This window comes from Bubalus bubalis, chromosome 3 (genome assembly GCF_019923935.1).
Source record: "Bubalus bubalis isolate 160015118507 breed Murrah chromosome 3, NDDB_SH_1, whole genome shotgun sequence".
NCBI classification, from domain to species: domain Eukaryota; kingdom Metazoa; phylum Chordata; class Mammalia; order Artiodactyla; family Bovidae; genus Bubalus; species Bubalus bubalis.
In genome coordinates, this window is record NC_059159.1 from 85,126,883 (window position 1) to 85,198,971 (window position 72,089).

At 41.3% G+C, this 72,089-nt stretch overlaps 2 protein-coding genes, 2 long non-coding RNA genes and 2 pseudogenes across 4 annotated transcripts; 3 read left to right on the plus strand and 3 right to left on the minus strand.

Moving 5' to 3' along the window:
• The first annotated feature begins 12,066 nt into the window (after positions 1 to 12,066).
• LOC123332773 lies at positions 12,067 to 32,800 on the plus strand. The gene is made up of 3 exons (XR_006549807.2): positions 12,067 to 14,241; positions 31,557 to 31,654; positions 32,741 to 32,800. It is a non-coding gene; the product is annotated as an uncharacterized LOC123332773 (long non-coding RNA).
• On the plus strand, positions 18,074 to 19,758 carry IFNE (interferon epsilon). Its single transcript, XM_006054569.4, has one exon. The coding sequence runs from the start codon at positions 18,677 to 18,679 to the stop codon at positions 19,256 to 19,258; it is 582 nt and encodes a 193-aa protein (XP_006054631.1). The 5' UTR covers positions 18,074 to 18,676; the 3' UTR covers positions 19,259 to 19,758.
• A 482-nt stretch (positions 32,801 to 33,282) lies between the features above and the next one.
• LOC123332774 lies at positions 33,283 to 35,215 on the plus strand. Its single transcript, XR_006549808.2, has 2 exons — positions 33,283 to 33,343; positions 34,905 to 35,215. It is a non-coding gene; the product is annotated as an uncharacterized LOC123332774 (long non-coding RNA).
• Positions 35,216 to 46,183: 10,968 nt separating this feature from the next.
• On the minus strand, positions 46,184 to 47,060 carry LOC112583861 (annotated as a pseudogene).
• A 10,839-nt stretch (positions 47,061 to 57,899) lies between these two features.
• LOC112583862 (interferon tau-1) lies at positions 57,900 to 59,333 on the minus strand. Its single transcript, XM_025281435.3, has one exon. The coding sequence runs from the start codon at positions 59,035 to 59,037 to the stop codon at positions 58,450 to 58,452; it is 588 nt and encodes a 195-aa protein (XP_025137220.2). The 5' UTR covers positions 59,038 to 59,333; the 3' UTR covers positions 57,900 to 58,449.
• Positions 59,334 to 71,883: 12,550 nt separating this feature from the next.
• The window catches only part of LOC123332467, a 646-nt pseudogene continuing 440 nt past the window's right edge, over positions 71,884 to 72,089 (minus strand).

The following is a 72,089-nucleotide window of genomic DNA, read 5'->3' on the forward strand; positions in this document are numbered from 1 at the left end:
AGGCCGTCTGCTCAGTGAGAGCTCATTTCCTTGCCCAGGCATTTGGGGAGTGCTTTATTATATAAGCTACTGCTGTGGTTAAGCTCTGCTGATTTCAAAGGTCAGAGTCTCAGGTTACCTCAGGGAGAAGCGGTCCAGTGTAAGGATTCATGACTGCAACTAGACAGTGTCAAGAGTCAAAGCAGCTATAAGGGAATGCCCATTTCTTCACCTGTTGTTTCCTGTGTGTGTATTGCTCATGGCTTCCTTTTTCTCTCTGAAAGTCTACTCCCATTTTCTTCTTCAGTGCACTTTTCTCAGTTCAGTCAGTTCAGTCGCTCAGTCATGTCTGACTCTTTGTGACCCCATGGACCGTAGCACGCCAGGCCTCCCTGTCCATTGCCAACTCCCGGAGCTTACCCAGACTCATGTCCATTGAGTCAGTGATGTCATCCAACCATCTCATCTTCTGTCCTCCCCTTCTCCTCCTGCCTTCAATCTTTCCCAGCATCAGGGTCTTTTCCATTGAGTCAGTTCTTCTCATTAAGTGGCCAAAGTATTGGAGTTTCAGCTTCAGCATTAGTCCTTCCAATGAATAATCAGGACTGATTTCCTTTAGGATGGACTGGTTGGATCTCCTTGCAGTGCAAGGGACTCTTCAAGAGTCTTCTCCAACACTTCTCTAATTACTCATTTCTCTCTTTCTCATAGCTTTGGTTTAGAAGGGGCTGCTATGTGAGTGCCGCCACCTGCTCTTACAGACTGTCTGCACCACAACCTTTTCGCTTCACCTCCCACTGTTAATTGTAACAGGGTCTCCAGGTATCCCAGTTCTAATTCCCAAGAGCGAGAAGCTGATGGGTTCAGCTCTCCTTTTGTACCTGACCACATCACAGGGTTCTAGTGGAGGCACTTCTTGTGTCATGTACCACCTCTGCGTGGCTACCTAGTACATAGACATTGTGGGCAGAGGGTGTCTTCATAAAGGGTGTGAGGAATGTCTGCTTACACTCAACAAATGCCAGGACTGAATATTAATATATCTACATATGCTTAAAAATGTAGAATTATTTTCCTACTCTAATATATCCTAATCACACACTAACAGAAACACTAAAATAATTTTATTGGTTAAAAAATATATCCCCAATTCTTGGCTTTCCCTTCCTTTATTTCTCCTCTATGTCATAATGAACTTTGTTCATCAAACCATCCATTTCTGGGACTTCTTCACACACTTGCAAGATTTGAGTATGCAGATATTCCAAAAAGTCTTAACCCTTAAAGATTCCTTGTCTTTCCTTTTCCTCATCTTTTCATGATATAACCCACATCAATTCCCATTTTCTGGTGTTTGTCCTCTCTTTTTTCATCCTTCATCATTGCTGTCAAGAATTTTGAATAAACTCTGAAGTACATGTGAGACTGGAACTCTTCATGTTCTACTTTAGATCAGATTTTTTTTTAATTTAATTTTGTTTTTAAACTTTACATAATTGTATTAGTTTTGCCAAATATCAAAATGAATCCGCCACAGGTATACATGTGTTCCCCATCCTGAACCCTCCTCCCTCCTCCCTCCCCATACCATCCCTCTGGGTCGTCCCAGTGCACCAGCCCCAAGCATCCAGTATCGTGCATCGAACCTGGACTGGTGACTCATTTCATACATGATATTTTACATGTTTCAATGCCATTCTCCCAAATCTTCCCACCCTCTCCCTCTCCCACAGAGTCCATAAGACTGTTCTATACATCAGTGTCTCTTTTGCTGTCTCGTACACAGGGTTATTGTTACCATCTTTCTAAATTCTATATATATGCATTAGAAGATCAGATCTTTTAATGCTAAACTCAAAAATAATGTTGAGTGATTGAGTTAAGGAGATCATAGGAAGAAAAGGCTATTCTAGATTAAAGAAGTCAAGTCTAATATCTTGTGAATTTCCAAAACCTTTCAACCTTGATTTAATTCTGAAGTTATGTAATACAGAGTATTGCATACATATCAGCAAATGATATGCCCCATAGAAAAATAGCCTGTTTCTAATTTAATCTCATCTTCCACTTTTCTTCATGTGCTGAAAACATCCTTTTATGGCTATAGCCAGAAAGAGTTTAGCATTCCTTTAATTTTTTTAAGCATTAATGGACTGAGTTTTTAAAATAGTAATCAAGTAGTGTGCTGATATGCAAAGTCTTCTATGGCATTTCTCTTGCCTTTAGCTAATATTTGTAATTCCTTGTTAATGCATGTTGGTTTAAGGGTTTATTCTTCAGTTCCTCTTAAAAGATGGCAAAATTACAAGAGAATCTGAAAGCTAACAACTTAATTTTTCTCAGGAATGCCAAGAGGAGTGATGATTCAGAAAAACACTGATGTAAAAATCAAAACCAGTCTCTAAGCAATCAAATGAAGAGTAGATATCACTGCTGTTATTGACAGGCAGTCAGTAAGTATTTGTTAAAATGACAATTTTCATTAAGTAGGTCATATCAAACCCTCACTGTCTAGATTTTGAAAAAGTAACAAGTACTTAAAAAACAAGTTCCGTTTAGGAGGAACATCAAGAGTAATTAATGACAGCACTGCCTTCCAGAAAAGTCTTAAAATTAACTGTGTAGTACTTGGTGAAACTTCATCCTTTGAAAAGATGGCCAAGGGTATCAACATTGCCTAATGGGCCGGCTCTTCTTTCCCACAGACAACAGCCAGAGTCCTCATTTTGTTTGAAGCACAGAAAGATGCCTGGGTACCTTTCTCTTTATTTATTTAAGCTCAGTGGTCTTAGTCTATTGTTTTCTAATGCCTTTAAGGGAGAAAACATGTAGGAGTCATGATGTTATTATAAGAACTTCATGAATTATTGCTATGACAACCTTTATATGTTATGGACAAATCAGAAACCACTTTGAGATATCAAGATAAATTGCTGCCCACACTACTGGTTTAAGACCAATTTATGATTAAGATGCTTACAATTTAGAAAACTGTTCATTAACTTATTGTATATGCATTGAGAAATGCTTGCCATTATTTCATTTTAGCAGTAGATCATCTAGCTTTAACTTGCAAAATCTTTGTTCCATTGAGTCCAAGAACCAGTGGTCTTCTTTATCTTGAAAATAAAAGTGAAAGTCACTCACTTGTGTTCAACTCTTTGCAACCCCATGGACTGTAGCCTTCCAGGTTCCTCTCCATGAAATTTCTCCAGGTCAGAATGTTGGAGTGGGTAGCTGTTCCCTTCTCCAGGGGATCTTCCCAACCCAGGGATCGAACCCAGGTCTCCCATGTTGCAGGCAGATTCTTTACTATCTGAGCCATCAGGGAAGTCCTTAATTATTAATAATTTTAAAATTAATAAGTCTAATATAAAATGTTTAGGCTTTCATAAAATTGAGTGCTTTTCTTGTTTAGAAGAGTGGTTGTGCCTATACTTAGTGAATTACAAAATGCTTTGTACCTATTGCCCTTCTTCATGCCCTTGGTCTCCTACCTTATTTCTCCCCCACCATACATATCTGCACTTTTTATTTTTACATCAGTGTGTGATTTTCTAATTATGGCTGAGTAGACATGAATTAGAGATGGAAAAGTTCAATTTTACTAAAATCTAAAATTAAGCACTATAGTTTTTAGTCTCATACCCTTCTTTGGGGATTAAAAAAAAAGCAATATTTTTCTTAAACTGTGTGGGATGGTAATGTGAAAATACAAAAAATGTGGCCATGAGCTATGATTCAAAATTATATGTTTTTTAAAAGTCCATGTAACAAATATAAAATAATGTGTTTCCTTGGTTTCTGAAATTCCTCCAAATAACCTCAAAGTTGTAGTAGTACAATACATTATATTTAACTCTCTATCCCAGTAACAGCTGACTGGCAGTATTTCATAGTGTCCATTTTCCCCCTTCTTATGATCGGAGAAGGCAATGGCACCCCACTCCAGTACTCTTGCTTGGAAAATCCCATGGACGGAGGAGCCTGTTAGGCTGCAATCCATGGGGTCGCTAAGAGTCGGATACGACTGAGCGACTTCACTTTCACTTTCCACTTTCATGCATTGGAGAAGGAAATGGCAACCCACTCCAGTGTTCTTGCCTGGAGAATCCCAGGGATGGGGGAGCCTGGTGGGCTGCCGTCTGTGGGGTCGCACAGAGTCTGACACGACTGAAGTGACTTAGCATAGCGTATGATATAAGATGCTTTCTTTTAAAATGCTGTTTTCTGCCTTGTACATAGTATTATGAGTCCTGAGAAGAAAATCTAAAAAAGAGGAGATATATATATAAACATTTTAGCTGATTCACTTTGCTGTACAACAGAAACTAACACAACATTGCAAAGCAACCATAGTCCAATAAAATTTAATTTTTAAAAAAAATTTTTTTTTAATTTTATTTTATTTTTAAACTTTACATAATTGTATTAGTTTTGCCAAATATCAAATTGAAAAAATATATTGTGCATACTCATGCATACTAAAAAAAAAAAATCCTAAGGACGTCAGAAACTGGTGTAACTAAACCATTTTGAAAGTATCAGTACACCGCCAGCAGGGGAGTCAGTTCATTTCAGGGTGATCTTAGTCTTGTTCTGACTTTCAGGATGGGTGAGATGAGCAGGAAAAGTCTCCATTTATATTCCCAAGGCTAATGAATGGTTTCATTTTATGACCTGGCTGTATTTGCTACCCAGTCACAGTGACAAAGAGGACATTTGTTTCTGAGTCTGAAGACTTTTTATAAAACCTTTATTTCTACCCCAAAGGGGAGAACTGTCGCCACACAAGATACTTATCAAAGACCCTGTCATTGTTCAAGTTTGCTCCACCCACGCCTCAGTTGCTACCTGTTGTTGGCTGTGTGTTACCATTTCTAAGGCATCTCATCTTGAATTCCCAGAGGGGCCACTCTGGGGAAGCAGTCTCCCCATTTTACATCTTTAGAATGACCTTCTTCATCTTGCATTCACACGTGACCCAAGGCTGCACAGATTAGCTTTCCTGACTTACTAGGTTGCTTCCCTGGTGGCTCAGCTGGTAAACAATCCACCTGCAATGCAATGAAGTTTGACAGTGATAGATGGATCAAACCGAGGTGCCCTCAGGAAGTTGATTATGAAGATAAATTGACCCAATGTTAATAAGAATTTAAGCCTAGAAAATTGACATTGAATTTAAGTAAATCTGTTTAGTGTTTCTGCCTCCATGTTCTTCTAGGCATAGATTTTCAGCCTTCATAAAGAACTTTGCAAATCTACTACTACACCTTTAGTGAGATTTTTAAGTTACAATATCTTGTCTTAGTTTTTAGTTTATTTATTTAGAGGAGCACATTATTTACTTGAGACAACACTTCTTATCTTAGCCTACAAAGAGTATTTTTACTAAAATTCAGGTGAACTTGTGTTCCTGGCATGGTAATTTATAGACCACTTAGATACCCTACCAACTCATTGGTCTTTTGATAATACTCTCACCAATCTAAGAATTTCCTGGAACCACTTTAGGTCATAACCTCTGCAGTCATCATCCTTCCAGTCCTATACCAAAAGAAATGTATGACTAGGTGGTTAGACTACATTATTCAACAAACTCATTGATCTCTGGGCCAGGTAGGCACCAGTCTTCATTATCTGCTTTTGGGTGGCTATATAAGGTAGCAGTATTGATTTTAGACAACTCTGTCTCTTGATAGTTGCTTAGAGCCTTGAAGAAATGTAGGCTAGGTTAAGAAGTCAAAGGGCAAATGTTCCAACTCTAGTATTTTATAGTCTCCTGGTTTATTTTTCTCTTTGCTCTACAAAGGAGTGAAGCCGACCAAGGTCTTCTCGAGACTCTGAGATTAATGAACCCCAAATGTGATAAAGCTCTGTGAGGTTACAGTGGCTTCTCTGGTGTTTGTCTCTTTTAATCCTTCAAATGTTGCTTCAGGAAAGGAAGAATTGATAAGCCTAAACTGAGATATTTGACATCAGAGGCCAGTGATATGGAATTTTAGTTCAGTTTCGATCTGAGGAAGAGTTCATAATATTAGGTAAATATGAACTGAAGGGGGAAGAGGACTTCAGAAGGGCAAGAAATAAGTAAATATTAAATTGCTAATACTAGGCAATTCATGTATGTTACCTTATTTTAACTCTTATAACTTCCACGTTATTATTAGCATGCCAGTTTAACAAAAATGGAGACTTACTAAGGTAACTAACTCTCCACGTACTGCACCTCTAGTGTGCTGGATTTCAGAAGCAGTACTATTTCAGGGTGGGGCCTGACTCCATTATTTCTCTGTCTGACTCATTAACTCATTATTCTTCTAGGTATGGGTCATGTTTTCCTATTTCCTTATATGTGCAGTATTTTTAATTGAATGCCAGACATTGTGATTTTATATTTTAGTATGCTGGATTTTTATGTATTTCTTGTAAGCGTCTTGGATTTTGCTCTGTCAGGCAGTCATATTGATTGCAGATGAGTTTGGTTTTTTCTAGTCTTATTCTTAAGCTCTCTTGAGAGGTCTAGAGTAGTCTTTACTTTAGGACTAATTTAGTTCCACATATAAAAAGTGGCTCTTTAATGGGTCTCTAATAGAATGCCTGATGTATTCTCCTATGTGGCTGGTGGAAACTTCAATGATTTCCAATCCTGAATATGCTCTTTAGCTTAAAAGTTCATGGTAATTATTTTCTTCTGAAGATTTTACTGTTTGTGCTTTATAAGGTTTTACCTAACATATATACACATTATAACACCCAAAGGCTCAAGAATATACCTCTCAAATTTTAGACAGTTTGAGTGGCTACTGTGCCCTGTATTTTCTCTGGTGGTTACTGTGCCCTGCAAATTCTAGCTATGTTGAGTGCTACAAACTCTGATCTCTCTTTCTTCAATTCAGATTGTCCAGGGAGGTTTCTCCTCCCTGCAGTCTAGTCTAGAAATTGCCTCCAAGCAAAAAGCGTCATTTGTTTTTCATCTCAAGGATCACAGTCTTCCACTACCTGTTATCCAATAACCAAAAATTGTTGTTGCCTGTGTTTTGTCTAGTTTTCTAGTTGTTTATGATGGGAGGGTAATTCTTGACCCTATTATTCCCTCATAACAGGGCGTACAAGTCCATGGGGTTGGAAATGTTATTTAATTCTTTAAATCAAAAGTATTTTTTCTTTTTCATTTTTAAGTGGAGATAATAAGACCTCCCTCTCGAGCATATTATAACAATTAGAATTTTTCTTTTTTAATTATATAGACTTTTTAAATTTTTTTCCCATTATATATTATTATAAGATACTGAGTTCCCTGTGCTATACAGCATGTCCTTGTTATTTACCAGTTTAAGTAGTGTGTATATGTTAATCCCAAAATTCTAAGCAAAATTTAGAAAATAATACTAATGCATTTTCTTAGTGATGTACAGCATTTGTATTTAATATATCTTTGAACATGCTTGTTTGTACAATGGGGATAATAATAATACTTCATAGAATAGTGTGGATTAAATGAATTAATATTGGTAGTTTGCCTAGAACAATGTCTCCCTCAAAGTAAGAGGTATAATTGTCAGTTAAGTAAATGATTTTGAACAATTGTGGGTATGTTGCCTAGTACTGGAAAGAAAATTGTCTTACCGTTAATCAGCAGTGAACCCACTTGGCAGTCAGAGAAAATACAAGCCATTTCTTTACTTTTCCCTTTGAGATACTTTTCAGTCCATAGAGACCATCTTGGACAGCTGTCCAGGGTCCCATCCCATTCATTGCCCCCCTTCATTTTCCCTCGGGTTAAACCTCTCTTCCCTTCCCTGCCTAATTTCCTGGTTCACTTCTGGCCACAAGATGAAATGTCCTCAAGATTATGCCTCATACTTGCCTTTTTAAAGCTTTTCTCTTTGAAGAGCTTTGGGTACCTTTTACTGTCTATTTTATAAAAGCTTGGGTCATTTAATTTGTCAGAACAAACATAGGACAAATTTCTCTCTTGTTATCTGGACCACTTCTCATAACTTTGATGTGTTATAATACTAAGAGATTCTCTTCATATTATTTTACTAAAAAATCCTGCTGAGGTTTGAAAGGGAGAGAAAGGAAGAAGATTAAAGACTGACTACATAAAGCTTTTTCAGAAGTGTTTCCTAGACAGTGTATATTCAGTAAGCAATGGCTATTATTTGGATATTGCCTTATGTATGGACACACAAGTAACAATGTTATCTAACCAAGTATTCAAACTAGAGAAAATCAGAAGTCAGTTGTGAAATAGGATCAGAGGGTTTTAGGAGAACTGTCCCACTCCTGAACTTGATCACTTAGGTATATAGTCCATACTCACTTATTATCAGTTCCAGGGTCCAACACTTCCACTACTCTCTTACTAATATCTTAAAATTATTTCATTGTCATTCAGTGGAATATCACCTGGAAAAACCCCAATCCTGGGTGGACTGTGGACTTTCTCTGCTGCTCAAAGCAAAGTAAAATTGATGCCATTATTAACTTAGGTTCAGCAGTCTACCTAGTGTAATAGTCAGCTAATGGGATGTGTGTATGTACACAGTGACATGCACATTTGGAGGCTAGCAGATCCAAAATCTGTACAGTGGGCTGTACAAGGCAAGTTGCTGATTTAATTCAAGTCACTGTGGAATTCTTTCTTGCTTGGAGGAGATTTATTTTTTTTTTTATTTAGACCTCTGGCTGATTATATGAGGCCCATCCACAATATGAAGGACAGTCAGTCTCACTCAGAGTCCATTGATTTAAGTCTCATCCAGAAACTCTCTCACAGAAACATCAAGGGTAATGTTTGCCAAGTATCTAAATTCTGTTGCCCAGCGAAGTTAACACATAAATGACCATCACACCAGGTCAATATTACTCTCGTACCTGATCAGCCGTCTCTTCCTCACATTCTTTGCTATCACAACCCTAAATCTTGTTCCTTCTCTTAAACCTAGAATACCTCTCCTTCTTTTATTGAATTAAAAACACTTACTCATCCAATTTTTAATTGAATCCCTACTATATTCTGAGCTAGAAATATAATGTGCCAGACTTTTTCAATGTAAGCAAAACAAAGACTTGGCTAGTGCCTTCTTAAGAGAGAAAGAAATTAATAAAATAATCACAAATCTTACAGGCCATGATGAGAACAATGAATGGGGCTATAAGAGCATGTATATGGTGTGTGCATGCTCAGTCGTATCTGACTCTTTTCAACCACGTGGACTGTAGCCCGCCAGTCTCCCCTGTCATTGGGTTCTCCAGGCAAGTATACTAGAATGGATTGCCATTTCCTTCAGGGGATCTTCCGGACCCAGGGATCAAATCCATGTCTCCTGTGTCTCCTGCGGAGAAGGCAATGGCACCCCACTCCAGTACTGTTGCTTGGAAAATCCCATGGATGGAGGAGCCTGGTAGACTGCAGTCCATGGGGTCGCTAAGAGTCGGACATGACTGAGCGACTTCACTTTCACTTTCCACTTTAATGCATTGGAGAAGGAAATGGCAACCCACTCCAGTGTTCTTGGCCTGGAGAAGCCCATGGACGGAGAAGCCTGGTAGGCTGCAGTCCATGGGGTCGCTAAGAGTCGGACACGACTGAAGCGACTTAGTAGTGGCAGCAGCAGCAGTGTCTCCTGCGTTGACAGCCAGATTCTTTATCACTAGCGCCCTCTGGGAGGCATATAAGCTCAGAGAAGAGGGGTTGGAAAATAAGAGGAACTTTTGAAGGCAGAAGAAATAGCATGTGCCAAGGCAAATATTGATCCCAAAGATGGCTCTTCAAGTGATCTAACCTTCCACTTCACAGAGAAACCAAATAGAAACCATCAGAATAAAACTCTGAACTTCCTTTTCCACACCTGCACACCTGTGTCAATGCCTATTCTTTCCTCTTTCCTTCCTGCTAAAGACCAAGCATGCCTTGAGTTCCATTTCCTCTCTCTCTCTACTGACTTCTTCCAGCCAACCACTAGTCTTTCTCACTTTAAAAACAAGTCAAAAGTTAGAAATTAACAAAACTGTTCAAGATTTAACATCCTACTCCTGCTTGCACTCTTATTTTTCTCCTCCCTGGAGTGATCAAATGTTTGTTGGCATTGCTTACATTGTTTTTCCATTTCTTAAAACTATTGAAATCTGGCTCCCACCCAGAATACCCTATTGAAAAACTCTGTTTATCAAAGTCACTGGTGACTTCCAAGGCATTAACTCCAACATATGCTTTCAAGTACTTTATTTTGCTTATCCAGTCAGCAGCATTGGACACTGTTAGACTGTCCTTTCCTGAACAATGGCTTTTCCTTCTACCAGTGTGGTAGTCACTCTAGTTCCCTCATGGTGTCCTCTTTTACTCACTTCTTAAATACTGGTTCTCTGGAGGGGCTGCTTCCTCTGCTCGTTCTATGTACGGAAGTTCTATAACCAAGAGGTCAGTAGATGGGAACAAAAGATGCTCCCAACTGATCTTATTCTGATCTAAACTCTTATTTTATATTATACTATATAATTTGATTATTGTTTCTCTCTCCTCAGCCATCCTAATCCAATTAAACCACATTCTGATGATGTTTATCCCTGCCTCACTGAATAATAGGTCTAAAGCAGTAATAGGAAGATAAGCAATCAATAAAAATGTGTTAAATAAATTAGTATTGTGAGGAACAGTACATGTTATGTAATCTACATTTACTGAAAAACCATCCATGGAAGATAGACAGCATCTTATTTGCAGCTGTGATTAATAGGGGTTTGCTTGGAGAGCTATGTTGAAAGCAGTTACCTAGGGATCAGTGGAAAAGAGTGCTATAATCTATTAATCATGTCTAATACAAATACCATATTAATATTATTAATTGAGCACAGACCATGTGCCATACATTGAGACAAGCACATTAATTGGATTATATCAATTAGATCTTACAAAAGCTCCATCAGATCAGATCAGATCAGATCAGTCACTCAGTTGTGTCCAACTCTTTGCAAACCCATGAATCGCAGCACACCAGGCCTCCCCCCTGTCCATCACCAACTCCCGGAGTTCACCCAGACTCACATCCAGCAAGTCCGTGATGCCATCCACCCATCTCATCCTCTGTCGTCCCCTTCTCCTCTTGCCCCCAATCCCTCCCAGCATCAGAGTCTTTTCCAATGAGTCCACTCTTCTCATGAGGTGGCCAAAGTACTGGAGTTTCAGCTTTAGCATCATTCCTTCCAAAGAACACCCAGGGCTGATCTCCTTCAGAATGGACTGGTTGGATCTCCTTGCAGTCCAAGGGACTCTCAAGAGTCTTCTCCAACACCACAGTTCAAAAGCATCAATTCTTCAGCACTCAGCCTTCTTCACAGTCCAACTCTCACATCCATATGTGACCACAGGAAAAACCATAGCCTTGACTAGACGAACCTTTGTTGGCAAAGTAATGTCTCTGCTTTTGAATATACTATCTAGGTTGGTCATAACTTTCTTTCCAAGTAGTAAGTGTCTTTTAATTTCATGGCTGCAGTCACCATCTGCAGTGATTTTGGAGCCCCCAAAAATAAAGTCTGACGCTGTTTCCACTGTTTCCCCATCTATTTGGGATGCCATTATGACAGTTGTCTTTACATTAATGTAACTGAGACACAGAAATGCTAATAGCTTGCCCAAGACCAACCAGCAGACAAATTAGATAAAGTTGGGATTAAATCTAATATGCCACATTTTAGAGTTCATGGGCTAAAACATCATGCTATATTGATATATTCATAGTGGGGAGTGTAGCCTTTTTTTACCCTGCATTTTTGCCATTCTTGGCCTAAATTAAACTACGAAAAGCTGAAGAACAGTAAAGGTGATGATAGTATGTAAAAAGAAGGATACTTTCCCCTATAACGCCTCAGTTACCACATTTCAAAAATGGGATATTTAAGCTGGGGCTTCCCTGATAGCCCAGTTGGTAAAGAATCTGCCTGCAATGGAGGAGACCCCAGTTCGATTCCTGGGTTGGGAAGATATGCTGGAGAAGGGATAGGCTACCCACTCCAGTATTTTTGGGCTTTCCTTGTGGCTTAGCTGATAAAGAATCCACCTGCAATGCAGGAGACCTGGTTTGGAAAGGTCCTCTGGAGAAGGGAAAGGCTACCCATTCCAGTATTCTGGCTTGGAGAATTCCATGGCCTGTATAGCCCATGGGATCACAAAGAGTCAGACACAACTGAGCAACTGAACGGAAGCTGCCAATCTGATGCTCTAATACTTTCAAATACTTTAATGTGTATATCCTACATCAAGAATGTTTCTCCCATATAGCCACAATACCATCATCAAAACTGAGAAATCAGCATTGTTACATTAGTACCATGTAATACTCAGCCTTCATATTTAGATTTGTCCAGTTGTACAATAATATTGTTAATTGCAAATAAAGACTGTTCAGAATCACGCTGTGTATTCAGTTGGGATATCCTTTCATCTCACTGAGCATTCAGCAACTCATCAATAACAGTTCAGGTTTTCCTACCCTGTGCTGGTTCCCACAGTGGTTTCTTCCTGTGAGTCTCTGCTCTGGGGAACTCTTACTCCCTGTATTCTCCTGTCTTTCTCCATAATTTGAGGGATAGCAATTTTCCCTGTGTCTTCCCTTGTATGGCTTCTAAAAGAGTTATTGATTTATTGGTCTGTTCAGCTTTTTACTTACTGTTGAGACAGAGTCACTACTTCCTTGCTCCTTACATGCAGAATTGAAAACTGGAAAGGATACTTTCCCCTATGATGCCTCAGTTACCACATTTCAAATGTGGGTTATTTCAGCTGGGGCTTCCCTGATAGCTCAGTTGGTAAAGAATCTGCCTGCAATGCAGGAGACCCCAGTTTGATCCAGTTTCCTTTCGTTACTTTCATTCTGTAGCAGTTCTTTGATCTTTTTGACTTGTTTTGTTTTGTGCAGTGTTCCTCAGTTTGAGTTTAAGTAATGGTGCTTCATGATTAAAGTTATTTACACTTGGCAGTAAGAGCGCAAAGGGGATGTTGTGTTGTTTGAGTTGCATCTTTTCTGGTCATCTGTGATTTCACTTTGTCCCATTTGGGGTTCACTTTGATCCTGTGAATGAGGTTGCGGCTACTGTGCTTTTCCACTGTAAAGTTACTCTTTCACTTTTTAAAACTAGTAAGTTTTTATGTAATTATGTGAGGTAATGGACACATCCATTAGCTTGAGTGTCATAATCATTTCATAATGTACATGTGTATTAAAACTTCACATTGTATACCTTAAATCTATACAACTTTTACAAATAAAGAATAAAATTTTGTAGTACAGTACTTTGAAACTTTTTCCATTGGAAACTGCTTTTCTCACCCAACTCAGCCTGTGACTTTTCAAAGCAGCTGCCCTCCCCACTCCCTGCAGATACTCAGTCTTCTCAGGCTCCAACATCTCATACCAGGTAATCTCTCTGTTTGGAGTCATGCCCCGCCCTCTTTGAACTCTGCCATCCCACCATGGGATCTGGACCACCAGGGGTCCCTGCCCCCTTCCAGGGCAATGCTTCCTTTTTTCTACCCATTTTTTGGCTTCAGAACGAGTTTTTTTTAGGAAGAGAAAGGGAAGCAGAGATTACATGCTATTTAAGGTCATTTCCAACTCCCGCATTCTACAATAGATAAAGTAATATGGTTAATTTAATTTGCAAGTTTATGCTCAGAAAATAGGGGTAGAGCAGGGGTCCCCAGCCTGCAGGCTAAGGACCGGTACCTGCTTTCAGAGGAGCAGTGGCATTAGATTAGAAATAAAGAGCACAATTTTCCATTCTTGTGGTGAGAATGGCCTTACTAAAACCACTTAAGAATCCATTAACTGTTACATTCAAATAGTACAAAGTCTCTGAAAAAGCTATTTGATCCTCACAGTATTAAGCATAATAATGACTGAGTGGCTTGTGAATCCCATAACTACATGTGAAAATGAGAGTGGGGGGAGCATTTCTTTTTGCTTTATCACAGGATTCTCTTCATATGTGTTCATATTCTGATATTACATATGTTAATAATTTCCTTCCTTATTGCTTCACAATAAACTATTTCCAAAAATTAAAAAAAAAAGCGCATAATAAATGTAATGCACTTGAATCATCCTTAAACTATCCCCTCTATACCTGGTCTGTGGAAAAATTGTCTTCCAGGAAATCAGTCCCTGGTTCCAAAAAGTTTGGGGACTGCTGAGGAATCACTGGGACAAATGACCTTTCCTGAAATCATCACTGAAACCAGAGCAAAGTGAGCCAGTAAGTAGTTTGGATTAGGGCTGCATGTATCATGTTGAGTCTGGTCACAAGAACCAAGAGTAGGCAGAGAAGTCAGAATGTGTTTACCCATAGTCCCCAGAAAAGAGAGGGGTGATGGCAGTGAATATGCAGAAAGCAATAAATGTCCATTAGAGTAATCAAAGCAAAACAGAGGGAAATATTTAACACTAACCAGTTAGTATCTCAATATAAGTTAGAGTGATTAGTAAGCTTATGCATTATGGGAACAATTCAATTGGTCAAAGCAATAATGTGTTGTTGACCACAGTTATTAGACTACTAGATGCTGCAAACTTTATTTCTCTTGAACAATAGTACAAAGGGTGTAAGGGAGGAGATAGAGTGAGATCAGACCCTTTCAGAAGCCCAGAGCAACTCAGCTCAAAAGAGCCACAAGAAGATAAAAATGTTTCATTTTTAATTCTTCTGTTCTGTCTATAAAAATATTTTACCATAGCTATGGATCCCTAGGAAGAATGTAGCTGATTTAGTATTTGTTAAGTGGAAGTCAACAAATATGTATTAGTTATTTATCACAATTTAGGCACCATGTTGTTGCTACTGTTTGATCGCTAAGCTGTGTCTGACTCTTTTGCGACCCTGTGAACTGTAGCCTGCCAGTCTCCTCTGTCCATGGAATTTCCCAGGCAAGAATACTGGAGTGGGTTGCCATTTCCTTCTCCAGGGGCTTTTCCCAACCCAGGGATCAAACCCACGAATCCTGCATTGGCAGGTGGATTCTTTACCACTAAGCCACCAGGGGAACCCTTAGGCACCATACTATATTTTTATTTATAATATTTTATCTGCTAATCCTTAAAACTGTTTTATAAATTAGAGATTAAAAAGCTGAGACAGATAGAGATTAAGTAATTTTCACAAAGTCACACAACCAGCAGGTGGTAGAGAGAATATTCCATTCCAGGTCTTTGTGACTTCAAAATCCAAATTCCATAATTCAGCTGATAATATGTGACAGATTTCTTCTTTTTCTCTACCATTTCCTTAAGCACTTGGCTTCTGTAGCAGCCAGTGGGAAGGAACAGAGCCCTTTGGCCACTGAATCACTTTATAAAGTTACTAGTTGCCCTGGATGTGAAAACATGAATGAAGTATTGAGACATTTGTCATCCTGATGACACCAGCAAGCAGAGAAACACAAGATACAGATGTCAAATAACTAATAACTGTAATGGAATTACTAGGTAATTTTTGATCCTGTAAAGAGTTAAAAAACTTTTCAAAGAGGACATGATTTACAGAACAATATTCAGTGCAAACTATACATGGCTTGGATGTTAAGTTTATAGTCATGGGCACAAAGTTTAACATGACATAACTACCTTTGAATGGTTTCTACTCTGTCCAGTTCAGTGTGAAGTTTTCTTTTCTTCCCAACTCCCACTCCTTGACATCAGCTTAAAGCCTGTTTACCTTGTTAGCTCAGATAAGAGATTTCTGTAATTTGACTCTCATGGACCTGGATCTGAAAGTTCAAATTCCACAGCACCCAAAATGTTTGAAACCTTTTGATTGATGTAGTTGAACTTTTGAACAGGAAAAGATTCCTCCATGGACCATGTTGACTTAATTTATTAAGATCAGACTGACTAAATGACACCAACATATAATTGAGCAGGTGGATAATGAGGCCACGCATGTTTATATTCTTTTTCCAGCGCTTGTGATCTCACTCAATGACCTGCAAAAAAAAAAAAAAAGGTCAAATATGAGATGTAACATCTTGTATTACTTTGTGGTAGAGCACATTGTCAGTCCAAGACAACATGGGTTTATTAAGCTCCAACTATAGTTGTATAGCAGAGAAGGCAATGGCACCCCACTCCAGTACTCTTGCCTGAAAAATCCCATGGATGGAGGAGCCTGGTGGGCTGCAGTCCATGGGGTCGCTAAGAGTTGGACAGACTAAGTGACTTCACTTTCACTTTTCATTTTCATGCATTGGAGAAGCAAGTGGCAACCCACTCCAGTGTTCTTGCCTGGAGAATCCTAGGGACAGGGGAGCCTGGTGGGCTTCCATCTATGGGGCACACAGAGTCGGACACGACTGAAGTGACCTAGAAGCAGTAGCAGTATAGTTGTATAGACAGTAAAAATAGGAGTGTTTATTACACATTCATAAGAGGTCTTAATGTTAGAAAGTTGTAAGACAATTAAATAAATAACCATTTATAAGACAGACCAAGAAAAGTGTCTTAAAAGGTGCAAAGTTCTGTGAGGATGCAGAGAAGAGATTATAGCTCCCTGGGAGCAGTCTAGGCCCTAAAGGAGAAGTAGTCCTTAGTCCTTGGACAGACAGATACTGGGAATGAAGGAGGCAACAAGTGATGTTTTAGAGAAAGAAAATATTACTAAACACACACACACAAGTCTGGACAATCCCACGGACAGAGGAGCCTGGCAGGCTACAACCCATAGAGTCACAAAGAGTCAGACACGGCTGAAGCAACTGAGCGTGCACACATACACCACATTTGGAGCAACAGTGAGAGAGAAGATTGGAACGGTTGATTGGGGGTTTATTTTGAAGAATTTAGAATATGGAACTGGAGACTTCCTGGTGGTACAGTGAATAAGAATCCGCTTGTCTGCCAATGCAGGGGACACAGGTTCAATTCCTGATCTGGGGAAATTCCACATGCCATGGGGCAACTAAACCCGTGCACTACAGCTACTGAGCTCACGTGCTGTGACTACTGGACCCAGGTGCTGCAGCTTGTAAAGCCTGTGCACCTAGAGCCCGTGCTCTGTAACAAGAGAAGCCACCACGATGAGAACCCCATGCACCACAACCAAGAGTAGCCCCAACTTACCTCACCTAGAGAAAGCTGCATGCAGCAACAAAGGCCAGCACAATCAAAAAATTAATTAATTTAAAAGGTAGTTGTTAACAAAAGAATATGGAACTTGTAATTCAAGAAGCATTACTGATGTAAACTAGCCACATTGATTTTCCTTAGTTATTGGTACCCTAGGGAATATAGACTAACCAACTGCTTCCGAACTCTCCCCACATATGATGTTATTATTTATAATGTTTACATAGCATTTCATTATGTGAATTTCCCAACATTTATTTAACCATTCCACTATTGTTGGACCTATGTGGTGTCTCTAATGTTCTGCAATTGCAATAATTTTATAACAATCTTCTTTTGCTAATATTTTCCTTTTTATATTACTTCCATAGGCTAGAATCTTAGATATTGAACTGCTTGGCTAAGACACAAAGCAATTTAAGATTGCTGATACATATCTTAAGGTTAATCTGCTCAAGCATTTATGCAAAGATACAGTTCTACTTGAGGTTTTAAATTTAGTAGTGTAAAAAGGAGACAACAGACCCAAAATGGAATTACTTATGCTAAACTCCATGCCAGTAAACCAAGACTTAATATTTAACTTAATTGCAATTTCAACACCCCAGGAATGTAACCTTTAACCAGTCAACCTAGAATTACCTGGTTAGCAGTAGTGAAGTAATCTGCATATAGGCACCTCCATCCCCTTTAGGAAGGCAACTTTGCCTGAAACAGTACTTTTTTTGTTAATGATTTTCATTTTTATGCCCCCTTTCTACTTTAAAAACCTTTCCTTTGATATAGCTTTCCTTTGCTATTTGCTATTGCCATAGAACCAATTTGACCTTTAAATTTACTCAGTTAAATTTTTCTTGTTTAATTTTTGCCTGTGTTATGGCTTCCCAGGTGGTGGTGGTGGTAAAGAACCCACCAGCCAATGCAGCAGATGTAAGAGATCTGGGTTCAATCCCTGGGTCAGAGGTCTCCTGGAGGAGGGCATGGCAACCCAGTCCAGTATTCTTGCCTAGAGATTTCCATGGACAAGAGGAACATGGTGGGCCCCAGTCTAGGGTCGCAAAAAGTCGGACATGACTGAAGTGACTTAGCATACCTGCACATACACCATATAGGTGCTGCTAAGCCTCTGATAAACATAACTCCATGAAAGACCATTCCTTTAAAAAGAAAAACTTACTCTCAGTAAAAGAACTTTAATAAGCTTGACTAAATATTTAGAAAGCATATTGTGTTGAGTGAAACTTTGTGTATAATAAATAATGAGAGTAATAGAAGATCATTTTGCATGACTGGTCTGTTATTGTCTCAAGGAACACATGCAGAGAAAACAAATTCTTTTGATTACTTCCTCAAATAAGCCAACACAATGGAAAGTGGAAGAAATGTCCCGTAAACCTTGTGAAAAGGGAACCAGAAAGTTTAACATGTAAACTTGGAGAAATGACAACATTAGAAAACAAAACTACAAAAGAGAACACTTTGCAGAATAGTCTAAGATGTACAAAACAAATAATCACTAGAGTCGGGGCTTTATCCAGTCTGCACAGAGATAAGTGGAATATTTGACCTTCACCATGATTAACAAGGCTTTCTTTGAAATTGTGTTGGTTCTGTTGGCTTCTTCCACTGTTTGCTCCCAAGAGCTGAAACTGGTTCTTTGCCAGCAAAGGAGAGTGAACCAAGAGAGTTTAAAACTTTTGAATAAACTGCAGACCTCGTCAATTCAGCAGTGTCTACCACACAGGAAACACTTCCTGCTTCCCCAGAAGTCTGTGAATCCTCACCAGTATCAGAAAGGACAAGTACTGGCCATTCTTCATGAGATGCTTCAACAGATCTTCAATCTCTTCAGGGCAATTGTATCTCTGGATGGTTGGGAGGAAAGTCACACAGAAAAGTTCCTTGTTGAACTTCATCAACAGCTGGAATACCTAGAAGCACTCATGAGACTACAAGCAAAGCAGAAAAGTGACACCTTGGGCAGTGAGAACCTTAGATTACAGGTTAAAATGTATTTCCAAAGGATCCATGATTACCTGGAAAACCAGGACTATAGCAGCTGTGCCTGGACCATTGTCCAAGTAGAAATCAACCGGTGTCTGTCCTTGGTATTCCAACTCACAAGAAAGCTGAGTGAACAGGGCGTGGAAACTTGAACCATGTGAAGGAAGAGCCGACTGCAGGCTTTAAAAGCATAGCACAGAGGGGTAGTAGGATTTCTCCAGGCACTATTATTTCTTTTTGTTTTAAAGTAGTACTGTTCTTTGGTTGTGTGTGTGTGTGTATGTGTGTGTGTGTGTGTGTGTGTGTGTACATATATCTTTGCTTTAAAGATGATGCACATTGACTACAGTTGTTTTTATTTTGTAATGTCACTTTGTATTTTCTGTCCATCTGAAATTTTTATGAATTGAAGTGATTCATTAATATTTCATAATTGTTCTTCAAATTAGTATATTTTCATAAATACTGGCCAAGTAGATATAATGAACTTTATCTTCACTGTAATACTTTGCTTATCATTGAATATTCATCCCAGTGATTTCTTTTTTTTAATTAATTTGTATTGGAGTATAATTGCTTTAAAATGTGTTAGCTTCTGCTGTACAGCAAAGTGAATGAACCATATGTATACATATATTCCCTCTTTTTTAGATTTCCTTCCCATTTAGGTCACCACAGAGCATTGAGTAGAGTTCCCTGTGCTATATAGTAGATTCTTATTAGTTATCTGTTTTATACATGAAAGTGAAAGTGTTAGTCGCTCAGTCGTGTCCGACTCTTTGCAACCCCATGGACTGTAGCCCACCAGGCTCCTTTGTCCATGGAATTCTCCAGGCAAGAATATTGGAGTGGGTAGCCATTCCCTTCTCCAGGGGATCTTCTTGACCCAGGGATCGAACCCAGGTCTCCTGCATTGTAGGCACATTCTTTACCATCTGATCCACCTCCATTTCCCTATTGATATCCATATATTTATTCTCTATGACTGTGTCTCTATTTCTGTTGTGCAAATAAGTTCATCTGTATCATTTTCTAGATTCCATATATAGGTGACAATTATATAATATTTGTCTTGTCTTTCTGACTTACTGCACTCTGTATGACAGTCTCTAGGTCCATCTATGTCTCCACAAGTGGCACAATTTCATTCCTTTTTCTGGCTGAGTAGTAATATTATGTAATTATATATATATATATATATATATATATATATATATAAAAAATGGAATATTATCCTCTTTATCCATTCCTCTGCTGATGGACAGTTAAGTTGCTTCTATGTCCTGCTATTGTAAATAGTGCTACAGTGAACATTGGGGTGCATGTATTTTTTTGAATTACAGTTTTCTCCAGTTATATGCCTGGGAGTGGGATTGCTGAGCCATATGGTAATTCTATTTTTAATTTTTGAAGGCACTTCCATACTGTTCCCCATAGTCTCTGTGTCAGCTTACACCCCACCAACAGTGTAAAAGGTTTCTCTTTTCTCCATACTCTGTCTAGGATTCATTATTTGTAGGTTTTTTGATGATGGCTAGTCTGACTGGTATGAGGTGATACCACACTATAGTTTTGATTCCTCTACTTAGTGAATGTTGAACATCTTTTCATGTGTTTGTTAGCCATCTGTATGTCTTTGTTATCCATCTGTATGTCTCCACTCATGTTTTGATTTTTTTTTTTTCTACTGAGCTGCATGAGCTGTTCGTATATTTTTGATATTAATACCTTGTCATTTGCTTCATTTGTAAATATTTTCTCCCATTCTGAGTGCTGTCCAGTGATTTCTTTATTTGCCAGAAATTGATAGCAACAATGAGAAATATTAGGAGTAATTTATCTTGCAAGTTCTGAAAAAAACTGATTATTTGTTACAGGCAACACAATAGAAGTAAGGCCAAAGGACATGAATAAGCAGTTTGCAGAGGAAAAAATAAATGCATGAAGAGAGGTTCAACCTCAAACATAACAATAAAAAATAGAAATTAAAAGTGAATAATATGCCATTTACAACCGATCAGATAGATGAGACTGAATTCAATTTTTAAAACACTATCATGGAGACTTCGGAGGAGGGATGCTCTTATAATTTTCCAGAGCACCAGAAATTGGCACAATCACTGTGGAGGCAAATTGGTGAACTCTGTTAAAATCACAGATGCATGTATACCTTTATTCATCAAGTGCAGGTCTGCAATGTGTCCTGTAAAAACACTTGCATCCATGTGAAGTGACTTACATACAGCGTTATTCATTGCAACATTATATATAATATCAAAAGACAGGAAAACACCCAAATCCTTCCAGTTAGAGACAGTTAAGGCATATTCACACAAAGGAAAACTATTCAGCTGGAGGAAAGAATGAGGTGCTGTTACCATACTAGGGGGGAAAAAAACCAAACATAAAAATAGGCAAGATTCAGACTGTATATAAAATGCTGCATTTGAGATTAAAATGTAATATAAATTTTTTATATTTGACCTTATGTATGAATAAATCACAAATATACAAGCAATAAATTACAGTGATGATAACCTATATTTTGTGGGGTAGGTTGGGGAGAGAGACTAAGGGAGGAGGACAGGGTAGAAGAGGCTTTACCACATATTTTTATATTTTGATTTTTAGTCATTTGAAAGGTACAAATTAAAATAATAAAATATATCTAACAAGTCACAGTTATCAGAAATATACATGGAGGAGTCCTGTTGGCCAAAGGAAGTGTTAGGTGAAGGCTAGAATAAACAGGAATGAGCCAGCCTGCCCTTGGGTTGGCCCGGAGCAAGGGCTGGGTGGGAGGAGAGCTGGAAAGAAGGGTACCAATGCTAAAGGAGAGGAGATGCTGAGGAGGAAGGGGTTCCAGCTCTTCCACCCAGGAGCTCCCCAAAATCATCATGAAACAAATGTGAAGCTGGAAAAACTGAAGGTCACTAAGGCTTGGTGACTTTTCCACAGTCATCAGTGTGAGACGCATAGCTGTGGCCCAGAAATTTGGTGCTCATTCTATCACTTTATGGCATGCTCTGCTTCAGGTTCATTGTATAATTCTAGTTAAAAGTCATCGCTGGCTGTAAAAGCTTGCTGAGGAGCATATTCCTTTTCAGTTTAATTAACGTGTGTTAACTGTTGGCCAGTGCTTCCAGATTTGGCTTGAAAGGAAAGCGGAAGAACCAAATAGGATCCTGAGACCTAGGCAGGGTCAGCTGCAGCAGTGGCAGAGGGCGAGGAAGCAGAGGCTGGGCAGTCAGGACGAAGTCTGTCAGCTTCACATTTCAGCCCAGGTACCTTCAAGTTCATGCAGAGATAGGGAAGTGGAGAAAGGAGAAGTATTTATCAATTCAACTGTCCTTACAGGTTATTTGCTTCTCATGTCTATAGAATTTTTGTTGTTTTCTTTAAACCAGGAACTTTTTCAAAACCAAACCCATTATTTAACATGTTATTCAATTCTCCAGTTAATCTTGCAAGGTAGTTTCTGATATGATCGTCTTTCCTCAGGTGAGAACAAGACTTTAAAAGTCAAGTATGTAACTGACTCAAAGTAATGTAGCAAGCCACGGAGTGAGCAAATGCCAGAGTAAAGATTGCCTCTCAAGTCTGCCTGACTCAAAAGCGTGCATTGTATTCTAGACACTACAGACCTGAACAGCATTGTATAATATTACTGGCAAATATAAAGATGACAATAATGATAATAATTTGCTTTTGGATTTCCTTATTCAAGTTCCCATACTCTCAAAATCTTGAATTACTTGATTACAGTGTATCTTTACCCCTAGACATTTCTTTCCTCAGAACTAAGGTGAACAGAACGCTTCTCCATGTGGAAGCTGCCAAGTGGAAACTTACAGCAGATAATATTTAGAAGCCAAAACCAATACTTTACATACTAATGTTTCCCCAGACATTTAGCTTAAGTTGACATCCTGCTTGTATGACTGCCTTAGCTGCCTAATGCAAACTAATCAGGAGAAACGCTGGGCTGGAAGAAGCACAAGCTGGAATCAAAATTGCCGGGAGAAATATCAATAACCTCAGATATGCGGATGGCACCACCCTTATGGCAGAAAGTGAAGAGGAACTAAAAAGCCTCTTGATCAAAGTGAAAGAGAAGAGTGAAAAAGTTGGCTTAAAGCTCAACATTCAAAAAACTAAGATCATGGCATCTAGTCCCATCACTTCATGGGAAATAGATGGGGAAACAGTGGAAACAGTGTCAGAATTTATTTTTGGGGGGCTCCAAAATCATTGCAGATGGTGATTGCAGCCATGAAATTAAAAGACGCTTACTCCTTGGAAGGAAAGTTGTGACCAACCTAGATAGCATATTCAAAAGCAGACATTACTTTGCCAACAAAGGTCCGTCTAGTCAAGGCTATGGTTTTTCCAGTGGTCATGTATGGATGTGAGAGTTGGACTGTGAAGAAAGCTGAGTGCCGGAGAATTGGTGCTTTTGAACTGTGGTATTGGAGAAGACTCTTGAGAGTCCCTCGGACTGCAAGGAGATCCAACCAGTCCATTCTGAAGGAGATCAGTCCTGGGTGTTGTTTGGAAGGAATGATGCTAAAGCTGAAACTCCAGTACTTTGGCCACCTCATGCGAAGAGTTGACTTATTGGAAAAGACTCTGATGCTGGGAGGGATCGGGGGCAGAAGGAAAAGGGGATGACAGAGGATGAGATGGCTGGATGGCATCACCGACTCGATGGACGTGAGTTTGAGTGAACTCTGGGAGCTGGTGATGGACAGGGAGGCCTGGTGTGCTTCAGTTCATGGGGTCACAAAGAGTTGGACATGACTGAGTGACTGAACTGAACTGAAATATGTGTACCATTTTAAAACTTTAAATCCAAAGTTCTAAGTTTAGAGATACTAAGAAAGAGAAATACTTTAAAAAACTAGATACCCTTCTAGCAATACATGAGTGAGCTCAGAGTAAAGGTAAGTTCATTCATTCAGTGAGTCATCTGAATTATCATTGTTACATCTACATGTCCTGAGCTAAATAGATTACTAAGTCAAATAAAAATAGGTTACAAAGTAATAAGTACAGTATCATCATATTTTTTTACGAATATGTGTGAAAAATGTCTGAAAAGAAATTACACTAAAATGTTCATAGCAGTGCCATCTGGGTGATATAATTTATGTTCTCTTCAGTTCAGTTCAGTCTCTCAGTCGCATCTGACTTTTTGTGACCCCATGAATTACAACACGCCAACACTTTTCTAATTAAATAGTTCTCTCATAAATATGGATTCATTTTAGATCCAGGACAAATAAAGTTATTTTATTTTTGAGATTTAAACAAAGAACAATAGGAAATTCCCAGGTTGTCCAGTGGTTAGGACTCTGCACTTCCACTGCAGGTATGAGTTCAGTCCCTTATTGGAGAACTAAGGATACTAAGATCCAAAATGCCATGTGGTGTGGACAGAAGATAAGTTAATTAGTTAATTAAAATAATTAAATTAAAAAAAAAGAAGTTGGCCCCTTGTAGAGATTTGGCTTAGAATACTCATCACATGCAGTAAATTAAACAACACCTCCAGCACATCAGAATCATGTGAAGGACTTGTTAAAACACAGATCACCTGGCTCCATCCCCACTGTTTCTGATTCAATAGGTCTGGTGGGGACTGAGTATTGGCATTTCTAACAATTCCTAGATGAAGCTGATGCTGTTGATCCTGTGACTGCACATTATTAACCACATTCCTATTTCTTGATGGCCATTGTAGACTTTTAACAGATAAAGGCATGTTCTCCTTGAAATTCCTGACCTCATGTTTTCCTGCAGTACCTGGAGAGAAGTGAGCATCCTATAGATGGTAAGGTAGTTGGTAGATGGTAGTTGGTAAGGATGGTTTTTTTGTCATTACCTTTTCACAGCAGCAGATTAGATAGTCTTTTTCTCTCTAAAAGAAGCTGTATATAGAGACTTCAGTACCCCAGTTATACCCTATAGCAATAACTGCCTTTTAAGGAAAATGGTCCAAACCAAATTTCTTTCTGTAAGAGTTTCTGATTCTCATGCCTGTGGTTGAGTGAAATAAAAACGACAACTATAGCACTCACTACAGTTGGACAAAGAATATGCTGCAGGCACAAATGAAACCAAACTTCTAAAAGATAGAGGATTCCAAGGTGAAAGATGGCAAGTGGTTCAATAATCTCTGTTGAGGTGTGTAGATGTTTGGTAAATAGATTTGGGGTTCATTCCTGGAATTGCTTTTGGCATTTAGCCCAAGTTTTCTCTCCCTTCCTGAGGTCTGCCTGTATTCAGTGACTGGTTGATGTGGAGGTATAAAGGCTCAGACCCCTCAGTCCACCTCTGAAGGGTCATCTAACCTTCAGAGCTCCTCACTGTAATTGGCCAAGGCCACTTTGTGACTGCATGGCAACTCAGCATTCCCTGTCTCCATCCTCCTGGTTTTTCTTCCCTGAAGTGTTGATCCCAGAGTACTCCCTAGTAAACTCCTTGCATGGTAAATTGTGTCTGAAAGTTTCTCAGCACCTGACCTCCAATGGCATAGCATATAGAACTTCCCTTTAGGGCCATAGGAAACCCAAACTCACATTCTGTTTCCTTGATTTGGGGTGCATATTCTTTTCCTAATATGTGTTAATGTCTCATTCTTGCTATTCATGACTCACTTAAAACTTTTTCCTTCACTGAAAGCCCTTATAGTCTGATTTCTCTGAATCTATCTGTTCCTCTCCAGATCACAACTTTTACCATGTCCCAAACTACATGGTAGTGTAATCAGTTACTTCTCTTTCTTCCAACTGGAGTGTGAACAATTAACGCTTCACAGTAGGCAAATGAAATCTTATCTCTTTACCTGAGCACATAACAGGGTCAATCTAAATATTGAATGGATAAAGAAATTTAAAATATAGTATTAAAAGAGAGAAGGAATATATCAATACCATATTGTCATGGGCAGTTCTATATGTAAGGGGATTCTGTCTAGAGATAAGACTCAGCGGTAAAGAATCTGCCTGCAATGCAGGAGACCCAGGTTCGATCCCCAGTCAGGAAGTCCCCTGGAGGAGGACATAGCAACTCACTCCAGTACTCTTGCCTGGAGAATCCCATGGACAGAGGAGCCTGGCAAGCTATAGTCTATAAGGTTGCACAGAGTTGGACACAACTGAAGTGACTCAGCAGCAGCTAAGGGGTTAAGTTTTTCATTTTTGTTTTTCAATTTCTCTACTTTTCCTAGATGGGATATTGGATAAACTGCTTATTGGAGTAAGAAGTGAAGTATCTATCTTTCTCTGTTGAAAGGGTGCTTTCTGTCTTGTATATTTAGGGCACAGTAAAGTAATGGCACGATATGTAAGGCAGAAATCCAGGTAGGAGCCTCTCTTCTGATTGCTCTGGTCTTCTTAGACAATCCTTTTCTGAATTCACCCTTTGTGGGCCTTTGGCCCTGTCGGTCTGGTGATGGTTAGTCATGCTTTCAATTGCCAAGTAATATAGAAACCACTGGTACCAGCTTGAAGTTATTGTTCAGTTTATAGAAGGCTTAATATGTTGGAAAAATTATGAAAACAATACATGCAAATGGTGTAAATGGCTCAGTTTTACAGTTGTTGTATAACACTTTTTCCCATTGTTCTTTTGAAAAGCTAGCTTGTTATTGTCCAAAATGGGGGGCTGCTGGATCAGTTTTTCTGCCAACTATTAGTGAAGACTTGATGGCAATTTTCCTCATCTCTTTGGATTGTATACTTAAACATTATGGGTAGACAGGAAATAGCCAGCATGTAATGAGTATTTAGAGACAAATAGCCATAGTCACATTACAAGTATGCAGGGAAAGGATCATAATGCAAAAACAGTCCCATGGATTTTCATTAAATGGAAGAGGAATCCAGTTTCTTAGAAGTATGGAAACCTGTTCAGCTAAGTTCTTATCACTGAAGGAGGAGATTATGTACTTTTGGTAAGGGTGGAGCAAGGTTTGAGTAAAGCAAAAGGCAGGTTCCCTTGACTCATAAATCATGTAACTTTTTCTGTGTAAGAGAGCTAAGTGCACGTTGTTTTAGTAAAATTTATTCCAAGTTAAGTTTCAGTATAAGTTTCAGTATCTAGAATACTCTAGATACTATGCCTAAACAAGGCATAGATCCTTGGGGAAATTTATTTATTTGTTCTCAATAACAGATTCATTTGGTTTCGTGTCAGATGAACAAGGTGATCATAAATCTGATCAAAACAGTTAATTTGAGAGCATTAAGAACCGAAGTCTTACTAGTGTATTATTCCATATAGCCAACATTTTAAAGTAACATCTTCTAATCTATTCTCATTGCTTGGGAGGGAGGAACTGGTGGAGGAGAAAAAGAATGGATGGAACTTGGAAAGAAATAAGCATAGTTCCAGAGCAAATTGTGTAGTTACAGGAAAAATACCTTAAAGGACCCATTTGTGTCTAGTAGAAAGACTAGAGATCTCTTCAAGAAAATTAGAGATACCAAGGGAACATTTCATGCAAAGATGGGCTCAATAAGGACAAAAATGTTATGGACCTAACAGAAGCAGAAAATATTAAGAAGAGGTGGCAAGAATACACAGAAGAACTATACAAAAACGATCTTCATGACCCAGATAATCACGATGGTGTGATCACTCACCTAGAACCAGACATCCTGGAATGTGAAGTCAAGTGGGCCTTAGGAAGCATCACTATGAACAAAGCGGAGGTGATGGAATTCCAGGTGAGCTATTTCAAATCCTAAAAGATGATGCTGTGAAAGTGCTGCACTCAATATGTCAGCAATTTTGGAAAACTCAGCAGTGGCCACAGGACTGGAAAAGGTCAGTGTTCATTCCAATCCCAAAGAAAGGGAATACCAAAGCCTTTGACTGTGTGGATCATAATAAACTGTGGAAAATTCTGAAGGAGATGGGATACCAGACCACGTGACCTGCCTTTTGAGAAACCTGTATGCAGGTCAGGAAGCAACATTTAGAACCGGACATGGAACAACAGACTGGTTCCAAATAGGAAAAGGAGTACGTCAAGGCTGTATATTGTCACCCTGCTTATTTAACTTATACGCAGAGTACATCATGAGAAATGCTGGGCTGGAAGAAGCACAAGCTGGAATCAAGATTGCCAGGAGAAATATCAATAACCTCAGATATGCAGATGACAACACCCTTATGGCAGAAAGTGAAGAAGAACTAAAGAGCCTCTTGATGAAAGTGAAAGAGGAGACTGAAAAATTTGGCTTAAACCTCAACACTCAGAAAACTAAGATCATGGCATCCAGTCCCATCACTTCCTGGCAAATAGATGGGGAAACAGTGGAAACAGCAACTGAACTTATTTTTCTGGGCTCCAAAATCACTGCAGATGGTGATTGCAGCCAAGTAATTAAAAGATGCTTACTCCTTGGAAGGAAAGTTATGATAAACCTAGACAGCATATTAAAAGCAGAGACATTACTTTGCCAACAGAGGTCTGTCTAGTCAAGGCTATCATTTTTCCAGTAGTCATGTATGGATGTGAGAGTTGGACTGTGAAGAAAGCTGAGCACCAAAGAATTGATGCTTTTAAACTGTGGTGTTGGAGAATACTCTAGAGAGTCCCTCAGACTGCAAGGAGATCCAAGCAGTCCATCCTAAAGGAGATCAGTCCTGGGTGTTCATTGGAAGGACTGATGTTGAAGCTGAGACTCCAATACTTTGGCCACCTGATGCAAAGAGTTGACTCATTTGAAAATACCCTAATGCTGGTAAAGATTGAGTGCAGCAGGAGAAGGGGATGACAGAGGATAAGATGGTTGGATGGCATCACAGACTCAATGGACATGAGTTTGGGTAAACTCTGGGAGTTGGTGATTGACAGGGAGGCCTGGCATGCTGCAGTTCTTGGGGTCACAAAGAGTCGGACACGACTGAGCAACTGAACTGAAGAAGAGGAAGGGAGAGAGAACACACTCTTATGGGTGGGATAGCGTTCAGGAGCTAAAATAAAGAAGAAAAATGTCCCCAAAATGCCTCTAGCTAGGTAGATTTCTACCATAGATTGAAATTAGAAGGACAAAGAGATGAGTTTGGACATATCAAGGATTCAGTTGTAGCATTCTATAGGGAAAAATCTGATAAAGAACAAAATAGCTTGCTGATGGTTGGGATAAGAGCTGACACCTATACATAGTAGAAACATAAAATTTTTCAAATATCAGTAATTAATTTGGTAAAAATTACCAACATTTTTGAATCACTGGACTCACCAAATGCAGTTCTAGGTACTTATATTCCCTACTCACATGGGAATACAAATTTATTTTTTGCAGCCCTACTTATATAAAGGGTAATTGTAGTCAAATGTGCTATTATAGAGGATTTGGTTAAGTAAATACTGACCCCTTCATACTGTGGAATACTACACAGCAATTAAATTCTTCTAGGAAAAGAGTATTCAAGCTCGTTCATAACATGTTGAATGATATTAAATGGATTACACTGGGGAAAACTGATGTCTCATTATTTCTAGGGAGTAGGATTTGAGGGAATGGAGGGTAAGAAATGAGACCTTTAAACTCCCTTTTAATTTTTGAAACCTATGTACCATTCCATTTTTTCTTCTTAGCTATGTGCTTAAAATTGACTCTTTTAAATTGTGTCCAGTATTTCCATTTTTCTGAAGAAAAGGAAGCTTGTCTTAGCTCAGTCTCCCAGAATTGGTACTGGAAGATGATGACTCCTGCCTTTGTATCACCAGGGACAGTATGGAGGAACCAAACCACTTCACTAGACTCTGCTAAAAGACAAAGATGGGACAGACAGAATTTTGGATAAAAATCATATTTTTCTGATAATATATAAATAGAAAATTTTAATATATGTTTCTCATTTAATGAATGAAAACATTGATATAACTTTAAGAGTAAGTAACGGATTCCTGAATTCTAATGTCTTCTTTGCTATATGGCTTTTCATAGTAGTTTATGGATGAATAAAGTACATCCTGATTGTTTTCTCCAGCACTATTCTAGATCTTATATCTATGTATCTGCGCCTCTTGGTATAAACTTATTTTCTCTTTAGTGCAAATATTTTCACTAAAAAGGACTCCTAAAACTCAGTATCTTGCTTTAAACTTACCTTTAACATTCCCAGCAATTGTTGAATAAGTTACAGCAGGAATTTCTGTATATGTATATATTTCAATCAGAAAGATTTCTCTTAGATAAAGTTAACATGAAATAAGAACTTCTAGGATGCAATTTAGGGAAGAAAGACAATTGAGAGAAGGAGTTCTGGTACAGAATTAGCCAACAGAGTATGAACCTACAATGAAACTCTACTAAGGACACATTTTAGATGGATCAGAACAATCCCATGCCAATGCCAAAGACAATCATGATGTTGTCAGACCAGCCAGGTTAAAAAAGCCTCCAAAGATTATGAACTTACTTGCATTTCTAGCTTATTTATGTCTGTATCTTTCTTACATATTTTTAAAATATGTATTTCAGTATCAAGAAGAAAATGAGAATCTTCATATTTTGTGAAACCACACTTCACAAAAGAGAATCTCCAAATGATCAATAAACTTGAAGAAAAGTGATCAATATCATGACTGCTCATGGGATGCAAATTAAAGCCAAAATGTCATACCACAGCACACACACCAGAACTAAAAATATTAAATTAAATTAAATTAAAAAAAGTAAGAAGACATACAATTGTTGATGATGGAAGTATAAACTACTAAAACTTTTGGAAAGTGCTTGGTACTATCTATAAAGATAAACATGTAAACACACACCCTGTGACAAAGCCACTCCACCCACCCCTGGTCGTATATCCACATATGTCATATATCCACAGAAATTTCTGTGTCATATATCCACAGAAATTATTGCTTAGATCCACCAAAAGAAAAGTCCAAGTATGCTAACAGAAGTTTTCAGCATAGTAGTCCCAACACATGCCAAAGAAACAAAGCTAAACTACATTAATAATAGAATTGACACATATATTTTGATCTATTCCAACAACATAGTACATAATAATAACAATGAATTATTGATACACAAAACAATATGGATGATTTAACAGACATAATATTGAGCAAAAGCACTAGACATAGATAAAGTATTTTAACATTATTTTCATTTATAAGAAGTTCAGAAATGGGCAAAGCCAATCCATGGTGATAGAGGAGTGAAGAGTGGCTAGATTTATGGTGGAATGTTCATTAACAGAGCTCAAAGTTAATCTTACTTTTGCCTTGGAAACTGTATTTTCTACTTGTTGTAATAATTTTGCATCCTTGTATTTGCTTCATATAATTTTAACTTGTTATTATTCCACCACAGTGTTAAATACTAGAAGGGAAGGTAGGCATCGTTTTTTTTTTTTTTTTTACCTAATTTTTAGCAAGAATACAGGCGTATCTTCTTTTATTGTGCTTTGTAGATAATTGCATTTTTTATGAATGAAACGTCTGTGACAACCCTGCATTGAACAAGCATATCAGCACCATTTTTCAAACTTTGTGTCTATGTCACATTTTGGTAAGTCTCATGATATTTCAGATTTTTTAATTATTATGATATTAGTTATGGTGATCTACAATCAGTGATCTTTGATGTTACGATTACCAAAAGATTATGACTCACTGAAGGCTCAGATGATGGTTAGCATTTTTTAGCAATAAGGTATTTTTTAAATCAGGTATGGCATTATTTTTTTATTATAATGTTGCACACTTAATAGACTACAGTATAATGTAAATAGAACTTAGATGCACTGGAAAATAAAAAAGTTTGTGTGACTCACTGTATTGCAATATTAGCTTTATTGCAGTAGTCTGAAACTGAACTTGCAAATCTCTGAGGTATACCTGTATTCCACTTTATCATTTCTCCTGTTTATAAAGAAACCTGATTGATATTATTCTCATGTTTCTGTTATTTCTCACTAGTTTGGGGTTTTAAAAGATGATGAATATATTACTAATTTCTTTTTTAATAATATCACATCAAAATATTTTAGGTGAAAGTTTATTTTTTTCATATTAAATACTGATGAATAGATTGTTTTGAATTGTTCCTAGTAGTTGGATCAAAAATCCATATTACTGATTGCCTTATTGATTGTGGTAACTAACTTAGAAAAAAACTGTACAAAAATCTTCCATGTACCATCCTATTGAAATAAATCAAGTATGTTTACAGAAATCTAGAATAAGTAAATAATGCAAAATGAAGAAGAAAAGGTAAGGTTTAAAATGGGGGTGCAGCCTAACACCAGTCCTGTGTGGTTATTTACTATCTAATCTGACAGTATCAGACATCCAATATCATTATTTTCTGAAAGAAGTGGAACTTTTTCCATTCTGATTTTAATAACTTAGCTTTGTGCTCTGGTGTCTCTTTGCTAAGAAGCACATTTGAATGGATAACCACTGGTAAAAAATGTGTTAATTGTATTCCCTAAGGCTGAGTATAACATTGTGTTACGTTAGCTAACCAAATACACTAAGACATGAATACCTGCAGTTAATTGATTTGTTTACATTGACTCAATGAGCAAGTGCCTTCTGTGACTAATGTTATTCTGCCCTCTACTGTTTCAAATTGAAATCATGGTTTTTCCAGTGGTCATGTATGGATGTGAGAGTTGGACTGTGAAGAAAGCTGAGCGCTGAAGAATTGATGCTTTTGAACTGTGGTGTTGGAGAAGACTCGTGAGAGTCCCTCTGACTGCAAGGAGATCCAACCAGTCCATTCTAAAGGAGATCAGCCCTGGGTGTTTTTTGGAAGGGATGATGCTAAAGCTGAAACTCCAGTACTTTGGCCACCTCATGCAAAGAGTTGACTCATTGGAAAAGACCCTGATGCTGGGAGGGATTGGGGGCAGGAGGAGAAGAGGACGACAAACGATGAGATGGCTGGACGGCATCACCAACTCGATGGACATGAGTTTGAGCGAACTCAGGGAGTTGGTAATGGACAGGGAAGCCTGGCATGCTGCGATTCATGGGGTCGCAAAGAGTCAGACATGACTGAGCGACTGAACTGAACTGAACTGAACTGATACATTTCAAGTGGAGAAGAAAATGGCAACCCACTCCAGTATTCTTGCCTGGAGAATCCCATGGACAGAGAAGCCTGGCAGGGTACAGTCCATGGGGTTGCAAGAGTCGGACACGACTTAGCACCTAAACCACCAACAATACATTCCAGAAAAACAGCTTCAAGGTAGAATTTTTATGAAATTTTCCTCTTAAAAAGAAAACAAGCAAAAAATAAAACAATATAGAAAACTTGATGTGTATCCATCATCAGGTAATCAGCAGAAATATTTTGACTCATATAAGATTTCAGATTTACATTGTTTAGCACATTATGTCATTTAAAAGGTTTCAAAGCTGTAACATTTCAACTCAGTTTTAAGCTTTCACAACCAATAGTTTCAACAGTAGAGTTCAGTGATAGCTTCCCCGTGCCATTTTCTGAGCAGAGTAACTTATCTTCACACCTTAATAAACATTTCTCAAAGCCATAAAAAATAATAGAACATATAACATATTCAGACATTAAAAATAGCTGACAAAGTCTTAATATTCTAGGTGCTATTTATACACTGTTTCCTTGTAGACACTAGGATTTTTGCTACTGTAACCCAGTAGCTGTCAACATGCAAACAAAAACAAAGGCACACCCATGAATCCCCCAACACACACACATGTATAACCATTCACCCATATTTGAATGATACTGACTGGCTGCTAGACCAGCTAAACCAAATTCTCCCAATACTCACACCTGTTTCCACCCAGGTTATTTGTTGACTATCTGAATCGTCAGGTGGAACTGACTGCATTTCCCCCACTGTCCAGTCATTTTCTCTGCAGGATGTTTTCCTGTTCTAACATTTCTACTTGGGATGGATGTGGCTATAAACACATATGCTTTTTAATGGTGCTTTCTAAACTGCAGCTGCCTGCACATATTTCCAGCTTTCTTTTATAGATATAAACAAAGGGATTAGTTTAGATACAAGACAATATCAGAACAGGATCAATATACAGTGAAGGAGCACTCCCAGGATCTGTGACTCAAGCACTGCTGTTTTATTATTGCAGTCTCCTTTCTTAGTTCTTGTCTATAAAAGCACATCCAGCTCTTTATTGGTCCATATCCTCAAATTTGTTACCTAAAAGTGTGGACTTAATCATTCTTTGACTTATGTCATGTGTCCAGAGATTCTCTCTCATCCCAAGAAAAGATACCTCACTGAGATTCAGCCCAAAATCAACCAGGGAAATACAGGTATTCTTTGTTTCCAGCATAGATCTCACACAGAAAAACATCAACTATTGCAGTTTTTGTGTGCATTAAAAACTGAACACATGAGAACATTACATTTGAGAAATTACATGTATGTTTACAAAATAAAATTTTATACATGGTAATGAAAACACTTTGTTCTGTAAGATATAAATACCATATACAAAATAAATTCATGGTAACTGATTTAAACCTGTCAGGCTTAAATCACTGAGTATAATTCATATTTCTCTGCTTTTAAGGTCACCATTGCTGATTCTAGACTTCAGTTTTCAGCTGGTAAAGCAACGTCTAAAATATATGAAAACCTAAACTTTGTAAGAATCATTTTGCCACTGTTTTGTGAAAGCTTAGTTCTCTTTTTTTCCCCCTTGATTTTACAAATTTGTTAATGAAGAGAAAGTATCTGTTGATTTTCCACTGCGTTAATTTCTTAAACATGGAGCTCTGTATCCTTCCCCCTTTACAGAAAGGTTCATTCCTTGAAAACAGATCTTCACAGCCAGTTTTGAATCCTCACTTCTAGCAAGTTCTCTTCTAAATTGCTCTCTTGTCTCAAACACATCTCCAGCTGTTCCAGATACTGATGATGTCCAATGTGGAATTTCTCCAAGAGGGTCTTATCCCAAACATCCTGGGCCTCTGTATTGAAGATGCTGCAGAGATATCTCAGGGAAGACAGCAGGGTGTGGGCTTTCCTGAAACTGCCCAGCATCCACTGGATCCCAGATATCAGTCAGGCCTGTTTTCCAGAAATTAAAGATTCAAAGCACTTGTTTTTTTTGTTGTTGTTGTTGTTGGAGAAACATTAAGATATGCCACTTGTCCCAACTATGATGTGCGACACCTCACTACTCAGGCAAAATTTGGGGCTGTTTTTGTGTAGACTTGTGAGCTATGTTGGTGTTGCACCTGCCTGTATTTACTGCATTTCTGTGTGTTGGTGGATTTCAGGAGTGTCTTGATCTCTGCAGAAGCAGACATGGCAGATGGGGAGGATTGAGTTGTGGCCACGTTCCTGATCACACACCTGCCTCTCCCTGACAGTGCCCTGTGATCCCCCACAGAAGCTCATGGTCACCCTAGCTGCAACCCTGTCTTCCTTCATCCTTTCCACATTTGACCACATGTGTCTTGAGCTGCTGAAGTCCTGAGCTTGGGCAGGACCTGTGCACAGCTGGCTGGCAGCTCAGCACAGGCAGCTGCTCAGTCACCCCTAGTTCTGCTTTAACCCAGCTTCTTGGTTCTCCAATAATTTAGAACCTACAAGTTAATAACATCTGACCATTAAACAGGATATGACTACAAAGGTTTTAGGGCAAGGTGACAGTACTAAATTAACTGGGAGAAGTTTTTCCGTTAAATAGAATTTAAAATTAAAATTTAAAAAAGAAAAGTATACATATATATGCATACCAGCCAGCCAAATGGGTGGGTCATTTGTGAGGTATGTATGACTCAAGTCTCAGACTATGAATTTCTGCCATTTCTTAAATTTGAATTTATGTGACCACTAAACTCTCTTGCTCTGTTCTTTTTTCCTGGCTAATGTTATAATTTCCCCATATATTATTTAATAAAAGTTCTTAGCCTTAGGTTTTGGGAGAAAGAATCTTTGATTCCATTTCTTTTTTTCATTTTTATTGGATGTCTCTTCTTTGTTAATTCAGTTCAGTCACTCAGTCAGGTCCTGACTCTTTGTGACCCCATGGACTGCAGCACACCAGGTTTCCTGTCCATCACCAGCTTCCAGAGCTTACTCAAACTCATGTCCATTGAGTCGGTGATGCCATCCAACCATCTCATCCTCTGTCATCCCCTTCTCCTCCCACCTTCAATCTTTCCCAGCATCAGGGTCTTTTCCATTGAGTCACTTCTTCGTATCAGGTGGCCAAAGTACTGGAGTTTCAGCTTCAGCATCATTCCTTCCAAAGCAATCCCAGGGCTGATCTCCTTCAGAATGGACTGCTTGGATCTCCTTGCAGTCCGAGGGACTCTCAAGAGTCTTCTCCAACACCATAGTTCAAAAGCATTGATTCTTTGGCGCTCAGCCTTCTTCACAGTCCAACTCTCACATCCATACATGACCACTGGAAAAACCATAGCCTTGACTAGACGGACCTTTGTTGGCAAAGTGATGTCTCTGCTTTTGAATATGCTATCTAGGTTGGTCATAACTTTCCTTCCAAGGAGTAAGCGTCTTTTAATTTCATGGCTGCAGTCACCATCTGCAGTGATTTTGGAGCCCCCCAAAATAAAGTCTGACACTGTTTCCACTGTTTCCCCATCTATTTCCCATGAAGTGATGGGACCAGATGCCATGATCTTCGTTTTCTGAATGTTGAGCTTTAAGCCAACGTTTTCACTCTCCTCTTTCACCTTCATCAAGAGGCTTTTGAGTTCCTCTTCACTTTCTGCCATAAGGGTGGTGTCATCTGCATACCTGAGGTTATTGATATTTCTCCCGCCAATCTTGATTCCAGCTTGTGCTTCTTCCAGCCCAGCATTTCTCATGATGTACTCTGCATATAAGTTAAATAAGCAGGGTGACAATATACAGCCTTGACGAACTCCTTTTCCTATTTGGAACCAGTCTGTTGTTCCATGTCCAGTTCTAAATGTTGCTTCCCGACCACATACAAATTTCTCAAGAGGCAGGTCGGGTGGTCTGGTATTCCCATCTCTTTCAGAATTTTCCACAGTTTATTGTGATCCACACAGTTAAAGGTTTTGGCATAGTCAATAACCAGTTGATTTTAATTGGTTTACATTATACCCTTGTGCTATGTCATTCTTTCAAAGGTTGTGCTCTGCCCCCTTCCCTCCTGTTTCATGCTCTTTTCCTGAGCCCCATCCAGACCCACAAGGTTGCCTCTACAATCTTCTGAAGAGACAACCAGAAAATAGCTGGGCTTAGGAGGGAAATACTCTATAATATCCAACCCCCTAATCCTACTCAATACTGGTCACACTGGAGAACTTGGGGATGCCCAACTCCAGTCTGGGGGTCCCAGGAGGTCATCACGCCTTTACCTGCCTAGGGATCTGGTCCTTGAAAGGTTGTCACACCTCAACCTGTTCAGGGATCTGCCAGTCCCAGGGGTCCCAGGAGGTCGTCACGCCTCGACCTGCCCAGGGACCCAATTCTCAAGAGGTCATCATGCCTCTACCTGCCCAGGGACCCAATTCTCGGGAGGCCTCACGCCTCGACCTGCCTGGGGATTCGATCTCTAGGAGGCTGTCATGCCTCAGCCTGCCTGGGTATTTGCACTCTGACCGGGGCTGCCTGGCACTCAGGTTGCAACAGTTCTGGGTAGGATAAGCTTCAGAAAGACTCACCCCTAAGGAGGTCTACCTATGGAAACAGAAAGAAGCCTATTACTTGTGGGACTGTGCCCAGTCTCAGCAATAACTCAGGAGCCCAATTAGAACCTCATTGCTTTCTGGAAAAGCTAAAAGAGGCACTCCAAAAGTTTACCAATCTGGGCTTAGACTCTTACGAGGGACAGGTGATTTTAAAGGACAAATTCCTGTCCCAATGTTCATCAGATATCAGAATTAAGTTACAACAGCTACAGCAGGACCCTGCTGCCTCTTTAGATGAGATGGTCCAGACAGCCACCAATACCTTTTATAACAGAGAACAGGAGAAGGAGAGAAAGAAAGAGACAAGGCATGCCCAGATGCTGGCCACCCTCCCAAGAAGCTCTATGGCAAACCCCGAGTCCTTGAAGGACAAGGCACGAGACAAATGCCTGATCTGTAGACAGGCGGGGCATTGGACCAAAGAGTGTCCAAACCGTGACAAGTCTCCTAGAATGGCTTGCCACAAATGCCATCAACTGGGACACTGGGCGGCACTCTGCCCTCGGGACCCAAGAGCCTCAAGGTCAAGCACCAAGCCTACCCTCACGATGGTTCAAGAGGACTGAAGCAGCCCACTCCAGCCAGCCCACCTGTCACAGATAACCATCATGGGGCTGGAGCCAAGGGCGCAACTGGATGTGGCAGGTAGGTCCAAAATTTCTTGGTTGACACAGTGGCTACCTACTCTGTCTTGATCTCCTACTCTGGGGCCTTCTCCTCCCAAACCTGTACCATTTTGGGTGCTACAGGAAAAGCAACTACTAAAAGATTCACCAAAGCACTTCTCTGTTGCTTGGATGGACAAATATTTTCCCACCAGTTTCTGGTGGTCCCTGAGTGTCCTACTCCCTTATTGGGAAGAGATATACTCACTAAACTGGGGACCACCCTTGTGATGGGAAGTTTTTCAGCCCCTAGAGCTCTACAGCTCCTGGTTACTACTGAATAACCCATTACACCTTCAATAGACAGGGACCAAGAACTATGGGAAGACAAAATTAACCCCCAGGTGTGGGACCAGGGGATTCCTGGACAAGCCCACCAAGCTGAACCGGTCATCATTGTCCTCCAAGATCCCACTCGGTTTCCTAACTGGAAACAATATCCTCTCAAAAGAGAGGCTCGGGAGGGACTACAGCCTATAACAAATAAATTCCTTGCTTGTGGGCTATTGGTCCCCACCAGTTCACCATGTAACACTCCAGTCCTCTCCGTAAAGAAAAAAGACAGAACCTGGTGAGTGGTTCAAGATCTCCGGATCATAAATGAAGCTGTAGTCCCCCTCCATCCCACAGTACCCAATCCATATGTAATCTTGGGAGAAATCCCACCCAGTGCCAAGTGGTTTACAGTCTTGGATCTCAAAGATGCATTTTTTTGCATACCACTGGCTAAAGAATCCCAATATCTTTTTGCCTTTGAGTGGGAGGCCCCAGGAGAAAAACACCAACAGATGACTTGGACAGTATTACCTCAGGGGTTCAGAGATAGCCCCCACTTGTTTGGACAGGCCCTTAGCCGGGATCTCCTAGATCTGGACCTGGGACCTAATGGGAAAATATTACAATACGTAGATGACCTACTAATCTGTTCTCCAGATGAGAAAAGTGTCAACAACATGCAATTATCTAAACTTCTTGGCAGAAAGGGGATATAAAGTCTCCAGTGCTAAGGCACAGATGGTCGAGACAAAGGTCACTTGCCTGGGAGTTCAGATTACACACGGGTCCAGGAGGCTGTCCTCTCATCGGGTACAAGGAATCCTCCAGTTGCCCTGCCCCACGTCTCAAAAACAATTGCGAGCTTTCCTGGGGCTAACTGGATATTGTAGAATCTGGATACCCAACTATGGTTTAATTGCCAAGCCCTTATAGGAAAGCTTAAAGGGACGAGATGATTCAATCCCACTGATGTGGGGAACTCCTCAAAAGAAGGCAGAGGCTACACTAAAACAGGCCTTAACTCAGGCACCTGCCTTGAGGTTGCCAGATCCAGAAAAAGCATTCCAACTTTATGTCCATGAAAGAGGGAATAAATAGCCTTGGGAGTGTTAGCTCAAAGGTTGGGATCTGAGCCCCAGCCTGTAGCTTACTTATCCAAGAGGCTTGATCCAACTACCCAAGGCTGGCCCCCCTGCCTTCGAAATCTTGCAGCTATTGCAATCATGATAGAAGATGCTTTAAAACTCTCCTTTGGGGGCAAACTAACTATTTTTACCAGCCGCCAAGTAAAACAACTCCTAAATGGGAGAGACCATTTATGGATGTCTAATCAAAGAATCCTCAGATATCAAGTAATATTGATGGAAAATCCAGGCCTCACTATATCCCCTTGTGAGGTTCTTAACCCAGCCACCCTCCTCCCTACCCCCGAGGGCTCTCTCCCCTTTCACTCTTGTCTAGAAACCTTGGACTGGACAAAACCCCGAGAGGGATTGTCAGAAGATCCTCTGACCAATCCTGAGGAAATCTGGTACACTGATGGAAGCAGCTTTGTCTTGGATGGAAAAAGAAGAGCCGGGTATGCAGTAGTCTCCAATTTTGAGACCATAGAGGCTAAGCCTCTGCCAACAGGTACTTCAGCCCAACTAGCTGAGCTCATATCCCTGACTCGAGCTTTAGAGCTGGGAAAAGGAAAAAGAATAGCCATTTACACTGACTCCAAGTCTGCCTTTCTGGTGCTACGTGCACATGCAGCTATTTGGAAAGAAAGGGGCCACTTGACCACCCGAGGGTCCCCAATCAAATATGGTGATCAGATTCTTCGACTCTTGGAGGCAGTCCATCTGCCCACTGAGGTTTCAGTCTCCCACTGTAAAGGACACCAAAAAGGGAACACAGAAGTGGCACGAGGGAACCAAGCAGCTGATCAGGCAGCTAGGAGAGCAGCATTACAGAGCCATGACCTAATAGGGATTGCCAACTTAGTTCCACAGACTAATTTGCCAGAAACTCCTTCATATACTGAAGGTGAGACTCTTAAAGCTAAGAGCGAGGGCTTTCAAGAAGATCATATGGGGTGGTTCCAAAAGGAGGGACTCCTTTTTCTGCCTGGGAACCTCCAATGGAAGTTGGTTAACTCCTTACATGCCACTACTCATTTAGGAGTAAAGGCCCTCCAAAGATTACTAGAAAGGTCCTTTAGAGGAACAGGCTTCCAAACAACTATAACACAGGTTGTTCCTCTTGTCCCATTTGCCAATTAAACAACCCCCAAGGAGCTCGAAGACCCCAGCTGGCCCAGCCCATCCAACGACATGGGGCCTACCCAGGAGAGGACTGGCAGATGGACTTCACCCAGATGCCAGTTTCTCAAGGGTTATAAATACCTATTAGTTATGATAGATACATTCACAGGATGGATTGAAGGCTTTCCCACCTGGACTGAGAAGGCTGAGGACGTGATAAAAAAAACTGCTCCATGAAATCATTCCAAGATTTGGTCTGCACAGGTCATTACAAAGTGACAATGGGACATCATTTACTTCTAAGGTCACCCAAGGGGTCTCAAAAGCATTGGGCATTACTTATTACCTCCATTGTGCCTGGAGGCCTCAATCTTCAGGAAAAGTAGAAAGAGCCAATCAATTCTTAAAATCAGCGATAAAAAAGATAACCCAGGAGACCTCCCTGCGATGGAAGGAGGCTTTACTGATAGCTCTCCTCTGCACCCGCATTGCCCCTAAGGAACAGGTTGGTCTTAGTCCTTGTGAGATGCTATATGGGAGACCTTTTGTTTATGTCAATGACCTCTTCCTAGATCCAGAGGTTCAGACCCTCCGTTCTTAGACCATGGCCATTGGGCAATTCCAACAGGATATACGCTTGTAGGGTATGAACCAGGACCCAAAAGATTCTTAAGAGTCACCACTATGTGCTCCAGGAACTCAAGTCCTAATTAAAGTCTGGAAAGATGGGTCCCCAAAGGCTCAACTCCAGCCCACATGAAAGGGCCCCTACCCTGTAGTACTTTCTACTCCCACAGCAGTCAAGGTACCAGGACATGACTCCTGGATTCACTACTCATGAGTCAAGCCATGGAAGATAACAGAAGAGGACACTCAATACACCTGTGAGCCCCTGGGAGATCTCAGATACCTATTCAGGACTACCAATGAGTGTCATTCTAATGAACACCCCCAAAATCTGGTTTCTGGGGATAAAATTTCTCAGGATAACTCTAAAGAGCTAAGACAGCTTGACAGAGACTGTACTCCAAAACAGACAGGAGATAGATCTTCTGATCCCTGAACAAGGAGGGACTTGAGCCATCCTGGCTATGTGAATTTAGAACTGACTAATGTCCCTACTAGTCCTTGTTATGCTATATTGATGATACTTATGATTATTCTATGTACTGTCAATTGTCTAACCTGTTTTGTCTCTGCCGAGGTCAACCAGCTACAACATGCAGTGCCAGTTCAACAAAGATATAAAACTACAGCCGACCAAGGGAAATATCGCACACCCTTGGACAGCGCTATAAGGACTCTGAGGATTGAGACTGGCAAGAGGGGGAGGCCCAATACCCCTCGCCATCCCAGTTCAGCAGGAAGTAGCCAAAAAGACCTCAATGCTGCTTTTCCCAAAGAATTGGGCCTCCCATCTCTTGAGGGGGGAATGTTAGGTAGGCAGAATAGGGAAAAGGAGTCCAAAATGGCGGAGGCTAAAAGACAAGGAAGGTCAAAGGAAGGTCCGAAGACCAGAGTGAAGACTTCAGGCAGAACAAACAGCACTCCTGGCTAAGCCCAATTTGCATAGGGCAGGCCCAGGAGGAGGAAAAAACATATAAAAGGAGGAGCCAAAGCACGCACTCTCTCTCCCACGTGCGTGCACTCTCTCTCTCTCTCTCTCTCTCCCTCCCCGTGCACTTCTCCACTCTCTTCTCTTCGAGTCTTTGGGTTGGCATCCCCTCACACTTCGAGGATGGATTCTCCTGCTATCTTCTAAATAAAATAGAGCTGTAACACTGATTTGCCTAAGAGGTATATATAACATGGTTTGTCCAAACCCGAGAGCTGTGATGTGCTGAGGGCTTTAATGTCCATCGCTCCAATTCTTTGTTGTGACGAGACAAAGAACTGAGGAACATACACTCGTGTGACACAACCTTGGCCAGATGAGCAGCCTGGAAGTGAGAAACACATCCTGACCTTTCTCTGCACGCAGCTTCCTTAGGCCAAGACATGTCCTGCCTGAAGCTGGGAGTATTTTCCTCTCTAAAATACGAAAGCTAAGGAAGCAGGCTTTTTCAAGTTATTGGTTCAGTTCTTTCCAGGAAATATCCTCCCCTAGCTCTGAAGAAAATGCTAATAAGAAGGCAGACTTCTGCCTAGAAGAGCAGGAAGCCTGTTCTACAGACTTGATCAGTGTCCTAGTCCATCTGGGCCGGTAGGTGGCACGCTTCCACCGTAATTATTTTTAGTAGCCTCAAGAGGAAAAGGGATCCTGCTTTCTAGTTCATTTTGGCCAAGGCTGTTGTTACAGTATTGTAACAAGGACATTCTGTCATTCCCAAAAGTATTCATCTCAAGAAAAACAATAACCTCTTACATAAGAGTTTCTGAAAAGCCTAGAACTTTGACTCAAACTTAAGTGGTGGCTTTGCACTGTCAGGGCTTCCCTTGTGGCTCAGACAGTAAAGAATCTGCCTCCAATGTGGGAGACCCAGGTTTGATCCCTGGGTGGGGAAGGTTCCCTGGAGAAGGAAATGGCAATCCACTCCAGTATTCTGCCTGGAGAATACCATGGACAGAGGACCCTGGTGTGGCAAAGAGTCGGCACAACTAAGTGACTACGCTTTGCAATCTTAAGGAGAAATCGGTAGCCAGAACCACAAAGAAACAGGAAAGAGCTGTATGAATGGCTGGTGCAGGGGAAGGACCAGTGAATCTGGAGAGCATACAGGGAATTGCTACATTGTGAGGAAGTACCGGCATACTTTGTTTTATCCCATTTTCCAGATAATTGCATTCTTTACACATTGAAGGCTTGTGACAACCCCGTGTCAGGCAAGTCTATCAATGCCATTTTAAATAGCCCTTGCATACTCCGTGTCTCTGTGTCCCACTGCAGTAATTCTCAGGATAGTTCAAACCTTCACCGGCAAAAAAATCTGAAGGCCCAGATGCTCATTGGTGATTTTTCACTATTAAGTATGTATGGTCAGGCCATTCAGGATGACTGTTCTCTTACTCTCTGTACATCCCCTTCCCCACCAGTAAACCCTATGCACATGACTGGCTTTTCTCTGTACTTGTCCCAGGGCCCAGATTTGATCTCTTTTGTCAAAGGGGTGGTGAGGGGCGTGTCCCTCTACTGCTTTCCATGATAATTAATGAGCCCACATGATCTCACTCCCCCAATGACCAGCAATATCTCCCCCATCCCCCTCTCCTCCTTCCCCATACCCTACTTCCCCACCCTCTACTCCCCACCCCTCCATTGCTCTCAGAATGAAGCCTGTCACCATGTGTTAATACTTCCCACCCCCAGTGCACCACACATGGTGGGGTGTTGCTCCAGGACCTTGCTTCAGACATGTAAGTGCCTACCATCCATTAAACCATCCCTGCCTCTGTTCTTGACGGCAGATTCTTTCTTTGGTCTTGAAGCTGGGCAAAATCCTGCAGGGTAAAACCAACAATCGGTGGCAGGCAAGAAACAGCAGAAACTCCTGTGAGTGCCAAGATACAGGATCGGGAAAGGAAAGTTATTGGGGGCATCCACTAGCATGTGGGGCCCAAAAGTTGCTGGGTGATCCTGAGGTGGCTTTCCACTAACCGAGGGGGCCCAAAAGTTGCTGGCTGTAATCCCAAAACTGTAGGGTATTTCTGAGGTGGCCATCTGCTACCATACGGTGCCCAAGAATTGCAGGGGGAATCCCAGAAGCAACAGGGAAATCCCTGGGTGGCTGTCCACTAGGACATGGGGCTTTGAGTGGCTGTCCTTGTTGAATGGGGGCTGCCCAGAGGTCTGGAGAACAATGGCCTCTGCTAGCTCTGCTACTGTATCAAAGTGAGCCTTTTGTAATTGGTTAAGCCAGCTTTCTGGAAGGAATTGGTATTTCTCTTGTGCCTTTGCCATGTAAGTGATCTACCTGGCTCTCTGAAACTTTAGTGGTCTCTGATCTCTAAGAGTAAGAAGAAAAAAGAGCTTTTAGGTAAACTCTATAGGAATAATTATATTTAGGTAACGTCTGTCTAAAATAGTCTCCCCAGATTTTGGTAACTTGAAACTAAGTAAAGAGAAATCATTGACTTTCTGTACTGTGTGGTTCATTGTGGCAGCCTCTTTGGGAACCATGGGCTATAGCCTTCCAGGCTCTTCTGTCCATGGGGATTCTCCAGACAAGAATACTGGAGTGGGTAGCCCGGCCCCCCTCCACGGGATCATCCCAACCCAGGTATCCTGCATTGCAGGCAGATTCTTTAGCAACTGAACCACCAGGGAAGCCCAAGAATACTGGAGTGGGTAGGTAGCCTATCCCGTCTTCAGGGGATCTTCCTGACCAAGGAATTGAACTGGGGTATCCTGCTCGGCAGGTGGATTCTTTACCAGCTGAGCACCAGGGAAGCCCTGCAGGCAGCTTAGAAAGATATATAATATTATTTGTCTTTCCAGCATCATATGTACCTAATGCTTCCCGTGTGAGAACATTCTTTCCTTTACTTCTCTTTGCAGTCTTTAGTATAATTGAAATAAAATAATACTGTTTTTTATGTCCTCTTCTCTGTAAGACTGAGAGTTTCCATGCAGTAGGAACTACATTTGCTTTATTCACTTGTATTCCTTGGTGAGAATTGCATAGTCTGTCACTTAGGTGCTCAACATATATGTATAATATGAATGGAATGAATAAATAAATGTAATCACCCATTCCTTAATAAAATATTAAATGGAGGATTGGATTTAATTTTTGAGTAAAGAAATTCATTTGCTTTAATAATTTAATAAATAGAACAAAGTAAAAGTTTAATAACATGAAATGGTAAACATGTTTTAGAAATTTTAATATGATGTATTAACATGATGTATAGATGAATTGGAAAAGACTCTGATGCTGGGAGGGATTGGGGGCAGGAGGAGAAGTGGACGACAGAGGATGAGATGGCTGGATGGCATCACTGACTCAATGGAAGTGAGTCTCAGTGAACTCCGTGAGTTGTTGATGGACAGGGAGGCCTGGCATGCTGCGATTCATGGGGTTGCAAAGAGTCGGACATGACTGAGCGACTGATCTGATCTGATCTGATCTGATAGATGAATTATAATTTTACAAATATTTTAAGTATGTTAGGTGCAGGAAGATCAGCAACGGATAACATCAGGACAGGCATGACTTTAGGACTAATGCCCCTACAGCTGAATACTTTTATATTTACTTGCTTATTAGTACTGACAAAGTATCGGCTAAAATAATTCAATGAATTTGGTGGCTAAAGCAGAAATCAGTCGACTGAAATGACCACAGGTGAGTGTATGAGGGTGATGTGGCATCTTAGTCGGTGAGAGTCATCTCAAGGTGAGTTCAGATCTCCACCCATCTTTCTTAACCTTTTCTACAAGCTGCTTGATGAAGAGAGGGCTCCATCATCTCCACTCTGAGGATTTCCCAGGCGCAGTCACTGTATTCTTTCTCTTTCAGGTAGACATGGATTCCGTGGACGTACCTCTTCAAGACCAGAGTGGGGCCCATCCTTCCCAGGGCAGAGTCTTCCTCTCTCGTCACCTGCCCCTGGCAGGCATCCAGGTTGTCCAGCTGCTGTTGCAGTCCAGGGCAGAGCTGCTCCAGGAGGGCAGTGTCCCAGGCAGCAAAGAAGCACTCTGTGTGGAAGAGGTTGAAGCTCTGCTGGAACATCTCATGGAGCACAGAGATGGCCTGGGCCTCCTGGAGCTGGTCACCCTCCACAATCTGCTGGGAAAAACCAAGGCTTTTCTGTTCTACAGACAGGAGTGAGGGGAGAGTCTGCTCATTTGGCCCAGGAGCCTGAGGTTCTGCTTGAAACCAGCACGTGGTTCTGAGAGAGATCACAACCCAGAGATCCTCCCGGGCCGTAGCTGACCAGCACCAGGGTCATCAGTAGAGAGAACACGAAATCCATGGGGAAGATGAGGCTGCTGCTGGGCTGGCTGAGATGGCATCTGGTGGAAATCTGGAGGTAGGGTGTCTAATGATAATCTTTCTAAGCAAGGCTTTTAATTAGGGAACACGGTACTCATTGTCTGAAAATTTCTGTCTCACTTCCCCTATGTGTTTTCATTTATATATTTTCTATCTAACGTAGAAAATGTACTCAATCTAAACTCATAATTTTTATGGTAGAAAGTTAACTTTCCCAATAAAGTTTGGATTTATCAATGCAAATGTATGTCAGTTAAATGAGAGACTAAAGAAAGGCTGAAATTATGTTAGCATATAAAGACTTATAGAGGTGTACATACTTATTATGTACACATTTAAGTATAATATATATAGACATTCCTTTTTTGTGTGTGCTGTGTCTAAACAAAATTTTTCCTTGATTCTTAAGTGCATTTCCCCCCCCTTATCTTACTCATAGGAATTCAGAGTCACTCAGGCCATATTGGTTTCTGTAGTTTGTTTTCTGTTTCACAGAGCAGAGGCCTGTAATTAAGAGTGAATGAACTACTGAGTTGTTTCTGTTCTTTTGAGAACATTCATTCAGGTTCCTGAGATTACGTTTCATTGGGGCCACAAGATCTTGAGGAGTGGAGTATCTCCTGCCATATCAGTAAACTAGGATGACACAGTCCTCAAGAGTTTCCAGCCCTCCAGGGCTCTCAGGAAGGGGGAATACACCTGTGGGCTGACAGCTCCCAAATTGCAGCTACTCCCTAAGGTGAGCCCAAGGCAACTCAGGCAGTGAAAAAATGCAAGATGCAAGAAAATGCAAGATGCAAGAAAATGCAAGGGAAAATGTCCCAGGAGAGCTGAGATTCAGGAAAGGAATGTTTTCAGTGAGCCCAGACACTTGCCTCTTCCCATACAAAGGAAAAGTGCTAAATTCCTTAACTTGAGATAGCTGGTTTTCTTTAATTCACAAAACTACTTTGATGTTCAGACTACCTCCCCTTTCTTGCAAACTCCTATATAACCTGTCTCTTCCCCTCAGCTCCTTGGAGCAATTCCCTCAGGGTGACTTGAGATACTGTCTTCTGAATTCCCACTAAATAAAACATAACTGTCAACTTTTAGGTTGTCACTATTTCTTTCTTTTTTTAATTAACTTATTTAATTGGAAGCTAATTACTTTACAATATTGTAGTGGTTTTTGTCATACATTGACATGAATCACCCATGGATGTACATGTGTCCCCCATCCTGAACCCCCCCCTCCCACCTCCCTCCCTGTCCCATCCCTCAGTGTGGTCCCAGCGCACCAGCCCTGAGCGCCATGTCCCATTCATTGCACCTGGACTGGTGATCTACTTCACATATGGTAAATTACATATTTCAATGCTATTCTCTCAAATTATTGCACCCTCACCTTCTCACACGGAGTCCAAAATTCTGTTCTTTACATCTGTGTCTCTTTTTCTGTCTCATATATAGGGTCATCGTTACCATGTTTCTAAATTCCATATATGTGCGTTAATATTACTGTATTGGTGTTTTTCTTTCTGACTTAGTTCACTGTGTATAATAGGCTCCAGATCAACAGACAGGAACAATATACAAGACATGACGGTTTCTTTCAACCTGCTTTTTATGGTAGATCTATTGGAGAAGGAAATGGCAACCCACTCTAATATTCTTCCCTGGAAAATCCCGTGTATGGAAGAGCCTAGTAGGCTACAGTCCATGGGGTTGCAAAGAGTAGGACACGACTGAGAGACTTCACTTTCACCTTCATAGTCTTCCACAGGCTATGCCAATATCCCCACCAGGAACCCTGCTTATTTTCTGGTGCATGTAGGTCTAAAGATTCTAATTCCAAGATAATTGTGTTTCCAGCACCACCTCACTCACAAGGTGGTTATCACCTCCAGTACCACTTTTCCTCTGGAATGACAGTGTCCTCAACCCAACCTCTCTGAGCCTCACCCATGAGGGCTGGCTAACCACATCCTGAGAACTTCAGAATTCTACTGTGGAGGGACTTGTCTCTTTGTTTGCAAAATCATTCATCTTCCAGGATCCCCACCCTCTCCCAGTGCATGTTTGTGTGAAGGAGGGGAGTTCTCAGTGATGACCTCCTCTTCTCCTGATCCATGTCCCCAGGTATCAAGTGTCAGCAGCCCTCAGATGCTGAGACCTAAAGTGTGGAGAGCTAAGTAGGTGGAGGCATTATCCAGTGGCAATTGTTACGCCTTTGGCAGACAATTTTTATTTTGACAATATAGCTTTTGTCGCTCAATTCTTTTACTTAAAGTGTTCAAGATTTGTTTTGCTCAGCATTTCTGAGTTGGCTATATGGAATTCGTTGATGGTGTTATGTATTATTGAAAGCTTCTGTCACAGAAATCAGTGCCCTTCAGTTGTTCTTCAGTCTACCTCCTTCTGTTGGGCTGACTTGTTGATCCATCTCTGTCTTGTGCTCAGAATGCAGAGCAGTGAGGCCAGGCTGTGTCAGGGAGAAATAGCCTTGTTTCTTTACTTGCTCATGATGTTTTGTTTTAAATTTAAAGAACAGCAAAAAAACATTTAAGAGCTTATTTTTTGCATATTGATTTACTGGCCAGTTTGTCTTTCCTACTGCGTTCCTAAACATTTCATCCTAGGGTTGATACAAAAGGAAGGAAAAGAATGGCAGAGGGGCCTCACCATATTTTCTGTAATTTTCAACACTAGAGATTGTTTTGTTTTTCATGTCAGCTTTCCTGGAAGGCAAAACTTGATAGTTGTTTGTGGACAAAAATAAAACAAATATAATTTTGAATGTCATGAAAGAGAATATAGACACATGTCTTTTTTGCTGACAGTATGGCAAGTGTAAGTTGAAGAAAGGTCAACGAAGAAATGGAAGGAATCATAATATTTGAAAGTTGTCAAACAGTCTCAAAGACAGCCATGTGCACGTGCTAAGTTGCTTCAGTCATGTCTGACTCTTTGTGACCCTGTGGACAGGCTCCCCTGTCCATGGGATTCTCCAGGCAAGAATACCTGAGTGCGTTGCTATTTCCTCCTCCACTTATCTTCCCGACCCAGGGGTTAAACCTTGGACTCTTATGTCTCCTGGATTGGCAGGCGAGTTCTTTACCACTGGTGTCACCTGGGAAGCCTCCACAAAGATGGCCAGGTGAGACCAAAAATTGTATGTGTATTCTTGCCCCCAAAAGGGGCCCCAAAGTGTTGAAGGAAGAAAGAAATGGAACAAAACTTATTCAAGAAACAAATTAGAGCGCCCTCTCATTTGTCATTTGGAAAGAAGCAAGCTAAAGACAAGCCTGTAAATTGAGGCAGAGATTTGATAGATCTAGGCTAAATTGAAGTCCTCCCCAGCTCACTGAGCAAACACACGTGCACACACAGAGGCATACCCATGCACGCATGCACGCACACACTCATGGACACATCCTTGTTAATTCCTGAATTAAAATTGGATTACCTTAATAGTTCTCAATTCTACCCAAATAGGAACACCCCAGGCTATTCGTTGGCAACAGTTGTCTTCTCTGAAATAAATCCCTTTATTTGTGGCTGTGTTCTGTTTTACAATGAGTCAAGGTGGAAGGGATGCAAGTGCAGTTATTTTCAAAGGGAATAATAAATCTAAAGCAAGGCTTTAAATAGGGAAGACAGTACTCAGTGTCATAAATTTTCTCTCTCACATTCATTTTGTGTTTTCATTTAGACATTTTCTATTTGACCCAGAAAATGTAATGAATCTATTCTTATAATTTTAACAATAAGTATTTTGTTTTCCCACTAAACTTTGGATTTGTCACTCCAAATGGTTATCAAATAAATGAGAAACTAATTAAAGGCTGAGGTTATATAGGGATGTAAAGACTATAGGGATGTACACATGTACATACTTATGTACACATTTTAATACATATAAAGATTCTTTTTCTTTGTGTCAAGAACGAAATTTTTCTTGGGCTTTGAACTGCATTTTTCTCTCCTTACCTTATACATAGGAAGTCAGAGTCCCTCAGCCCCTATAGGTTTCTGTATGTTGTTTTCTGTTTTAATCAGAGCAGAGGCTTGTAATTATGAGTGCATGAGCTAATCAGTTGTTTCTGTTCTTTTGAGAACATTCATTCAGGTTCCTGAGGTTACATTTCACTGGGACCACAGGTCATGAGAAATGGAGTGTTTCTTGCCATATCAGTAAACCAGGATGGCAAAGTCATCAGTTTCCAGCCCTCCAGGGTGCTCAGGAAGGAGGAATATACCCCTGGTCTGACTGCTATCAGATTGGAGCCACTCCCTAAGGTGAGCCCAAGGGAACTCAGGATGTGAAAAGTACAAGGGGCATGGCCCTAGGATAGGGGAGATGCATGAAAAGAATGATTTCAGTGAGCACAGACTCTTGCATCTTCCCATACATAGCAAAGTGCTAAATTCCTTTACTCGAGATATCTGGTTTTCTCTACTTCACAAAAATACTTTTGAAGACTACCTGCTGGTACTTGTAAACTTCTATACAACCTGACTCCCCCTCTCTTCCCACCCCCCACCTCCTTGGAGCACTTCTCTCAGGGTGACTTGAAATACTGTCTCCTGAATTCCCACCAAATAAAACATAACTCTCAACATTTAGGTTGTGGCACTTTTCTTGAAGTCGATAGTCAGCAATAACACTAAACATCACCGTTTCTTTCCACCGTTTTTTTATAATACATCTATAGTCCTCAACAGGCTGTGCTAATACCCCCACCAGGAATCCTGTTTCTTTCCCATGCACTTAAATGTGAAGATTCTAAACCCAGATAATTAATTATATTTCCAACACTGCCTCACTCACATGGTGGTTTTTACCTCTAATAGCTCTATTCGTCTGAATGACAGTGTCCTTTGCCCAAACTCTCTGGCACTCACTCGTGAGGGCAGGCTTACCACATCCTGAGAAGTTCAGGATCTACTGTGGAGGGGCCTGTCTCTTTCTCTGCAAATCTTTCATCTTCCAGGATCCCCACCCTCTCCCTGGAGTGTTTCTGTGAAGGACCCGAGTTCTCAATGGTGATCTCCTCTTCTGACCTGTGTCCCCTGGTATCAAGGGTCAGCAGCCAAGATGCTGAGAGCTAAAGTGTGTTTTTGCCTACATGTGTGTGTGTTAGTCGTTCAGTTGTGTCTGATTCTTTGCGTCCCTATGGACTGTAGTCTGCCAGACTTTTGTGTCTATGGGATTTCCAGGTAAGAATACTACTTAGATGGAGGCATTATCCAATTGCAATAGTTACACCTTTAGTAGGCAATTTTTATTTTGCCACTGCAGCTTCTGTCATTCAAACCTTCTGTTTAAACTGTTGAACATTTGTTTTCCTCAGAATTTCTGAGTTGGCTATAGGGAATTCAGAGGTGGTGTTATATATTATTAGAAACTTGTATGACAGAAATCAGTGACCTTCAGTTGTTTATGCGGTACATCCGAATGTTGGGCTGACTTGTGTATCAATCTCTGTTTTGTGCTGAGAATGCGGAGCCATAAGGCCAGGCTGTGTCAGGGAGAAATAGCCTTGTTTCTTTACTTACTCATGATGTTCGGTTTTAAATTTAAATAACAATAAAAGATTTAAGAACTTATAATTCTATAGTGATTTGCTGGTCGATGTTTGTCTCTCTCCTCCTGGGTTACGTTCCATTTCATCCTAGGGTTAATACAAAGGGAAATAAAAGAATGGCAGAGGGGTTTCACCTAATTTTCTGTGATTTTCAAGACTTTGGATATTTTGTCACTCATCTGGTAGGCTGCAGTCCATGGGGTCGCTAGAGTCGGACATGACTGAGTGAATTCACTTTCACTTTTCACTTTCATGCATTGGAGAAGGAAATGGCAACCCACTCCAGTGTTCTTGCCTGGAGAATCCCAGGGACGGGGGAGCCTAGTGGGCTGCCGTCTATGGGGTTGCACAGAGTTGGACACGACTGAAGCGACTTAGCAGCAGCAGCACCAGCAGGAAGCAAAAAACAGTAGTTGTTTGTGGGCAAAAATAAAACATATGTACATCTGAACGTCATGAAAGTGAAGAAAGATAAGTGACATTTCTGCTGCCAAAATGGCAAAGTGCAAGGTAAATCTAAAAAAAAAACTCAGCCAAACAGTGGAAGAATCGTAATATTTAAAGGATGTTAAACCGTCACAAAGACAAGCATGTGTGCGTGCAAATGTGCTTGAGTCATGTCTGACAGCCTCCCTTGTCCATGGGATTCTCCAGGCAAGAATACTGGACTGGGTTGCCATTTCCTCCTCCAGGGGATCTTCCAGACCCAGGGATCAAACCCAGGTCTCTTATGTCTCCTGCAGTGGCAGGTGGGTTCTTTAACACCAGTGCCACCTGGGAAACCCCACAAAGACAGCCAGATGAGTCTAAAAATTATCCACGTAGTCTTGCCCCCCAGAGTGTTCCCAAAGTGTTGAAGGAAGAGAGAAAATAACTCAAAACTTACTTCATATACAGGGGAAGGAAATGACAACCCAGTCCAGTTTTCTTTCCTGGAGAATTCCATGGACCGGGAGCCTGTGGGGTACAGTCCATTTCAGTTCAGTTGCTCAGACGTGTCTGAGTCTTGTGACCCCATGGGCTGTAGCATGCCAGGCCTCCCTTTCCATCACCAATTCCCAGAGCTTACTCAAACTCATGTCCATTGAGTCGGTGAAGTCATCCAGCAATCTCATCATCTGTCATCCTCTTCTCCTCCTGCCTTCGATGTTTCCCAGCATCAGGATGTTTTCAAAGCATCAGTTCTTCGCATCAGGTAGCCAAAGTATTGGAGTTTCAGCTTCAGCATCAGTCCTTCCAATGAATATTCAGGACGGATTTCCTTTAGGATGGACTGGTTGGATCTCTTTGCATTCAGTGGGACGCTCAAGAGTCTTCTCCAACACCATAGTGAAAAGCAGCGATTCTTCAGTGCTCAGCTTTCTTTATGGTCCAACTCTCACATCCATACGTGACTACTGGAAAAACCATAGTCTTGACTAGATGGACCTTTGTTGGCATAGTGATGCCTCTGCTTTTTAATATGCTGTCTCGGTTGGTTGTAAGTGACAAATGTGGTCCACTGGAGAAGGGAATGGCAAACCACTTCAGTATTCTTGCCTTGAGAATCACATGAACAGTATGAAAAGGATACAGTCCATGGAGTTGCAAATGGGTTGTACTCAACTGAGCAACTGACATGTATTTAACCTAGAAATTAAAGATGTCTGAGAGTGTCAGTTCCTAGGCAGATTGATAAAAAGTCTGGGGACCCCAAGGAGGAGAGAGAGGTCTGGGGCCCTCCAGAAGGATATAGGGTTTGGAGTTCTCAAGGAGGAGAAGAAAAACACTTTTTTTTTTCCACATTGCTTTGTTTTAGTCAATAGAACAATGTATCTTGCTCGAGGACATGTTTCTCCGTAATAACAACCTGCTGACTTATCTTAAGATGTATAAAGTTCTAATCCCATTGTCTTAATGTGTATATTGTGGGAGTGGATCTAGTAAGATCTGTAAACCTTGAGACTATCTCTTGATTTACTGTAATAACCAATTAAAAAGTATATAGCTCCCTCGCTAAGGCTAGTGAGTAGGGCCACTGTCTGTATCCCTTCTGATGTCTGTGTCAGAAGCTTTCTCTGTCCCTTTTTATGCTTTAATAAAACCCTGCTATACAAAAGCTCTTGAGTGATCAAGCCTGGTCCCCGGTCCCAAAGCTAAATCTTCTTCTTTGGAGATCAGGAATCCGATCCTTTACTGTAAGCTGTCAGCCCTCTCATCCATTAATTGCAGAGAAGCAATCTAAAGATGATGTCTGTAACCTGAAGCAGAGATTTGAGAGATCTAGTCTATATTGAAGCCCTTCCCTGCTGCTTGATTAGTAAACCCATACACACACACACTCTCTGTCTCTCTCTCTCTCTTCCAGGTTAACTTCTTCATTTACAGTATGCCATTACCTTACTAGTTATCAATTGGACCCAAGTAGTTTCTCCCCAGGTTATTGGTTGGCAACAATTGTATTCTCTGAAATCCCCTTATTTGTGTATGTGTGCTCTCTTATAGACTTCCCTGATGGCTCAGACGGTAAAGGCATCTGCCTACAATGCAGGAGATGCAGGTTCGATACCTGGGATGGGAAGATCCCCTGGAGAAGGAAATGGCAACCCACTCCAGTATTCGGCCTGGAGAATCCAATGGACAGAGGAGCCTGGTAGGCTACAGCCCATGAGGTCACACAAGTCGGACATGACTGAGTGACTTCATTCTCTTACTACTCAGTCAAGGTGGAAGGGATGCAAGTGCAGTTATTATTCAAAGGGACATTGAGAATTTTCTCCTGAAGTCAAGGAATTGACAATGTACGTTTTAGGAAAGAGTTAATGCACCTTCAAACAGGAGCTATTTCATGCTTTCCCTTGTATTTTCCTAGCCAGAATGCCATGGTCAAGGCTCAAGGGTGTTAAAGTAGGTAAAGCAAATGATGAACATGCAACCTTGGCCAGATAAGCAGGCTGGAAACGAGAAACACATCCTGACCTTTCTCTCCATGCAGCTTCCTTAGGCCAAGACATGTCCTGCCTGAAGCTGGGAGTATTTTCCTCTCTAAAATACGAAAGCTAAGGAAGCAGGCTTTTTCAAGTTATTGGTGTCAGTTCTTTCCAGGAAAGGTCCTTCTTCAGCTCTTGTAACAATTCCCAAAAATATTCATCTCAAGAAAAACAATAACCACTTATTTAAGAGTTTCTTAAAAGCCTAGAACTTTCCGTCAAATTTGTAAGTGGTAGCTTTGCACTGTCAGGGCTTCCCTTGTGGCTCAGACAGTAAAGAATCTGCCTCCAATGTAGGAGACCCAGGTTTGATCCCTGGGTGGGGAAGGTTCCCTGGAGAAGGAAATGGCAATCCACTCCAGTATTCTGCCTGGAGAATCCCATGGACAGAGGATCCTGGTGGGCTGTGGTTCATGGGGCAGCAAAGACTCGGCAAGAGTGAGTGACTACGCTTTGCACTCTTAAGGGAAAATCAGTGGCCAGAACCACAAACAGGAAAGAGCTGTATGAATGGCTGGTGCAGGGGAAGGACCAGTGAATCTGGAGAGCATACTGGGAATTGCCACACTGTGAGGAAGTACCGGCATACTTTGTTTTATCCCATTTCCCAGATAATTGCATTTTTTACACATTGAAGGTTTGTGACAACCCCATGTCAAGCAAGTCTGTCAATACCACTTTCAACAGCCCTTGCACACTCACTGTCTTTGTGCCACAGTGCAGTAATTCTCTGAATAGTTCAAACTTTCACCAACAAAATAATTTGAAGGTCCAGTTGATCACTGGTGATTTTTAGCAATAAAGTATTTTTTAAATTAAGGTATATATGTATGGTCAGGCCACTCAGGATGACTGTTCTCTTACTCTCTATACAACCCCGCCCCACCAGTACACCCTATGCACATGACTGGCTTTTCTCTGTACTTGTCCCAGGCCCCAAATTTGATCTTTTTTATCAAAGGGGTGGTGAGGAGCGTGTCCCTCTACTGCTTTCCATGATAACTAATGAGCCCACCTGATCTCACCCCTAGGACCAGCACTCTCCTCCCCCAACCCCCTCTCCATCCTTCCCCATTCCCCACTTCCCCCACCCTCTACTCCCCACCCCTCCATTGCTCTCAGAATGAAGCCTGTCACCATGTATTAATACTTCCCACCCCCAGTGCACCACACATGGTGGGGTGTTGCTCCAGGACCTTGCTTTAGACATGTGAGTGCCTCCCATGCATCACACCATCCCTGCCTCTGTTCTTGACGGCAGATTCTTTCTTTGGTCTCGAAGCTGGGCAAACATAGGTCTTGTAAGCCTACAGGGTACAACCCAACAATTGGTGACAGGCAGGACATGGGAGAAACTCCTGTGAGTGCCAAGATAAAGGACGGGGGGATGGAAAGTTATTGGGGGCATCCACTAGCATATGGGGCCCAAAAGTTGCTGGGTGATCCTGAGGTGGCTGTCCACTAACCGAGAGGGCCCAAAAGTTGCTGGCTGTAATCTCCAAGCTGTAGGGTATTCCTGAGGTGGCCATCCGCTACCATACAGTGCCCAAGAATTGCAGGGGAATCCCAGAAGCAACAGGGAACTCCCTGGGTGGCTGTCCACTAGGACATGCAGACTTTTGGGGGCTGTCCTTGTTGAATGGGGGCTGCCCAGAGGTCTGGAGAACAATGGCCTCTGCTAGTTTTGCTACTGTATCAAAGACAGCATTTTGTAATTCGTTAAGCCAGCTTTCTGGAAGGAATTGGTATTTCTCTTGTGCCTTTGCCATGTAAATGATCTACCTGGGCTCTCTGGAACTAATCATCTCTGATTTTTAAGAGTAAGGAGAAAAAAGTGCTTTTAGGTAAACTATAGATATAATTATGTTTAGGTAACGTCTATCTAAGAATGTCGCCCTGGATTTTGGTAACTTGAAACTAAGTTAAGAGAATTCATTGACTTTCTGTGCCATGTGCCTCGTTGTGTTGCACTCTTTGGGACCCCATGGGCTATAGCCCTCCAGGCTCCTCTGGCCATGGGGATTCTCCAGACAAGAATACTGGAGTGGGTTGCTTAACCCTCCTCGAAGGGATCTTGCCAACCCAGGTCTCTGGCATTGCATGTATATTCTTTACCAACTGAACCACCAGGGAAGCCCAAGCATACTTGAATGGTTAGGTAGCCCATCCCTTCTAAAAGGGATCTTCCTGAACCAGGAATCGAACAGGGGTCTTCAGCTCTGCAGGCGCATTCTTTACTAGCTGAGCTACCAGGGAAGCCCTGCAGGCAGTTTAGAAAGATATATAATATTATTTGTCTTTCCAGCATCATTTGGACCTAAAGCTTCCTGTGTGAGGACATTCTTTTCCTTTACTTCTGTTTGCAGTCTTTAGTATAATTTAAATAAAATACTACTGTTTTTATGTCCTCTTCTCTGAAAGACTGAGAGTTTCCATGCAGTAGGAACTACATTCGCTTTATTCACTTGTATTCCTTGGTGACAATTACACCTTCTGTCACGTAGGTACTCAATGTATATGCATCATATGAATGGAATGAATGAATAAACAAATGTAACCACCCATTCTTTAATAAGTTTTAAAATCGGGGCGTAGATTATCACTTTTGAGTAAAGAAACTCATTTTCTTTTACTTAATAAATAGAACAAAGGACAAATTTAATAACACAAAATCATAAACATGTTTTAGAAATTTTAATAGATGTACAAATGAAATGTAACTTTACAAATTTCATAATATTTTAAGTATGTTAGGTACAAGAAGGAATACATAAATCAGGAAAAGATAACATCAGGGGAGGCATCACTTAAGGACTCATGCCCCTACAGCTGAATACTTTTATATCTACTTGCTTATTACTGCTGACAAAGTATCAGCTAAAGTAATTCAATGAATTCAGTGGCTGAAGCAAAAATCAGAGTCTTCTAAAATGAACCCAGGTGAGTGTACGAGGGTGATGTGGCATCTTAGTCGGCGAGAATCATCTCAAAGTGAATTCAGATCTCCACCCATCTTTCTTAACCTTTTTTGCAAGGTGGTTGATGAAGAGAGGGCTCTCATCATCTCCACTCTGACGATTTCCCAGGCGCAGTCACTGTATTCCTTCTCTTTCAGGTAGACATGGATGCCCTGGAAGTACTTCTTCACGGTCAGAATGGGGCCCATCCTTCCCAGGTCAGAGTCTTTCTCTCCCGTCACCGGGCCCAGGCAGGCGTCCAGGTCCTCCAGCTGCTGTTGGAGTCCAGTGCGGAGCTGCTCCAGGAGGGTGGTGTTCCAGGCAGCAGACGAGCGCTCTGTGTGGAAGAGGTTGAAGCACTGCTGGAGCATCTCATGGAGCACAGAGATAGCCTGATCTTTCTGGAGCTGGTCGCCCTCCACCATCTCCTGAGGAAGACCAAAGTCTTTTCTGTCCTGCAGACAGGGATGAGGGGAGAGTCTGTTCATTCGGGCCAGAAGCCTGAGGTTCTCCCTGGCATCCAGCATGTGTCTCTGAGACAGGTAACAACCAAGAGATTCTGCCGGGCCATAGCTGACCAGCACCAGGGCCATCAGTAGAGAGAGCATGAAGGCCATGGGGAAGATGTGGCTGCTGCTGGGCTGGCTGAGATGGGGTTCTGGTGAACCTTCAGGTAGGTTCTCTGATGATGATCGTTCTAAGCAAGGCTTTTAAATAGGGAAGACGGTACTCATTATCCGAAAATTTCTCTCTCACTTCCTGTTTGTGTTTTCATTTAGATATTTTCTATTTGACCTAGGAAATGTAGCCAATCTAAACTCTTAATTTTTACAGTAGAAGTTTAATTTTCCCAATAAAATTTGGATTTGTCGATGTAAATGTATATCAATTAAATGAGAAACTAAATAAAGGCTGAAGTTATGTAAGTATGGAAAAACTTATAGATGTGTACATAGTTATTATGTACAAATTTAGGTATAATATATATAAACATTCCTTTTGTTTATCTTATGTCAGGAACATAATTTTCCATTGATTCTTAACTGCATTTTTCCCTCCTTATCTTACACATAGGAATGCAGAGTCACTCAGGCCATATTGATGTTTGTATTTTCTTTTCTGTCTCACAGAGGATAAGCTTGTAATTAAGGGTGAATGAACTATTCAGTTGTTTCTGTTCTTTTGAGAACATTCATTCAGTTTCCTGAGATTACATTTCACTGGGGCCACAAGATCCCGAGAGTGAAGTATTTCCCGCCATATCAGTAAACCAGGATGATACAGTCATCAAGAGTTTCCAGCCCTCCAGGGCACTCAGGGAGGGGGAATACACCTGTGGGCTCAGTTCAGTTCAGTCATTCAGTCGTGTCTCACTCTTTGTGACCCCATGAATTGCAGCACGCCAGGCCTCCCTGTCCATCACCAACTCCCAGAGTTCACCCAACCTCACGTGCATCAAGTCGGTGATGCCATCCAGCCATCTCATCCTCTGTCGTCCCCTTCTCCTCCTGCCCCCAATCCCTCCCAGCATCAGAGTCTTTTCCAATGAGTCAACTCTTCGCATGTGGTGGCCAAAGTATTGGAGTTTCAGCTTTAGCATCAGTCCTTCCAAAGAACACCCAAGACTGATCTCCTTAAGGATGGACTTGTTGGATCTCCTTGTAGTCCAAGAAACTCTCAAGAGTCTTCTCCAACACCACAGTTCAAAAGCATCAATTCTTCGGCGCTCAGCTTTCTTCACAATCCAACACTCAAATCCATACACGGCCACTGGAAAACCATAGCCTTGACTAGACGGACTTTTGTTGGCAAAGTAATGTCTCTGCTTTTTACCATGCTATCTGGATTGGTCATAACTTTCCTTCCAAGGAGTAAGCATCTTTTAATTTCATGGCTGCAATCAACATCTGCAGTGACTTTGAAGCTCAAAAATATAAAGTCTGACAATGTTTCCCCATCTATTTGCCATGAAGTGATGGGACCAGATGCCATGATCTTCGTTTTCTGAATGTTGAGCTTTAAGCCAACGTTTTCACTCTCCTCTTCACTTTCATCAAGAGGCTTTTTAGTTCCTCTTCACTTTCTGCCATAAGGGTGGTGTCATCTGCATATCTGAGGTTATTGATATTTCTCCCAGGATTCTTGATTCCGGCTTGTGCTTCTTCCAGCCCAGCGTTTCTCATGCTGTACTCTGTGTATAAGATAAATAAGCAGGGTGACAATATACAGCCTTGATGTACTCCTTTTCCTATTTGGAACTAGTCTGTTGTTGCATGTCCAGTTCTAACTGTTGCTTCCTGACCTGCATATAGGTTTCTAAAGAGGCAGGTCAGGTGGTCTAGTATTCCCATCTCTTTCAGAATTTTCCAGAGTTTATTGTGATCCACATAGTCAAAGGCTTTTGCATAGGCAATAAAGCAGAAATAGATTGTTTTTCTGGAACTCTCTTCCTTTTTCCATGATGGGAATTTGATTGTTGGCCATTTGATCTCTGGTTCCTCTGCCAAATTGCAGCTACTCCCTAAGGTAAGCCCAAGGCAACTCAGGATGTGAAAAAAAGTGCAAGATGCAAGAAAATGCAAAGAAAAATGCCCCAGGAGAGCTGAGACTCAGGAAAGGAATGTTTTCAGTGAGCCCAGACACTTGCCTCTTCCCATACAAAGGAAAAGTGCTAAATTCCTTAACTTGAGATAGCTGGTTTTCTTTAATTCTCAAAAATACTTTGATGTTCAGATTATCTCCCCTTTCTTGCAAACTCCTATATAACCTGACTCTTCCCCTCTCCTCCTTGGAGCAATCTCTCAGGGTGAATTGATATACTGCCTCCCAAATTCCCATCAAATAAAGCATAACTTTCAACTTTTATGTTGTCATTATTTATGTTTTTTAAATTAAATTATTTATTTTAATTGGAGACTACTTACTTTACAAATTGTAGTGGGTTTTGCCATACATTGACATGAATCACCCATGGGCGTACATGTGTCCCCTATCCTGAACCTCCCTCCCGCCACCCTCCCTGTCCCATTCCCCTAGTGTGGTCCCAGTGCACCAGCCCTGAGCGCCTTGTCGCATTCATCGCACTGGGACTGGCGATCTACTTCACATACAGTATATTACATATTTCAATGCTATTCTCTCAAATCATCCCACCCTCACTTTCTCACACAGAGTCAAAAATTCTGTTCCTTGCATCTATGTCTCTTTTGCTGTTTTTCTTTCTGACTTACTTCACTGTGTATAATAGGCTCCAGATCAACAGTCAGAAACAATATACAAGACATGATGGTTTCTTTAAACCTGCTTTTTATCGTAGATCTATTGGAGAAGGAAATGGCAACCCACTCTAGTATTCTTACCTAGAAAAGCCCATGTACAGAGGAACCTAGTAGGCTACAGTCCTTGGGATTGCAAAGAGTCGGACATGACTAAAAGACTTCACTTTCACTTTTATAGTCTTGCACAGGCTGTGCCAATACCCCCACCAGTAATCCTGCTTCTTTTCTGGTACATGTATGTTGAAGATTCTAATTCCAAGATAATTAATTGCCTTTCCAGCACCACTCACTCACAAGGTGGTTATCACCTCTAGTAGCACTTTTCCTCTGGAATAACAGTGTCCTCAACCAAACTCTCTGAGCCTCACCCATGAGGGCAGGCTAACTGCATCCTGAGAACTTCAGAATTCTACTGTGGAGGGACTTGTCTCTTTGTTTGCAAAATCATTCATCTTCCAGCATCCCCACCCTCTCCCATGCAGTGTTTGTGTGAAGGAAGGGAGTTCTCAGTGATGACCTCCTCTTCTCCTGATCCATGTCCCCAGTTATCAAGTGTCAGCACCCCTCAGATGCTGAGAGCTAAAGTGTGGAAAGCTAAGTAGGTGGAGGCATTATCCAATGGCAATTGTTACACCTTTGGTAGACAATTTTTATTTTGCCACTACAACTTTTATCATGCAAGTCTTTTACTTAAAGTGTTCAAGATTTGTTTTGCTCAGAATTTCTGCGTCGGGTATAGAGAATTCAGTGATGATGTAATGTAATGTCAAAAGCTTCTGTCACAGAAATCAATGCCCTTCAGTTGTTCATTCAGTCTACATCTTTCTGTTGGGCTGTCTTGTTGATCCATCTCTGTCTTGTGCTCAGAATGCAAAGCAGCGAGGCCCAGGCTATGTCAGGGAGTCACAGCCTTGTTTCTATACTTATTCTTGATGTTTTGTTTTAAATTTAAAGAACAGCAAAAAAAATTTAAGAACTTATTTTTTGCATATTGATTTACTGGCCAGTTTGTCTCTCTCCTGCTGCGTTCCTTTACATTTCATCCTAGGGTTAATGAAAAAGGAAGGAAAAGAATGGCAGAGGGCGTCACCATATTTTCTGTGATTTTTAAGACGAGAGATTTTTTGTTTCTCATGTCAACTTTCCTGAAAGACAAAACTTGATGGCTGTTTGTGGACAAAAATAAAACAAATATAATTTTGAAGTCCATGAAAGAGAATATAGACAAATGTCTTTTTTGCTGACGCTATGGCAAAGTGTAAGTTAAATCTAAAGAAGGTCAACCAAAAAATGGAAGGAATCATAATATTTGAAAGTTGTCAAACAGTCTCAAAGACAGCCATGTGCACGTGCTAAGTCGCTTCAGTCATGTCTGTCTCTTTGTGACCCTGTGGACAGGCTCCCCTGTCCATGGGATTCTCCAGGCAAGAATACCTGAGTGGGTTACCATTTCCTCTTCCAGGGAATGCTCCTGACCCAGGCATCAAAGCCTGGTCTTCATGTCTCCTGGATTGGCAGGCAGGTTCTTTACCACTGGTGTCAAAGCCTCCACAAAGATGGCCATGTGAGACCAAAAACTGTACATGTAGTCGTGCCCCCAAAAGGGGCCCCAAATGCTGAAGGAAGAAGAAAAGGAACAACACTACTTTAATACATGAATTAGCGAGCCCTCTCCTTTGTCAGTTGGAGAGAAGCAATCTAAAGACAAGTCTGTAAATTGAGGCAGAGATTTGATAGATCTAGGCTAAGTTGAAGCCCTTCCCCACTCTCTAAGCAAACGCACACACACACACAGGCATGCACACACACGCACATGCACATCATGGTTAATTCCTGAATTACAATTAGATTTCTTTAATAGTTCTCAATTCTACCTAAATAGACACATCCCAGGCTATTGGTTGGCACAGTTGTGTTCTCTGAAATCCCTTTATTTGTGTCTGTGTTCTCTCTTACTCCCTAGGATAATGGAAGGGATGCAAGTGCAGTTATTATTCAAAGGGAATAGTAAACTTAAAGCAAAGCTTTAAATAGGGAAGACAGTACTCATTTTCAGAAGTTTTCTCTGTCACGTCCATTTTGTGTTTTCATTTAGACATTTTCTATTTGACCCAGAAAATGTAATGAATCTATAGTTTTAATTCTTACAATAGAAGTTCAGGTTTCCCCCTAAACCTTGGATTTGTCACTCCAAATGGATATCATATACATGAGAAACTAAATAAAAGCTGACATTATCTAGGGATGTAAAGACTTATACACATGTACATACTTAAGTACACATATTTAATATATGTAAAGATTCCTTTTCTTTGTGTCAGGAACAAAATTTTTCCTTGACTCTGAAGTGCATTTTTTCTCTCCTTACCTTATACATAGGTCAGAGTCCCTCAGCTCCTATAGGTTTCTGTATTTTGTTTTCTATTTTAATCAAAGCAGAGGCTTATGAGTATTATTAGTGCATGAGCTAATCGGGTGTTTCTGTTCTTTTGAGAACATTCATTCAGGTTCCTGAGGTTTCATTTCACGGGACCACAGGAGATGAGGAATGGGGTGTTTCCCGCCATATCAGTAAACCAGGATGACATAGTCATCAGAGTTTCCAGCCACACTGGCAACCCACTCCAGTACTCTTGCCTGGAAAATCCCAGGGATGGAGGAGCCTGGTGGGCTGCAGTCCATGGGGTCGCTAGGAGTCGGACACGACTGAGCGATGTCACTTTCACCTTTCACATTCATGCATTGGAGATGGAATGGCAACCCACTTCAGTGTTCTTGCCTGGAGAATCCCAGGGATAGGGGAGCCTGGTGGGCTGCTGTCTATGGGGTCACACAGAGTCGGACACGACTAAAGCGACTTTGCATGGTGCTCAGGAAGGAGGAATATACCCGTGGTCTGACAGCTATCAGATTGCCGCCACTCCCTAAGGTGAACCCAAGGGAACTCAGGATGTGAAAAATGCAAGGCTCGTGGCCCCAGGATAGGTAAGGTGCATGAACAGAATGATTTCAGTGAACTCAGACTCTTGCATCTTCCTATACATAGCAAAGTGCTAAATTCCTTAATTTGAGATATCTGGTTTTCTCTACTTCAGAAAAATACCTTTGAGGTTCAGACTACCTGCCCGTTCTTGCAAACTTCTATACAACCTGGCCTCTACCCCCAGTTCCTTGGAGCACTTCTCTCCAGGTGACTTGAAACACTGTCTCCTGAATTCCTACCAAATAAAACATAACTCTCGACTTTTAGGTTGTGAATTTTTTCTTCAAGTTGACAGTCAGGAATAATATACTAGACATCACTGTTTCCACCTTTTTTTTTTTTAATGGTAGATCTATAGCCCTCTACAGACTGTGTCAATACCCCCACCAGGAATCGTAGTTCTTTCTAGTGCACTTAAATGTGAAGATTCTAAACAAAGATAATTAATTGTATTTCCAACACTGCCTCACTCACAAGGTATAGTTTTCACCAATAATAGCACTCTTCATCTGGAATGACAGTGTCCTCAGCCCAAACTCTCTGGGACTCACTCGTGTGGGCAGGCTTACCACATCCTGAACTTCAGAATTCTACTGTGGAGGGGGCTTGTCTCTTTGTTTGCAAAATCATTCATTTTCCAGGGTCCCTACTCTCCCTAGAGTGTTCCTGTGAAGGACCCGGGTTCTCAGTAATGACCTCTTCTGACCTGTGTCCCCAGGTATCAAGGGTCAGCAGCCCTCCGATACTGAGAGATAAAGTGTGTTTCTGTCTATGTAGGTGGAGGCATGATCTAATTGCAATAGTTACACCTTTAGTAGACAATTTTTATTTTGCCACTACAGCTTTTATCGCTCAACTCTTTTACTTAAAGTGTTGAACATTTGTTTATCTCAGAATTTCTGAGTTGGCTATAGGGAATTCAGTGATGGTGTTTTGTATTAATAGAAGCATAAAAGTGATGGAAAAAAGTGACCTTTACTTGTTCATGCGGTACATCCGTCTGTTGGGCTGACTTGTCTTTCCATTTCTGTCTCATGCTCAGAATGCAGAGCCATGAGGCCCAGGCTGTGTCAGGGAGAAATAGCTTTGTTTCTTTACAAACTCATGATGTTTCATTATAAATTTAAATAACAACAAAAGATTTAGGACTTATATTTTACATAGTGATTTGCTGGTCGGTGTTTGCTTCTCTCCTCCTGGGTTGGTTCCATTTCATCCTCGGGTTAATACAAAGGGAAATAAAAGAATGGCAGAGGGGCTTCACCTCATTTTCTGTGATCTTCAAGACTTGAGATATTTTGTTTCTTCTTTCAACTTACTTAGAAAGCATAACTATAGTTGTTTGTGGAGAAAATAAAACATTTGTATATCTGAACATAAAACATATGTATATCTGTCATGAAAGTGAAGAAAGATAAGTGACTTTTCAGCTGACAAAATAGCAACATGTAAGTTAAATCTAAAAAAAGCTCAGCCAAACAGTGGAAGAATCATACTATTTGAAGGATGTTAAACAGTCACAAGACAGGCATGTGTGCCTCCTGAGTTGCTTCAGTCATGTCTGGCTCTTTGAGACCCAGTGGACAACCTCTCTCGTCCGTGGGATTCTTCATGCAAGAGTACTGGAGTGGGTTGCCATTTCCTCCTCCAGAGGATCTTCCTGACCCAGGGATCAAACCCAGGTCTCTTATGTCTCCTGCAGTGGCAGGTGAGTTCTTTAGCACCAGTGCCACCTGGGGAGCCCCCACAAAGACAGCCAGATGAGTCCAAAAATTATCCACGTAGTCTTGCCCCAAAAGTGTCCCCAAAGTGTTGAAGAAAGAAAGAAAAAAAAAGAACAAAAGTTACTTAACATACAGGAGAAGGAAATGACAATCCGCTCCAGTTTTCTTGTCTGGAGAATTCCATGAACCGAGGAGCCTAGCAGGTGCAGTCCATTTCAGTTCAGTCACTCAGTCGTGTCTGACTTATTGTAACCCTATGGACTGCAGCACGCCAGGCTTCCCTGTCCATCACCAACTCCAAGAATTGACTCAAATTCATGTCCATGGAATCGGTAATACCATCCAACTATTTCATCCTCTGTCATCCCCTTCTCCTCCCGCCTTCAATCTTTCCCAGCATCAGGATCTTTTCCAAGGAGTCAGTTCTTCGCATCAGGTGGCCAAAGTATTGGAGTTTCAGCTTCAGCATCAGTCCTTCCAATGAATATTCAGGATTGATTTCTTTAGGTTAGACTGGCTGAATCTCCTTGCAGTCCAAGGGACTCTCAAGAGTTTTCTCCAATAGCCCAGTTCAAAAGCATCAATTCTTCGGCACTCAGCTTTCTTTATGGTCTAACTATCACATCCATACTTGACCTCTGGAAAAACCATAGCTTTGACTAGATGGACTTTGTTGCCAAAGGAATGTCCCTGCTGTTTGAAATGCTGTCTAGGTTGGTCATAAGTGAGAAAATGTGGTCCGCTGGAGAAGGAGTGGCAAACCACTTCAATATTCTTGCCTTGAGAATAAACTTTCCCTTTGTATAGTCCACGGAGTTGCAAAAGAGTCATACTCAAATGAGCAACTGACATGTGTTTCACCTAAAAATTAAAGATCTCTGAGCGTGTCAATTCCCAGGTAGATTGATAAGAAGTCTGGGGTCCCCAAGGACAAGAGAGCGGTTTGGGGCTCTCCAGGTGGAGATAGGGTTCTGGAGTTCTCAAGGAGGAGAAAAGAACAAACTTTTTTCCTACATTGCTGTGTCTTAGTCTGGAGAAGGCAATGGCACCCCACTCCAGTACTCTTGCCTGGAAAATCCCATGGACAGAGGAGCCTGGTAGGCTGCAGTCCATGGCGTCGCTAAGAGTTGGACACAACTGAGGGACTTCACTTTGACTTTCACTTGCATGCATTGGAGGAGGAAATGGCAACCCACTCCAGTGTTCTTGCCTGGAGAATCCCATGGACAGAGGAGCCTGGTGGGCTGCCATCTATGGGGTGGCACAGAGTCGGACACGACTGAAGCGACTTAGCAGCAGCAGTGTCTTAGTCAATAGAACAGTGTATCTTGCTTGAGGATATGTTTCTCTGTAACTAGAACCTTGTGACTTATCTTAAGATGTATATTATTGGAGTGGGTCTGGTAAGATCTTTCTATTGTTAGTTCTAATCTCATTATCTTAAAATGTATTTGGTGGGAGTTTGTCTAGTAAGATCTTTAAACTTTGAGACATTCTTTTGATTTATTGTAATGACCAATTAAAAAAGTATATAGCTCCCTCGCTAAGGCTAGCGAGTGGGGCACTCTCCATCCCCCTTCTGATGTCTATGTCAGAAGCTTTCTCTCTTTTTATACTTTAATGAAACTCTGCTATACAAAAGCTCTTGAGTGATCAGCATGGTTGCTGCTTCCGGAGCTAAATCTTCAGAAATCAGGAATCCGACATTGTTCACCATAAGCTATCAGCCCTCCCATCCCTCAATTGGAGAGAAGCAATCTAAAGACGCAGTCTGTAACCTGAAGCAGAGATTTGAGAGATCTAGTCTATATTGAAGCCATTCCCTGCTACTTGATCAGTACACACACACACACACACACACACACACTGGCTCTCTCTTCCTGGTTTACTTCCTCAATTACTGTAGTTCATTACCTTACTAGTTCTCAATTCTACCCAAGTAGGTACTCCCCAGGATATTGATTGCCAACAATTGTTTTTTCTGAAATAGCCTCATTGGTGTCTGTGTTCTCTCTTACTACTGAGTCAAGGTGGAAGGTGGATGCAAGTGCAGTTATTATTCAAAGGGACATTGAGAGTTTTCTCCTGAAGTCAAGCAACGAACAATGTACTGCTTAAGAAAGAGTTAATGCCCCTTCAAACAGGAGCTATTTCCTCTGATTCCCCTTGCATTTCCCTACCCAGAATGCCATGGTCAAGGCTCCAAGGGTGTTAAAGTAGGTAAAGCAAATGATGAATGTGCAACCTTGGCCAGATGAGCAGCCTGGAAGCGAGAAACACATCCTGACCTTTCTCTGCACGCAGATTCCTGAGGCCAAGACATGTCCTGCCTGAAGCTGGGAGTATTTTCCTCTCTAAAATATGAAAGCTAAGGAAGAAAGCTTTCTCAAGTTATTGGTGTCAGTTCTTTCCAGGAAAGATCCTCCCCTAGCTCTGAAGAAAATGCTAATAAGAAGGCAGACTTCTGCCTAGAAGAGCAAGAAGCCCGTTCTACAGACTTGATCAGTGTCCTAGTCCATCTGGGCCAGTAGGTGGCACACTTCCTCTGTAATTATTTTTAATAGCCTCAAGAGGAAAAGGGATCCTGCTTTCTAGTTCATTTTGGCCAAGGCTGTTGTTACAGTATTGTAACAAGGACATTCTCTCATTCCCAAAAGTATTCATCTCAAGAAAAACAATAACCTCTTACATAAGAGTTTCTGAAAAGCCTAGAACTTTGACTCAAACTTTTAAGTGGTGGCTTTGCACTGTCAGGGCTTCCCTTGTGGCTCAGACAGTAAAGAATCTGCCTCCAATGTGGGAGACCCAGGTTTGATCCCTGGGTGGGGAAGATCCCCTGGAGAAGGAAATGGCAATCCACTCCAGTATTCTGCCTGGAGAATCCCATGGACAGAGGAGCCTGGTGGGCTATGGTTCACGGGGTGGCAAAGAATCGACACGACTGAGTGACTATGCTTTGCACTCTTAAGGGGAAATCGGTGGCCAGAAGCACAAAGAAACAGGGAAGAGCTGTATGAATGGCTGGTGCAGGGGAGGCACGAGTGAATCTGGAGAGCATACAGGGAATTGCTACTTTGTGAGGAAGTACCCGCATCCTTTGTTTTATCCCATTTTCCAGGTAATTGCATTTTTTACACATTGAAGGTTTGTGACAACCCTGTGTCAGGCAAGTCTATCAATGCCATTTTCAAAAGCCCTTGCACACTCACTGTCTTTGTACCACACTGCAGTAATTCTCAGGATAGTTCAAACCTTTACCAGCAAAAAACTCCGAAGGCCCGGATGATCACTGGTGATTTTTCGCAATAAATTATGTATGGTCAGGCCACTCAGGATGACTGTTTTCTTACTATCTGTACATCCCCTACCCACCAGTACACCTTATGCACGTGACTGGCTTTTCTCTGTACTTGTCCCAGGCCCCAGATTTGATCTCTTTTGTCAAAGGGGTGGTGAGGGGCGTGTCCCTCTACTGCTTTCCATGATAACTAATGGGCCCAACTGATCTCACCCCTAGGACCGGCACTGTCCACCCCCACGCACCTCTCCCTCCTTTCCTATTCCCCACTTCCCCACCCTCTACTCCCCACCCCTCCATTGCTCTCAGAATGAAGCCTGTCACCATGTATTAATACTTCCCACTCCCAGTGCACCACATGTGATGGGGTGTTGCTCCAGGACCTTGCTTCATGTCCTGGGGCAGCAAATGTAAGTGCCTCCCATCCATTAAACCATCCCTGCCTCTGTTCTTGATGGCAGATTCTTTCTTTGGTCTCAAAGCTGGGCAAACATAGGTCTTGTAAGCCTGCAGGGTACAACCCAACAATCGGTGGCAGCCAGGAGATGGCAGAAACTCCCGTGAGTGCCAAAAGACAGGATGGGGAAAGGAAAGTTATTAGGGGCATCCAGTAGCACATGGGGCCCAAAAGTTGCTGGGTGATCCTGAGGTGGCTGTCTACTAACCGAGGGGGCCCAAAAGTTGCTGGCTGTAATCCCCAAGCTGTAAGGTACTCCTGAGGTGGCCATCCACTACCATAGGGTGCCCAAGAATTGCAGGGGGAATCCCAGAAGCAACAGGGAAATCCCTGGGTGGCTGTCCACTAGGACGTGGGGCCTTTAGGTGGCTGTCCTTATTGAATGGGGGCTGCCCAGAGGTCTGGAGAACAATGGCCTCTGCTAGTTCTGCTACTGTATCAAAGTGAGCCTTTTGTAATTGGTTAAGCCAGCTTTCTGGAAGGAATTGGTATTTCTCTTGTGCCTTTGCCATGTAAGTGATCTACCTGGCTCTCTGGAACTTTAATGGTCTCTGATCTCTTAGAGTAAGGAAAAAAAAGAGCTTTTAGGTAAACTCTATAGAAATAATTATATTTTAGGTAACATCTATCTAAAATAGTTTCTCCAGATTTTGGTAACTTGAAACTAAGTAAAGAGAATTCGTTGACTTTCTGTACTGTGTGGTTCATTGTGGCGGCCTCTTTGGGACCCATGGGCTATAGCCTTCCAGGCTCTTCTGTCCATGGGGATTCTCCAGACAAGAATACTGGAGTGGGTAGCCCAGCCCTCTTCCAGGGGATCGTCCCAACCCAGGTCTCCTGCATTGCAGGCAGATTCTTTAGCAACTGAACCACCAGGGAAGCCCAAGAATACTGGAGTGGGTAGGTAGCCTATCCCATCTTCAGGGGATCTTCTGACCCAGGAACCAAACCAGGGTCTCCTGCTCTGCAGGTGGATTCTTTACCAGCTGAGCTACCAGGGAAGCCCTGCAGGCAGCTTAGAAAGATATATAATATTATTTGTCTTTCCAGTATCATATGTACCTAATGCTTCCCATGTGAGAACATTCTTTCCTTTACTTCTCTTTGCAGTCTTTAATATAATTGAAATAAAATAATACTGTTTTTATGTCCTCTTCTCTGTAAGTCTGAGAGTTTCCATGCAGTAGGAACTACATTTGCTTTATTCACTTGTATTCCTTGGTGAGAATTACACAGTCTGTCACTTAGGGACTAAATATATATGTATAATATGAATGGAATGAATGAATGAAAAAATGTAACCACACATTGTTTAATAAAATGTTAAATGGAGGTTTGGATTTAATTTTTGAGTAAAGAAACTCATTTTCTTTCATAAGAATTTAATAAATAGAACAAAGTACAAAATTAATAACATGAGATGGTAAACATGTTTTAGAAATTTTAATGATTTATAGATGAATTGTAACTTTACAAGTATTTTAAGTATGTTAGATGCAGGAAGGAATAAGTAAATCAGCAACGGATAACATCAGGGCCGGCATGACTTTAGGACTCATGCCCCTACAGCTAAATACTTTTATATCTACTTTTTATTACTACTGACAAAATATCGGCTCAAGTAATTCAATGAATTTGGTGGCTAAGGCAGAAATCAGTCGACTGAAAAGAACACAGGTGAGTGTATGAGGGTGAAGTGGCATCTTAGTCGGTGAGAGTCATCTCAAGCTGAGTTCAGATCTCCATCCATCTTTCCTAACCTTTGTTACAAGCTGCTTGATGAAGAGAGGGCTCCATCATCTCCACTCTTGATGATTTCCCAGGCGCAGTCACTGTATTCTTTCTCTTTCAGGTAGACATGGATTCCATGGAAGTACCTCTTCAAGAGCAGAGTGGGGCTTATCCTTCCCAGGGCATAGTAGTCTTCCT

Coding starts and splice junctions, on each gene's coding strand:
- LOC112583862 (XM_025281435.3), bottom strand. CDS start 59,037: ATGGCCTTCATGCTCTCTCTACTGATGGCCCTGGTGCTGGTCAGCTAT.
- IFNE (XM_006054569.4), top strand. CDS start 18,677: ATGATTAACAAGGCTTTCTTTGAAATTGTGTTGGTTCTGTTGGCTTCT.